General features: G+C 44.7%; 2 long non-coding RNA genes and 1 pseudogene across 3 annotated transcripts; 2 read left to right on the forward strand and 1 right to left on the reverse strand.

The window, feature by feature from the left end:
• The first annotated feature begins 22,103 nt into the window (after positions 1–22,103).
• On the forward strand, positions 22,104–40,910 carry LOC131277935 (uncharacterized). 2 transcript variants are annotated; one of them, XR_011648348.1, is made up of 4 exons: positions 22,104–22,608; positions 22,761–22,816; positions 39,648–39,807; positions 40,548–40,910. It is a non-coding gene; the product is annotated as an uncharacterized lncRNA (long non-coding RNA). The 2 variants fall into 2 exon arrangements; XR_009185002.2 differs by lacking the exon at positions 22,104–22,608 and having other exon boundaries at positions 22,619–22,816.
• Positions 40,911–60,926: 20,016 nt separating this feature from the next.
• LOC139438660 (uncharacterized) lies at positions 60,927–64,576 on the reverse strand. Its single transcript, XR_011648350.1, has 2 exons — positions 64,244–64,576; positions 60,927–63,554 (listed from the first exon to the last, which is right to left on the reverse strand). It is a non-coding gene; the product is annotated as an uncharacterized lncRNA (long non-coding RNA).
• Positions 62,873–72,089, forward strand: part of LOC131277936 (sideroflexin-1-like) — a 9,949-nt pseudogene continuing 732 nt past the window's right edge.

Here is a 72,089-nt window from a genome sequence, read left to right on the forward strand (position 1 = left end):
CTGCAGGGTGCCTAAGGGTTACCTCCTGAGAGCCTCCTTGTTGCTCAAATGTGGCCACTCTCTAAGCCAAACTCAGCATGTAAATGCATTACCTTCCCCGCAACATGGGACATGACTCCCAGGAATGAGCTACCCTGGCACCAAGGGATTACTACCAAGCACCAGCTGGTGATGCAACTAGAAAAAGACCTTGAATAAAAGGGGGAAATAGTAAAGACAAATGAGTTTATATGGCTAAGAGGCTTCAAAATGAGTCAGGCGGTCATCAGAGGGGTCATACTTACGCGCATCTCAGCAAGATCTCAGAGACATCCAAAGTAGATACAACCCCAGGTAAGGGTACTCCTGAGGCCTACAGAAACACCCAGGCCCTACAGTCGAAACGGATGGTTCTGGAATCCAGTGCCTTGCCAGTGGGCCCTCCTTTGGAATATTTGCTCCTGAGAGTGATAGAATTGTACTCAGATATGACCTCTCTATGCATGCCTCTACTGTCCAGACCTTTTTCTGAGCAAGAAGCAAAAGCAGAGGTAACTGAGGGCACTTGAGCCTGGGGAGGGGTTCCCTTGGTTTATAGACCTTGTGTCAGCTTGTGTGTAAATTGCTCATAGTTCTTTATCACCTAAGTGTATTTCAGAGCAGAGCACAGCAGCAAGCAGCTCTTGAGACCACCATCACTGCTGCAGCTTCTTTTTTTCCTTCTTTTTTTACTGTGGTGAAATATACATAACTTAAAACTTTAGCATCTTAATCATTTTTGTGTGCAATTCAGTAGTGTTAGATATTTTCACAATGTTGTGTAACCATCACCACTATTTCCAGAATCCCATTATTGATTCTTTTTTTTAAAGATTTATTTCCCCTCCCCTCCCCCTCCTCTCCCCTCCCCCTCCTCTCCCCTCCCCCTTCCCGTCCCCCTCCCTCCACCTCCCCTTTTCCCTCCCCAGTTTTCTGCTCTCTGTGTCCATTCGGTGCATGTTCTTCTGTGACCACTTCTATCCTTATCAGCAGCACCAGGAATCTGTGTTTCTTTTTGGTTCGTCATCATGCTGTGTCAGACGCTCTCCGTGTGTGCAGTGCCATTCCTGGGCAGGCTGCGCTGGGCGACTCTCCTTACAGGGCACACTCCTTGCGCGTGGGACTCCCCTACGTGGGGACACCCCTGCGTGGCATGGCACTCCTTGCGCGCATCAGCACTGCTCATGGGCCAGCTCCACACGGGTCAAGGAGGCCCAGGGTTTGAACCGCAGACCTCCCATGTAGGCGGACGCCCTACCCATTGGGCCAAGTCCACTTCCCCATTATTGATTCTTTTTTCACCTCCTCTCAGCCATTCCAGGCCCTTCTTTCTACCTGTGGGTGACTGGAATCTGATGTACCTCATGGAGCTTGTCATTCAGGGGACACTGGGATCCTCGATGTTAAAGCTGCCTTTGAAAGCCTTTGATGAGCTGGTCCTGCTTGTGGGAGTTGCCTGCTCAAGGGACAGAGCCAGGCTTTACTTGGTCAATTTTCCTCCCTATTTTCGGGTTCAGCACAGGGCAATGCCAGATCCTCAGAAATAGACACATACGAATTTTTACAATTTTAGAGCTGAATGACTTGTTCTCAGAGGTGAGTTATCTACTTTAGTAACAGTCTTGGGCATACTCTAGAAGCTCCAAGGTTTTTACTATTAAACGTGTAATTTTCTTGGCTCGGTTGATGAAGCCTGAGTCATCCTAGGAATCATCTCGGGTGTTTATTCTCAAATGCCGAGATTTATTCCTCAAGTTTTGAGCTGCTGCTGTGGGAAAGCTTCCAGCTCCAGTGACTCGCATTGTAAAACCAGAACATAAACTGTTTTGGAAAGCCCCCAGGGCTGATGGGGGAGGTGCTGAAGACTGCCAGACCCTCAGGCAGATCCCCGGAAAGCCCTGCAAAGCTTGGGTGGGGCAGTTGGGTTCTGGTTGAGCCAGCGACAACATCTTCAGCTAGAAGATCTTCAGCAAGATTTCCAGAAGAGAAAATGTAAAGACGCCCATCTGGAAAGAAAGAACATCATCTAAACAGCCAGGCAAGATCCGGGTGTTTGCATTGTACTACACTGAGAAAGCCCTAATATTTCAGACACAAGGTTTGGGTCTGTCCATTCTCATTTGAACTGACTTGGGATAAAATAAAAGTTGTGCTTCCAACATCATGAGTCAGTCATATGGTTCTGTCACCTAGACCAGTTTAGTGAAGATTCAATTTCCAATACTGATTTATTCAGGAGACCTAACTCCCAAGGACTAGGACTTCTTATCTGACCGATCTTTTTCTGGATTTAACACTCACCTTCTCTCTCTTTTCCCTAACCATCTTTTCTCCCCTTTCCCTCCCCCCCTCCCCCCCCTTCCTCTCTCATCCTGTCCCTCCCCTTCCTTCCCCTTCCCTTCCCCTTTTCCCTCCCCCTCTTCCCTTTCCTTGCCTTTCTTTGGTGTCAAAGGAACATTAAGCAATTCCAGATTTGAGAGTTCACAGAGAATTCTTACAACCAGAATCTGAGAGGTGAGACCTTAGAGATTATCTCGTTCAACCTCTCCCAAATTCAGAAATCTTGACAGGTGGGCCTCTGACAGACACTTCTATGATAGGGAGAATACAAAGCTACCCATTCGTTTTGGAAGGCTCTGTTATTGCAGAATCCACTTTCATATTGACTTTCTTATATCAAGAACCTGCCTCCCTGAAACTTACAGTGACTTGCTCTGCCTTCTGGGGCAACTAGAAAACAGCTAGTTCTCTGTAGTAGCCCTATAGATGTTTGAAGAAAATTGCTATGAGGTAGGGAGATGTAGCCTAAATGTACAATTTGGAACTGGGTTGAGTCCCAGTCTGTCAGTATTGGTTGTGTGTGATCTTGAGTCCTGTAACCTTTTCTGCAAGTAGAGATAATAATACCCACTATAGTGGTGTGCTGGGGCCAGTGCTTGAGTTTATCTCCTCTCAACTCTGTGGTCAGTTAATTCATGTTGGTCACTTGAAATTGGCCATGGTGGGAAGAACTTACACTATGGAAATTGACAAATGCTACAGATAAGAGCTGTTTGTTTTGTTTTACCAGCACACCCACTGTCCATCACTGAGGTTAATGGAGAGGATCAAATAAAATAGTGCAAGTAAACATCCTGTCCTAGTTGGGGTTCTCTATGGAAACAGAATCCACAGGAGATATCTGTAAATAGTATGAGATTTTATAACATTGTCTCATGTGACAGCGGGGATGCACAAGTCTGAATTCTGCAGGGCAAATCAAGAGCACCAATGGAAAGTCCTTGTTGAGTTCTACTGTCTAAAGCAGAGATGGGAGTTCTCTCCCTGAAGGTTGAAATCATGTCTCCTTTTAAGGCCTTCAGCTGATTGGACGAGATATCACTCACTGCGCATGGCAGCAATCTCCTCAGTTGATTGTAGATGTAACCAGCCATCTATACAATGAACTCACTGATGATTAAAGTCCATGAAAATAAAAAATATTTTTTAAAGAAATAAAAAACCATCACAAGTCCTTTGTGAAATGTAAAGACTAGAGGAAAGAAGAGATATTAGTTATTTTGATAGACTGTTACAAAATGGCCCCCAATGAACCACACTCCAGAATTTACACTTTCTTGGTCCAGTAGAATGCAGCAGAAATTCTGGACCTGGGTCTTGCTACCCTGAGAAGTCTTAAAGCCTGGCCTACCCTCCTTGAGGAGGAGAAGGAGGATGAAAGAACCTGAGGAGGGAGGCACAGCCAGTCCCAGCCATTCCAGCCATTCCAGCTGAGGCAACAGACATGTGAGGAAAGCAATCATGGCTCCTCCAGCCCGTCACCCTGCCAGCTGGCTGCAGAAGTATCAGTGAGACCAGCCCAAACCACTATACCACGTGGAGCAGAGAAAAGCTCCCCAGCCCGGATAGCAGAATCATGAGCAAATAAATGGTCTTAAGCCACTAAGTTTTGGGTGTGGTTTACACATGGCAATAGATAACTGTTACAGTTATCAGGCGCCTCCAAGTCCTCTCTGGTCCAAGTTAAGCTTTCCCAGATCCCTGTATGGCATCCTGTTCTTCCTCTGGAATGGACATGGTGCTCATTCCCAGCAAGGGAGCTTTTCTCTGCTCCACGTGGTATAGTGGAAGTACAAGCGTTTGCAGACATCACCATTAGAGCTATCTTTTCTTTCTTTTTTTTTCTTCCCACATTTATAAAGCTATCTTTTCATTTTCAACTTATTAATACAGCCTTTCCAAATCTGGACTTCACTTTGATTGTAAGTTTTGCAACAGTGAGAACCTTTCCTCACATGCACACATTCACCCCTCATACCCAAGCATAATCCAGACTCATACGCATCCAGATACACACAAACACCCATGCACATAACAAGAGACAGAAACTCATTTCATTTTTCATAGCAACTATGTGTCTTCCTAACCGTCATGGCCTTTCTTGGTCAGCCTTCTGCCTGCTTTCTTAGCCTCCGCTCATCACTCTCTGTAGCAGGTAGACGAAACCACAGCTGTAGTGATTTAACCAAGGAGGGTTTATTTTCTCCAAGCAACAAGAAGCCCAGAGGTAGGCAGCCCAGGACTAGAATAGAGGCCCATGACACAATCAGAGTATCAGGCTCCTTCTGTCTTTCCATTTTGCCACCTTAGCAACATCCTCATGATTGCAAGTTGGCTGTTCCACCCTCTAAGTGTTGCATATGTGATCCAGGCAGGAATGAGAGAGGAAGGAAAAGGGAAAAAGGAAAAAGGCAAGCACCGACTGGGTCTGTTCCCTTTCATCAAGAAAACAACTGCTTTGCTGGAGTCCCCACCCGGGAGTCTTTTAGCTATAGTCATTGGCCGAACTGAGTCACATGGTGACCCTAACTGTTAGGAATCTGGGGAGGTGAATATTTCTGACTGGGCTCATTGCCACCTGAAAAAATAATTGAAGTTCTGATAATAAGAAGGAAATGGAGAATGACTAATGAGTGGGGCACTAGAAGGATTTGCCATATCCTCCCACACATACTACAAGTTGTCAGCTTTGTATACCAGACACATGCCAAGTTTTTTGAAAAAGGTTATAGAAAATGAGATGTGGTAGATTGCAAAAAATAGCCACAAATTCTTCCCATTCCTGAATGAACAGCTCTTCTCAATGTGGCTTTTGATACTCCTCCCTTCAAAAGTCTATTTCCTACCCCCTGACCCTGGGATGGACTTGTGACTTACACTGACCAGTAGCAGGTGGCAGAAGTGGTATTATGTGACTTCCTAGCTCACACCTAAAAAGGCATTCCATTTCCATTGTTTCCTTCTGAGACCTTGGTGCTGCCTATAAAGAATTCCTAGGTTGCCTCCTTGAGGATGAAAGGCTTATATAGAGAAAGACCCAGTCAACAGCTTGGCCAAACTACCAGATACGTGAGTGAGACCACCTTAGACTATCCAGCCCCATCAAGTCATTAGAGGAGAGCAGCTGTTTAAGTAACCCCAGAGAACCACCCTGAGGAGCCCAGTCCAGGTGGCTGACCCAGAGAATTATGAGCAAATAAAAATGTAGTTTTAAGCCACTAAGTTGTGGTTTTGCTTTTTTGCCGGGGGGCGGGTGGGGAGGGGGCAGATAATGAAATGGAGAATTCATTTGTGCAATGTAAGCAGAGTGGGTGATATCTGTGTTGGTGCTGGGCCCTGATTGACATAGATCTGTTTTCAAACTTTGTTCCTAGGAGCCCTGCATGGAGAGCAAGAGGGAGGCCAAGCTAACTGCTCCCACTTTATCCAGGGAAATTTGTCCTTCTCTGTTTTTCAAATATTGGTTCTGCATAAGATTTTATTTTTTCAAAAGGTTGAATAACCACTCAACTGGATCATCTTTAAGTGTCCTTTTGACTCTAAAATTCAATGATCGGGACAATTCATAGAGTTTTACTTGTTTTGAAAGTTGCATTATCCCTCCCTTCTTTTCTGTTCCTTTTCCTTCTCACCTTCATCATATTTCATCACAAGAGCACATATTATTCCTTCTACCATTTGCACCAATTTCCCTCACTCCCCACCCAAACACCTAGCACCCAACCCTCTTTTTATCCTTCTGTGAACCTCCTTAACAGGGAGCAAGTCTAGTGGGTTTTTTGTTTGTTCATTTTTTGTTTTTTGTTTTTGTTTTGTTTTGTTTTGTGAAGCACTGTGAAAAATTTTATTAAATGAGGTTCTTAGGTGTGACTGGGGATAAGTCACAGTCTTGTAGTTTAGAGACCTCAACTGTGAAAAGAATTAGTTGTCTCTTTTTTTAAAATTTTATTTTTAAAGAAGTTTTATTATTTATTATTATTTTAAAGAAACTTTAGATTACATAAATATTACATTAAAAATATAGGGTGTTTCATGTGCTCCACTCCCACCCCCTCCCACACTTTCCCACATTTGCAACATTCTTCATTAGTGTGGCACATTTTTTACAATTGGTGAACGCATATTGAAGCATTGCTAGTAACCATGGATTATAGTTTACATTATAGTTTACACTCTGTCCCATGCAATTTTGTAAATTATGACAAACTATATAAAGGCCTGTGTCCATCATTGCAATGTCATGCAGGACAATTCCAATGTCCCGAAAATGTCCCCATATTACACCTAATTTTTCCCTCTCCCTCCCCTCAGAACCTCTTGTGGTCACTACCTCCACTTCAAAGATAAAAGTTCTTCCATTGCTAGAATAACAATAAGGCTATAGTAGAACAGTAGTAAGTCTGCTTGAGTCCATTGTTCTTCCCCAATCTTGATGGTGATTTTGGAATGGTGATGCCCTCACTTCCTCTAATTGTGAGGGGGCTTAGATCCTATGGGGCAGATGGATGGAACTATCTTGCTTGCAGTTGCAGACTCTCTCTGTTCCCTGGGGTGGGCGTTGTCCATCATCATCACCTTGTTAGTTGTCCTGGGTGAGACAATGAACTGGAGAGAAGGTGTTGCAACTCTCCTGAGATTCAGGGCCCAACTGGCGCATGGACGGACCAAAGATTTAAGTCTCTTGGGCATACACCTATCAAGTATAGTACTAACTATAGGTTCAAATAAGGGAGAAATGGTAAATACAAATGAGTTCTTATTGCTAAGAGATTTCAAAGTGAGTCTGGAGGTCATTCCAGAGGTTATGCTTATACAATCTCAGCAGGATCTCATTGACTGCCATAGTTAATATTGCCTCAAATAATGGGGCTCCTGAGGGCTCTAGAAACATCCAGACACTATAGGCAGGGCAGACAGCTCAGGAGTTTGGCACCCTGCCAGTGGGCATTACCTTGGAATTTATGCTCCCCTGTGTGACAGTTAGTCTGATTTGTGGTTTCCCTAAACATGGCTCCTCTGTCCCTTCTATTTGAACCTATAGTTAGTACTATACTTAATAGATGTATGTCTAATGTTGTAATCCTAAAAACCAAGTCTTAATTAAGAGAGGTGGCAAGGTCTATGAAACTCTCAGAGGGACAGATTAAATATGGTAGTGAAAGCAGGATCAGAATGACAGATGCCCAATGGCAGCCAGCATGAAAATTCAGTCTTTAATTGCTGACATTTTCTAGCACCTTTCATGCACCATGAGCCATGCTAGGTGGTTACTTATCTCACCAAATCCTAATGACCCTAGAAGGTAGACTTTATTTTCTCACTTTACAGATTAAGAAATTGAGACTCAGAGAAATTAGATAACTTGTGTGCGTTCTCACAACTAACACGTAGGGTAAGAGGTTCAGAGCATGTGAATTGCTAGTGATTTGGAAGGCTCTCTTTTAAGCTCTTTTTGTGTTATTGACATTGAGCTATTCCTATTTTCCTTTTATTTGTTCAGATGATTAAATCTTTTTTTTTTTTTTTTTTTTTTTAAAATAGATTGCAAATAGGGTTTATTTTTTATTTTTATTTTTTTTAAAGATTTATTTATTTATTTAATTTTCCCCCCTCCCCTGGTTGTCTGTTCTTGGTGTCTATTTGCTGCGTCTTGTTTCTTTATCCGCTTCTGTTGTCGTCAGCGGCACGGGAAGTGTGGGCGGCGCCATTCCTGGGCAGGCTGCACTTTCTTTTCACGCTGGGCGGCATTCCTCACGGGCGCACTCCTTGCGCGTGGGGCTCCCCCACGCGGGGGACACCCTTGCGTGGCAAGGCACTCCTTGCGCGCATCAGCACTGCGCATGGCCAGCTCCACACTGTCAAGGAGGCCCGGGGTTTGAACCGCGGACCTCCCATATGGTAGACGGACGCCCTAACCACTGGGCCAAAGTCCGTTTCCCATGTTCAGATGATTAAATCTTAATCAATTTGTTCAGTTGATTAAAAATAAAAGCGGTCCTGAGCCAGAATATCCTTCCCAGAGGCCATTTCAGATCTTAGACATCTTTGGGGAATACAGGAGGACGCTGTAGCCCCATGGATGACCCTAGATGCTCCTGAGATGATCATACACTGTCTTGCCTGTTTCTTTCTCAGAGGAGTCATTCCTCCCCTAGTAGATATAGTTCAAGTGGGGCTGTCAGTAACAGTACCCAACCCCCAAATCCACCAGAGATGAACCACTATCAGTCTCTCATTCCCCTGGCAATAGCAATTGACCCAAGGAGTGGGCACATGCAGGACCTCCGTGTTGCCTATATAGGTCATGCTATGTATAATGTCAGGGTTGCTTCCCTGGAGTTCAAACCTGAACAACTATAGCATGGAGTACAAGAATGGACTCTGGAGCCAGACTGTCTGGGTTCAAATTCCAGCTCCACCAATTAATAACTGTGTGGCTTTGAGAAAACCACTTAACTTCTCTGGCCTTAATTTCTTCATTTGTAATGGAAAAAATAATGGTGCCCAGTTCATAGGCTTTTAAAATAAGGATTAAGTAAATTAACACTTGTGACCCGCTTAGAACAGTGATCAGCTGCATAAGTATTTGATTAAAAAAGAAAATAACTTCTAGCCCTAAGGCAGATGACCTAAGTGATGCCAGCATCCTTTCCTGGGATTGATTTTCAGAAGTGGAGAAAAGGCACTCCTTTTTCCACTGGGATTTTGAAATTGGGGCTTCTGGTGGCCATGATCCTCACCACGTGACAAAGCCACCTCTGCTGAAAGAAAATGAGGCCAATGTGCAAAGATATGCAGAGACAAGTAGAAATGGGAGCTGGAGAGAGAGAGAGAGTCCTGGCAGGCTTAAATGACCATTTTCTGTGGTTCCTACAGTTCTTCCTTCCATTCTGTAGCTACGTGGGTATCTTTTGCAGGTACCTGAGCCAATTAACGTCCTCTCTTTACTTTTTGCTTCAATTAGGTGAGTTTATTTTCTGGCCCTTGCAAATGAAACCATCTTGGCTAATCTAGGTGCCTTAGATCAAGGTTACAAACTCAAATGCCAATAGTAGCAAGGCAAGTCAGGCACAGGAAAAAAAAAAACAACCATTGATAACAATGGGCAGATAGAGAAATCTCTCACTACTATAAGAAAAACAGCAGTGCAAATGCAGGGTCAATCACATCTGGCGTCTAGGTGAGGGATGTCACAGGAAGTGTTGGAGAGTGAAGGACTGTCAGGCACACATTCTGATTAAACAGCACAACCCATTTTGCCATGAGAGCCCAGTGTAGCATTGCCTTCTGAGGTTTGTTTGTTTGTTTTCCGTAAGAAGTCATCAATCAGTGACTCTCCCAATTTTTAAATGTCGGCTCAAAATTTTCTACAATAATATGCAAGCCAAAGGAAACACCTGCAGACTGAATGTGTTCCCAGGGTTGCCACTTATCTCTGTAGCCTCCGATTCCAGGGTTTCCCCATAGGGAAAGTAGCCTAGAGTCTAAATAGAAAGTGTTCTGAGACTCCTAGTCTGGGATTCAACCTCTAACAGAGGGTTTCCCCTGCTCAGCACCCCCCACCCTCCATATCAAACTGGTCTCTGTGTGAAGGGATTCCCCGTTGTCTGGTAGACCAGTTCCCTCTTCCTTGGTGCCACAAGTGCTTCTCCTCTGTGTGGTGTCCTTATTCTCAGGCTCTATTTTATTTTTCTGTGTGTGAGGAGAGGGAGAAAAAGGGTATATTGTAATGCTGATCCTGGAGGCCTGCCAGCCAAAAATAAACCCACAACAATTTGATGCTCCAGTCTTGCTTGAGTTTTTATAGCCCATGTAGTTGGAACCTGGGCATCCAGTACTCACAGCAGGAATATTAATGGCCATTCAGGCAAGCAACGGAGGAGGATGTGCTTCTGGAGGTCTTGGAGGGCAGCCCCTTGGTGGCAGCCATCCAAGTCTCTACATTTCTGCCCTGCTCTACTGAAGCATCACTGCTTAAAATGGAACTGAGTAAGGAGAAGCATCTACTTCAATGTGGGAACAGCAGGTACAGATTTAGGACTCTCTTGTAAGGCTCTTTTCTTGTGCTCTTTTTGTTGTTGTTTTTTTTCTTAAATTGGAAGAAGGAATCCCTTGCAATAGTCAAGCTCTTGTTGGAGCAGAAGGAAAAGCCAAGAGGTAATTCTCTGAGACATACTCTAAAGGTTTTGGAGGCAGGGGTTGTTCCTACTTGAAAAGAGATGAAAAGAGATCCTCAGCCTGTGCTATCAGAATTATTTCGGATACCAACACCACCCCACGTAGTCCATGTGAATGGCACTCCTGGAGTTGTGGCCCTGCTTAACTGGAGCAAGAGTCCTAAGCTCTGGACAAACCCTGGAAAATTGAAAATACAAACTCTTCCTGCTGAACCCACTACTTCACATGTAAGTCAGGGCAGTTAAACTCCTTCCATGATGTTAGAGGGTTTCAGAGCATAGGAGGCTAAGCCAGACAATCTAGACTCTTAATTCTTCACAGTTCTAGCGACATTTGCCTGCTCTGTATGTTGGCCATTCAGTCTAGGGCTGCTTCCCCCTTGAACTTCACCATCTCATTCTTCTGCCCTGTAAACTTTTTCTGCTCTTTGAACTGATACCAATCCCTACCACAACCCTCATATGTTCCTTTCCTTCTACCCTGTCTATAACTCTTTCCCACCCCCCTTAGCTCCACTGGATGTGGAAGTGAGGGCAGTTGATTAATGGGAACTATGTTCTCCAGGATGTTCAATTCTTTGCTCCCTACATCTTATCCCTACACCCCAAAAAATTGCATGTGTGCGCACACACACACAGATACCTGGTTTCCAACTTCAGCCGAGTGCTCAGATTATTTTAACTGTCTAGTGGACACTTGGAAGGAAGGAGCTGGGATAAGGATTAGAAGAATGAAAGATTAAGTGATTGGAGTGGACGAGCTCAGGCAGATGTGGGAGAAAGGAAGAAAGGCTGGCATGGTATGCCATTGTAAATGCATCAGAAGGGTCAGGTAAGATGAAAATTGAGGAACAGCTGTTGAAATTAACCCTTAGACCACTAATGACCTTGCAGAGAGCTGTTTCTGCAGAGGGTGAGTGCAGAAACCAGACTGCAGCAGGCTGAGGAGTGAATGCCAGATGAGGATAATAAGAGGCTTCTTTAAAGACATTTGCCTGGGGAGGGGAGGAAAGTGTTCAACAGCCTAAAAGCAAGTGAGGTTGGGGGTGTTAGAGATAGACAGACCTGAAATTGAATACTAGTTCCACCTCTTAGCAGCTATGTGAGTTTGGCAGTGTCACCAAGTCTCAGTTTCCTCATCTACGGTGTGAGGCTTCATCAATTATAAGGCAGATAAATCACCATGCACCTGGCACGTCATAAATACCCAAACCCCCCTCCTTGTATTGTAGGCTCAGGGGAATAATCCAGTGGAGAAGGAAAAATTAAAGATTCTGGAGGGGTGATCATTGGTATGGTATGTTCTAGAGGAGATGACACATGATGAGGTCAGCCTCTGAAAGGAGAAAATATTCTTCTGAGACTGGAGGAGATGAAAGGATAGAGGAAGACATAGGTCAGATTTTGAGATGAAGGGGCCAGAAGTTGTGGACTCCACATCAGAAGGCCTCTACAAGGATGTGAGAGTGATGATACCCCTCTCAGTCTTCAGTTCTCGGGGCTTCTTTCCCTATACGACCAATCCGATATTTGAAGAAGGTTGTCTTGTTCAAGTTTGTAGACTGAGCATCAATTTTTGTCATGGATCTAAGGAACTAAGCCTGCCATTTCAGATATAATCAGACACGTGACATGCCCCAGGGGACCACCTCCTCCCTCCCTAGATTCTTGAACTCTGCCACAGAATCAAAGGTTGTTTGGGTTTCCAGCTTCCGTGTCAGTGGAGCTTGCAGTCAACCAAAATCCTAAGTCAGTTTCATACACAGCACCATCAAGATGGGATTCCTTCCTCGTCTATTTGTGCTTCTTTTAATCACTAAGTACAAAACTCTGCTTCTATCCCTTTTAAATTTTGTCTTCACTTTGACCCATCCCGCTAGCCTTTTGGATTCAGTTCCCCTGGCCCCAGAGGCAGAAGTTACATTTCAGACCTGTCAGGTGACTCAGCCCCATTTCATTGACACTGAGTCTGTGTTAGTTTTACCCAGGCGCGCCCTGATTTCCCAGGCAGCACAAACCCGGACTGTGCAAAGATGCTTACAGTTCTTTTTCATGCCTGTGAGGATGGGCAAGGAGTTGGGTTCTAACCTGGGCCAAGGCTGCTTTGGAGAAGTGAATTCCTCCCTGAGGAACTGAGACACCGCTATCAGGAAAGGTTCTGAGTAACATCTGCGTTCAGGTCCAAAACCACTCTTGGGAAATGAAACTAACTGCAAAGAAAGGGAAATATAAATAAATACCCTTCTTCCTGGTAGCAAATGGAGGCAAGACTTCCAGCTGGCACCTGTTGGTGCTCAATAAACCTTCAATGAATATAGAATGAATAGATGAATGTAGGATAATTGTGAATGATTTTTAAGCCACCCCCCGCCCCCATCTCTGTGCTTTGATCCAGGCCATGGTTTGCTGGACATGACAAACTTTGTGTACACGTGGAAGCTGGTAACCCCGGCGTGTGGACAGTGGCTGCTTGGGGCATAGATCTGGGGGTCATGGGTGCCCAGAGATCAAAGAGCTGCCCTCAGCTGTCTGGCAGCAAAGGATTGGGCTCTGGGTACATTTGGCCTTCCCCCAGATCTTCTGGCCTCTTGTTTTACTGTCTCGTGGCCCTTTCATCTTTTCCTCTGCTTCCTCCTTCATTTCTCCTAGGAAGAGTTCATGTGAAGGTTAATGCAAAACAAAACAGCCATTTTGAAAAGCCGCTGTTTCACTCCTGTATTCCCCCAGAAAGATTTGTTGTAAAACCAGTTCCTGGGAAGCTTTGCATAGTTCACAGGTATCAATGGTTCCATTACGCAGAATGCAAGGGAGGGAGGGAGCTGGGGATAAACAAATGCAGTTACTCTCACCTTGGAGGGGGGAAACTGAGGCAGCAGCTCAGTTAAGGAGGGGAAGCTACCAGGACCAAACAGAAGGCACCACTGCTGTTTCCAAAGTGTGACCTGCCATGACAGCCCAAGCCCCAGCCCTTGAGAACTCCATCAGAGCTTCACCATCTCTTCCAGGAGACAGACATGGCTCTTCAAAGACACTTGGAATCATAAATGCAGGCACCCAGCTTATTCTCCTGATTATTTCTTTGTTTTGTTTTGGTAATTGACATGAAATAAACAATTTTTTGAAACAATTTTTATTTTCCGTTTTAGACTAAATTCCTTGAGTGCGGGGACAGTGTCTTTTTCATCTCTGTGAACTTCCACCATGCTTAGAACAGTACCTTATACATAGTAAATGCTTGATATAATAATAATAAGGGTTTTTCTCATCCAGAATGCTCAGGCCCACATTCTACTAATATTTACTGAGCCCCTACCCTATGTCAACCAGCACTTGAAGCAATTGCAAATGTTAACTAGTAATTGGGGAAGCTGGGTTCCATCCCTAAAGATAATTTGTCACATGGTTGTTAATGATCTGCCATTGTGATGTTAGGAGAATCCAGCCAGGGTTCTCCTGAACCCAGAAGGAGCCCTGAGATCAAACCACCTTGTGTGGAATTCCACAGTTCACTTATTTATAAATAGACCCTCCTCCCATATCAAATGGTAGTGAAACATATCAAGAAACACTTCCCACTTTATTTTTTCACCAAGAAAGCTGCTATTGTCTAATCTCAGCTGAGATGGGGTCAAGTAGGGACACAGCTCCTTTGCCTGATCCCTGCCTCCAAATATCCTAAGATGTTTCTATGGGCCTAATACCACTGTAAGTCCAGCTGTCCTTCAGGAACTGAGACGGGGTTAAGGAAGGTGATCCCAGAATGCTGGGGACACATAATGGCAGGGAAGCTGCCCCCAGATGGTCCGCAGATCATTCTATCAGCCTGTGATATTTATTTTCTTCGTTTCTGACATGAGATGTCTGGAATTAGTCTTCTTCACGGTGATCCTCATTGGCATCACCTGAAGTGGAACTGCAGGTATCATTGCTTCCATTGCCCAGAATGCAAGGGAGGGAGGGAGCTGGGATAATCCTATGAGGATTTTTGCTGTGGCACATCGTGGGGTAACCTGATGTGGCAGAGACCCCTAGTGTGCCCAGTAGCCATTCCAGCCTTCTTCCTTTCTCATGGAAATCCCCTCCCCTGCAAAATTTAGCGTGCACAGAGTACTAAGGGTGTCTTTTCTAGCTTCCCTTGCTGCTAAGTGCTCATGTGTCTGTTCTGTCCAATAATATAAGTGAAAGTGATAAGTACAGTTTTCCAGATGCTGAAGGTGATAAGAAAGCAAGAAAAAAGGAGACTGGGTTCCTAAAGCCTAGTTCCAGACTTCATTTGTATGAGAAGGAAATAGATTTCTTTCTGACAGTGCGTAAGGTCTCTCTTTCCAGTGAAGTCACCTTCAGCCTGAAGGTTTGAAGAGCTCTTGAAGTAGAACACACACTCCAAGTTGTGGGCTGGGATCATGACCACTGATCCCCATGACTACCGCTGATTGGCTCTGGAGGGGATTCAAAACAAGGGTGACATGAGGGGATCCTTGGGTCGAGGGAGCCCCACTATGGTCTAAAAATTCTCCATCACCAAAGCAAGGCTCTCGGGCCTCCATTTCAAGTGTATGCTGCCAAGAACACAGTGGAGATAGATCACGTGGTTATGGGGGAGGGAGAGGAATGATTTTAATAAGCAGTGAGAAATTGTAAGTGGCCTTTTACAAACTCAAGCCTCTATGTCTACGTTTCAGTTATTCTTTCTCTTCTCCTCTCTTCTTCTCTCTCCTTTACCTGAAGAAACACCTTGTCTTTGGTTGCTAGAAATCAGCTGACACTACAGCCAGTCAGTGATCAAGTCTTTTTTTTTCCTCCCCACTTCACCCCCCCCCCCCCCCGCAGTTGTCTGCTCTCTGTGTCCATTCACTGTGAGTTCTTCTGCGACCGCTTCCATCCTTATCAGCAGCACCGGGAATCTGTGTTTCTTTTTGTTGCGTCATCTTGTGTCAGCTCTCCGTGTGTGTGGCGCCATTCTTGGGCAGGCTGCACTTTCTTTCGCGCTGGGTAGCTCTCCTTTGGGAGCGCACTCCTTGCATGTGGGGCTCCCCTATGCGGGGGACACCCCTACGTGGCAGGGCACTCCTTGCGTGCATCAGCACTGCGCATGGGCCAGCTCCACACGGGTCAAGGAGGCCCGGGGTTTGAACTGCGGACCTCCCATGTGGTAGACGGATGCCCTAACCATTGGGCCAAGTCTGTTTCCCTTACTTGCAGTTTAAAAAGACTTGATCAGGAAGCGAACTGTGCCCTGCCACGTAGGGGTGTCCCCCGCATAGGGGAGCCCCACATGCAAGGAGTGCGCTCCCAAAGGAGAGCTACCCAGCGCGAAAGAAAGTGCAGCCTGCCCAAGAATGGCGCCACACACACGGAGAGCTGACACAAGATGACGCAACAAAAAGAAACACAGATTCCCGGTGCTGCTGATAAGGATGGAAGCGGTCGCAGAAGAACTCACAGTGAATGGACACAGAGAGCAGACAACCTTGGGGGGAGGGGAGGAGAGAGAAATAAATAAATAAATAAATCTTTTTTTAAAAAAATAAATAAACTGCAAGTAATATAAACTCCAATTCGAATTGACTTAGGCAAGAAAGATAATTTATTAGCCCACATAACTGGTCAGTCAAGGGGCTTCACACACAGCGTGGTTCCGGTGCTTTAACAATGGCATCAGGACTCTTTCTCTCAGCTTTGCTTTCTTCTGTCTATTCCTAACTCTCTCCCCAAGTGGTGGCAAGATGACCTGAAGATCACCTCTATCAGCTTAGCAAGCCCAATGGAAAGCCAGATCCTCCTTCCTAATAGTTCCAGCAAAAATCCTAGGGCTAACTCTTACTTGGAAATTTATCTATGCTTGTATCCATTGCTGATTGGCCAGGAGGATCACCTATGTTACTTGGCCGCCTGGGTCAGGTGTCAGTCCTGGAGTCTGGGTGGGGTCAGCCACACCCAAACCATTTGTACAGTGAGCACTGGAGGGATAATACCCCAAGAAATACCAGGGCAATGCTGAGAAGCCAAAACAAGCTCCCCCACCCCCACCCCATTACCCCCAGAGACACCTGGATTTCAGGTGTCCTGCCCAAGGGACACCTGGCTTACTAATGTTAGTGCTCATCATTAGAGAGACACCTGGGGAAGACCCAGCAAAGGAACTAGAGGTGGTGAGGTGGGGGTGGGGGGCACTAAGCGTAGGAACTCATCTTTTTCCAAGTTGAGCACCTAGGAGGGCTCAGGTTAGGCAAGCGAGTGCTAAGGATGTGGCCACTTGCTGTACAGTGGGGAGGATGACCTGGGACAGGGATCTTGGAAACATGTATGACAATGTCTTCAGAATCATAATTGCTTATTTGAAATCATGGCGAAATCTCCATGGACCAAGGGCTAGAAGTCAAGAGCAGTGAGGCAGAGGGTTGAGGGTCCTGGGCTGGGCATGTCCATGGGGAACCCCAGTTCCTGGCAGGTCTGGCCCAGCCAATGTGTGCTAGATCCCTCTCTTGTGCCCCCGGCACCCTCCCCAGTGATGGAGACTTCAGGCAATGCCCAGATGCCCCAGCTCAAGGAGAATGCTGGGGCCGCACAGTCCACCGTGTGCCCTCTTTGTGCCTGAAAGTTACTGTGGTCTAAATTTACAAATATGAGGATCAGAATGGCAATCCCTGCCCCTCCCCAAAGGAAACCACACCAATAGAACCCAATGGTGGGTCCAGTGAACCCTTTACTCGCTTCATCTCATATCACCGCCACCTTATGAAGCAGGCTTTCTTACCCCCACTGAGAGGAGGAAGCCAAGACAGACCCCTTAGTTTAGGGGATTTGCACAAAGTCACAGAAACTCTTTATCACTTGCTGGCCCTCCAACTCCAATAAAAACAACAAATCTCCCACTATGTCAACAATGCCTGTGTTGGTCATTATGGGAGAGAGAAAACCTGGGCCCAAGGCACAGCACTATTGCTCCTGCAAAGCTCTGCAGTCTAGAAAACATATTGCATTCGTGCTCCCCACTGAATGCTGTTGGCCTCATCCACCTACTCAGGGGCAACATCCACCTACTCAGGGATGCAATGCCCATCCCTGGATAAGGCCACCTCCTTTTCCCTACCTTGCCATTCTGGGTGCTGCCTGGATGCCTGGGGTTAGAAATTGGATTAGGAATTTAATTTTCTTTGCCATTTTGGACTTAGACTGAGGATCAGGAGTATGAGTTTACAGCACAGCCTTTCACTGACCCATTTCCTAAAATAAGATTATGGTCATCTCCCAGAACAATCAGGATTAAGGACACTCTTAGGTCCAACCTGAAGAAGAGAAGCTATGTTCTGATGGAATAACGCAAAAAATAATCCTTATTTTTAAATAAATAAAAATCAAGGCGAGAGGGCTCTCAGCATTTAAACTTCATAGACTATTGGAATCTAAATCTCAGAGTTAAATATAACACTGCAACAAATATTAAAGACAGTGTAACACAAAGGCATCAGAAGCAGCACCAGAAATTTGCTGAGGCCATCATTTAATTAATCCAAGTTGAACATATGGCTTTGGTTACATGTGGTTCCAGGCCAGAGGCATGAAAGTCTGCATTCGTGGGAGAGCCAGGAAGGAAAGCTGCCCATGCAGGCCACAGAGTGAGGGAGTGCCCTCCACAACAGCCCCCCCAACTTGACCCACTTTCTGGCATCCCTTCTTTGGGGTACAAGCTGTGCCCATCCTCTAACTTGACTCCCGCACCAGCCCAACTGCTTGTAACAGTATTTCTTCCCAGACTAAGATTGTCTTCAAAGCATGGATATTGCCTAATAATGAGTGAATGTCATGAATGGGCTTTAGAATCCATGGTGTTTGTTGAGAGAATGAAAGAATGATCACACATTGACAAAGGGAGGGAGACAGGAAGACAGCTGTGACCAAGAAAATCCTTGAGGACCCTGGAGATATTTGGCTGTACGTAAGGTGATCGAATCTGTTATTATGATTTAACTTTTTTTTTAAAGATTTATTTATTTCTCTCCCTTCCCCGCCACCCCCACCCCTACCCCAGTTGTCCGTTCTCTGTGTCTACTCGTTGTGTGTTCTTCTTTGTCTGTTTCTGTTATTGTCAGCGGCACGGGAATCTGTGTTTCTCTTTGTTGCGTCATCTTGTGTCAGCTCTTCATGTGTCCGGCGCCATTCCTGGGCAGGCTGCACTTTCTTTCGCGCTGGGCGGCTGTCCTTACCGGGCGCACTTCTTGCGCGTGGGGCTCCCCTAGGTGGGAGATACCCCTGCGTGTCAGGGCACTCCTTGCGCGCATCAGCACTGCACATGGGCCAGCTCCACACGGGTCAAGGAGGCCCAGGGTTTGAACCGCGGACCTCCCATGTGGTTGACCGACGCCCTAACCACTGGGCCAAGTCCACGTCCATGATTTAACTTTATAAGTCATTAGAAAAGGTGAGAGAGTGAATCAAGTTCTTTTGATTGAAAGGAGCAGAAACACATTAGGTTCCCTGAAGGATTGGGAGGCTAAGGCCATAAATGGATAAGACAGCAAGGGCCATATACCATATGATGGGCCCCAGGGCAACCCAGGAAAAGCCGTGCAGCCTGGCTTCATGGGAGGAATGGGAGTGTCAGAACCTGTGGAGCCTGACAGAGCCCAGGATGTACTTCAGGAACCCAGACGTCTTTCAAGAACAAACACAACTCTAAAAAACACTATCTCTTCTTGGCCTCAGCAGCAGGGATCCTTCCAGACCCCCATGCTCAGCCATGAGGACACCTCAGATATTTCATCTTTACTCCTGTTCTTCCTCCTGCTATGAAATAGTGAACGCACCTTTTGTTCTGTATGCTTTTATTTTATTTTATTTTATTTCTATTGTGATGACATAGATACAACAGAAAATTTCCCATTTTAACCACTTTCAAGCGTTAATCACAGTCACCATCCTGTACTATCATCATCCCTTAGCAAAACTTTTTTATTACGCAAAACAGAAACTCTAAACCCATTAAGTATCATCTCCCCCTGTCTCCGCCCCCCCATCCCATCCCTGGGAACCTGTAATATAATTTCTATCTCTATGAATTTGCATGTTCTAGGTATTTCATATAAATAAAATCATGCAATATTTGTCCTTTTGTGTCTGGCTTATTTCACTCAACCTAATATCTTTGAGGTTCATCTATGTTGTCGCATGCATCAAGACTTCATTCCTTTTTATGGCTGAACAATATTCCATTGTGTAGATACCACATTTTGTTTATCCATTCATCTGTTGATGGACACTGGGTTGTTTCCACCTTTTGGTTATTGTGAATAATGCTGCTATGAACAACAGGATACGAGTATCGTTTGAGACCTTGCTTTCAATTATTTTGGGTATATACATGAAGTAGAATTGCTGGGTCATATGCTAATTCTATATTTAACTTTCTGAGGAACCATTAAACTTTTCCACAGTGGCAACCACCATTTTACATTCCCATCAACAATGCACTAGGATTCCTAGTCTCCAAATCCTCACCAGCACTGTTTACTTTTTGTTTTAAATAATAGCCATTATAGTGGGTATGAAGTAGTATCTCACTATGGTTTTGATTTGCATTTCCCAAATGACTAATGACATTGAGCATCTTTCCATGTGGGTACTGGTCATTTGTATATCTTCTCTGGAGAAGGGTCTACTCATGAAGTCCTTTACCCATTTTATAAAATAGGGTTGTTTGTCTTATTGTTGAGTTGGAGTTCTTTGTATACTCTGAATATTAAACTCTTATCAGATACATATATGGTTTCCAAATATTTTCTCCCATTCTGCAGGTTGTCTTTTCACTTTCTTGACAATGTCCTTTGATGCAAAAAAGTTTTTAATTTTGGGGAAGTCCCGTTTATCTACTTTTTCCTATTGTTGCTCATGTTTTTATTGTAAAATCTAAGAATCCACTACCTAATACAAGGTCCTGAGAAATTTTCCTATGTTTTCTTCTAAACTTTAAATCTCCTTGTCAAATTTGCTAAAGTAGAGGATCTCACTGGTCCAGCTGGGTCTAGCCTTCACATTGTCTGATCAACCAGCAGGTGGGCTGCCGCTGGGGTCAGGTGCATGGCCATGACTCATTCAGCCATGCACAGGGAGGTGCAGTCATGTGTGTGGGGGCAGAGGCCCTAAGCAGCGTCTGAGGGCATAGCAGGCATCCTGAGTCCTGGGGCTGCGTCCCCAGAGCAGAGACACAGCTTGATGCAAATGTGATGGGGGAGGGGCAGAAAAGACTTGTAATGCGTTGCGTCTGTGCACATAGGACTGTTCAAGCTTGTTTCTGACAATCACAGAGATTTCTTTTACTCTGCAAAGTTGGGGGGCCCATATTCCTAGGCCCCCTGATGCCATGCTTATACTCCAGAGGAACATTTCTCCCCTCTTACCATTTGGGTCAGAGAAGCACCCTGAGTGTTCAGTGTGCGTTTCAAGCTAATAGGATATTGGTGAGGACAATAGAGGGGGAGGATTTGAAGCACTAACAGAAGAGATGCTGAGCCAGTGTCAAAGATTTAATTAACTTGTTAATGAGGGAATCTGCAGGAAGACAAAGCTGTTTATGCAAACAAAAGAGGATATGAGAACAAAGATTTTGTTCAGAGAACAAAAAGGAATGCTGAAGTAAGCTAAGTGAGATATAAAATTGATTAATATTCTACAGTTCGGTTCCCGGTGCCTCCTAAAAAGAAGACAAGCAGGCACAGAGAGCACACAACGAATAGACACAGGGAGCAGACAGCGAATGCAACAACAAGGTGGTGGTGGTGGTGGATAAATAAATAAATCTTTTTTAAAAATGTCCTACAGGACACAAAATCATAACCTTTGGGGTGATGTTTTCTATCAGATAGAAATCATTTGCATCTCTACTGAACAGAAAGGGTCTGTTTTACATTTTAACAGTTTCTACATAGTATCGTCTAATTTTATAGAGTAATAAGTAATAGTATGTAAATAGTAAGTCAAGCAAACTTACCTTCCCCTAGAGAGCCAGAGGACCTGTAGACAGGCTCATTAGTCACCATTAATTAACACTGAAATGACTCACCGTCATCTTTTTGCTTCCTTTTTCCCCCCACCCCCAAGTTTAAGTTTTAGATAATTCTTAACAGAGAGGACAAAGGAACTAACAGAAAAATGTGCTTCTAGGTTATGAAAGACGGAAAAACAGTAACGACTATGGGAGCCACAATTCCTGAGGCGCCCAATGCTGGGCTCCACCAGGCTCGGCAGCTCACCGGCACTGCAACCTTAAATCTTATCTCCCTGGATCTCAGGGGCCTCATCTATAAAACAGGGGCATTAAATGGCACTCTAGGCAGGACTTTGCTCCAAGGGTCATTTTCAAAAGAAAAGCTGCACAACCTCCACCCCTTTTATCTGTACTAATCTTGAGAGAGAAAGCAATTTACGTGCAAATATTCTTGGGCTGGGGAAGGATCGTTTTGACTGCTCCAGAAAACAACACCCAATCTTGTATATTTACAGACTAGGGAGGAGAGCGGAAGTGGGAGTTGGCCTCCCAGGAGCTCGGCGGCTTTTGCAGGTCGAGCTTCTTCGGTGCAGTGCAGCACAGGAGGCCTTGCCTCGCTGGGCGGCTGATGGGGAGTTCACTCGCCAGCATCACACTTCTTTGTCAAAGTCAGATTGCTCATTTCAAACCTCACTCCCGCTCGAGTGGCGGCTCCTCTCTGGCAGATGGGCGTCCCCGCCCCCCCTGCGGGAACCCACCTTGCTGCTATCTCTGGAGGGTCAGCCCAGGGGCCCCTCCCTGCTGGGGGCCCCCACCGCCCATCCTGCTGCAGTGGCAGGAAACAGAGCCAGCTCAGCAGAAATCCACCCTGCCGTGCCAAAGAAGGACCTGCTGCCTTGTGGGCGCAGGGCCAGAATCTCCCCCACTGTATCAATGAGCCACCCCTTGTTTTGTTAAATACACAATCTGCAGTTTCTGGCAACAATTGCCAGTTGCCATGGGGAGTTTTCTGTTTTGACAGAAGCGGACAGACTGCCACTTGCAGATGGTGGATATTGGTGTTTCTGTTGCAGGTACTCCAGAAGACAGGTGGGTTTTTCCGTCCATTCTCACTTCTCCCAAGCTGTTTGACCTTCACTAAGCCCTAGCTGTTTTCTGTTAGGCTTGAATCAAGGGTACCCTTTTCCCTGTGAGGCGAAAGGATTTTCAGAAAGGTGAGCAGCAACCTCTTCCTCCTTCAGGAACTACTTGAACCTGCCTTTTCTTCATCTCTGGAGCAGATTTGGAATGGTGGAAGGTAAGCCTGGCCGTCTACTTCCTTCTGTCAGCTCCAACTATAACCAGACCCACAAAAGGCAAGAATTAACTCTCTCCAGTTCCTTGGTCCATGCGAGCTTTCCAACAAGAGAATGCACGGCACCAAGGCCACGAAGACAGCAAGGAGCTGTTTGAACCTACAGTTTTAAAACATAATGCTGAACACCAGTCTAAACACAGCTTCTCAAATGGGGGTGGGAGGACCGCAGTGTGGGGTGGGGAGGTTGGGAGAACATTAGTATGTGGGGCAAGACTATTTTTCTTGGCTTAGGACTGGGCTGCACTGCGAGAAGTTTTGCATTACTAGCTCCCCAAGCATTAAATGCCAGTAGCACCTTCCCATTACTGTGAGAACCCAAAACACCAACACCTTAGATCATTTCCTAAAATGTACTCCAAAAGACTTTGGTCCCTTGAGATGTCAACAGATGTATGAAAAAAATGCCATGGTCAATAGCCATGGTGGGTTTGTGAAATGCTGGATTAAAGAAAGGGAGCAGGATTTCTTTAGCTAATTCTCAGAACCTTTAATATGTAAGTGTATATTTTGAATCACCATGAGGGGGATAGTCCCCACGTATGCAGATTCCCAAGGTTAACTGACAATGAAATTCTCTTTGGGATTCCCGTTGGGTAGAACCCACTTTGGGTGACTCCTTTTTTTTTTTTTGGTTTTTATTGTGGTAACATATAATCAACATAATACTTCCCATTTTAACTACTTCCAAGTACACAATTCAGCGGTATTAACTGCATTCACAGTGTCGGGCCCCCCCTTGATAACCATGCTGAGCACTCCCGAGCAGGGTACTTTTGTATCCCCCATCAGCTGGAGCCCAGGGCTGAGCACTCAGAAAGTCCTAAATTGACTGAACTGAGCGCCTTCAGAACCCTGGCAAACTAGAATGTGCAAAGATACCCGGAAGGAGGACTGAGCGTCAGGAAACCACGGCAAAGATAACCTCACAAAGAAACCAGTGTGAAGTGGTTCCACAAGATCAAAGTGTTCCACAAGATGGTACAATGATGGATATAGGACATGTTAAATTTCACCAAAAATGTATAAAAGTGTATAGTCTAAAGTGTAAACCATAATGTAAACCATAATGTAACTAAACATTTAGAAAAATGTACAGTCCAAATTATAAACCATAATGTAAACCAAAATGGAACCATATGGTAGCTATTTTCAATACCTGTACATCAGCTGCAGCAAATATAACATGAACATGTAAAAAGATCATTGCTGGGGAAGGGGGAAAAGGGTTTGATGTTGGGTATATGGGAGTCCCCTATATTGTATATGTGACTTTACTGTGATCTAGAACTTTTTTGAAGACAAAATTAAAAAAAAAAAAAAGATGTAGACATTGAGGAAGGAATGAAAGAAATTGCCTTGCCACTGTACATATAGGGCAACACTTATTACAGTGATGAAAGGCAAAATGTCAAAAACAAAGTTTTATGATATTTTTCATTTTTTAATACTTTTTTTACTGTATTTATTTTTTTACTATATTTTAGTTTTTCTAAATTAGTATGTATTCTATTTCTAATCTTTATAAACTATCATTACTATTTCATTTTCCTACTAATTGAGTCTGGCAATATATTAGGCTTCGTTGTTGAAAAAGTTTTGAACTGCAAAGGGACTCAGCTATGGCAGGGGAGGAACACTGTTGTGGGGTGTTGTTGATGGGGGACACATGGTTGGGAAGGAGTTCTCCAGGACATGTATACAGGGTATATAAAAATGTTTGGATATTCGTTGGGTATTTTCATAGTAGTTAGAATTTTAATAATAATAAAAAAAGAAAGAAACCAGTGTGGTAGGGCTCATGGGACATGTGAAGTGATGAGTCCCGCTCTTGGGGAGGGGCAGGCGGGGGCCTTGGGTTTGCGTGGTTCGGGGAAATGAAATAACCCTGGTGGATGGAGGGGAAGTATGGGGGGATGAAATTATTCAACTACTGACAGATGGACTGGAGGTCTCTTCTCCTGCCGGCCTGGCAGCCTCTGCATGGAAAGCCTTGCCTGGGAGATGGCTTACAGCAGTTCTGAAGAAATGCTGGAAATAAAAACCCAGGCAGATATAATGGCAGTGAGTCACAGTGAACCGACAACCATCAGGTGCTCAGGACTGAAGCCGAAGTCAGGAGACGCGCAGAGCGAAGAGCAGGACTATTCTGTTGTGCAAAACACAAAGAGCAGAGTGTTCAAGCGAAAGGATCAGATTTCTCAAAATGGAAGGCAGAGCTGAGCTTCAGGCTTCGCTCCAAGGTCAGGGGCACAAAAACCTGCCTATTCCCATCCTGGAGGGTGCCACCTAAACACACCCATTTCACCCAGGGCCTGCCTGGGCAGGAGGCCAACGATCTGTTGCTTCCCGTGGAAGGCTGTGTGTCAATGTCCCAGCACCTCACCCACACCCTCCCAGGCTTGTAAATTTGGGTTCTACTCTCCTCTGGTTCTCGGTGCTAGTGAAACTTCTCTCTGAAATAGTTTCATTTTCCAGTTTAACCAGGCTGGCCAGCGCCTGAGGCCCTGTGTTTAAGGTCACAGCTCCTTCAAAGAGAAGACAGGCTTCCCCTGGGCTAGCGAGCTCGGAGGGGGCTGTCTCAGCCTGCTGGACAGCCCAGAGTGGTGAGTTTTCTGTTGTTTTAAGTCTGGGCCACTTCTTTTGCTCACAGGTCACAGTCAGGCTTATTAAACTTGGATGATAGTAAACAAATAGCTTGCTGGGTAATTAAAGCCATAAGTCTGGAGGCCTGGATGGGTTCTAGCTCTGGAATCTCCAGTAGCCTGCTCCGTGGGCAAATACCCCTGGTCCTCACCACAGCAGGAATGCGTCTGTGACTGAGAAGCCCTCTGTGGTGAACGCGACCACTTCTCAAGTCACTTCCCCACGTCCGTTTCTTCATCCCCCAGTCCAGCGTCCCCGTGCACTGCAAGGAGGAAATCTAAAACCCTGGCCACAGCACAGGCCATACTCCCCGCCCTGCTGCTGACAGGAACATGATATAAAGTTTCCAACTAAAACCAAAGTTACTCAGCAGAGCTTCCTGCCCCGCAGCCATGCTGGAGGTCGCAGCGTCCCTCCCTCAGCTCTCTGTGTTCTGTGAAGCTTCTCTGCGTAAATCACTTGAGAGCCTCCCCACTTCCGGGGAGAGATGGCTGATAACTTCAAAGCAGACAAGGCCGCAGCTGAGACGACCTGGGCTGCTTCAAAGGCTGTGACTCTTCCCTGTCTGAAGCTCCCTGTGGACTTTTCTCCCCCATTTCTGAAAAAAAAAAAAGACAACAAAAACAAAACCACGAACTGCTGTTTAAGCTTACAGTGTCCCCAGAGGAAGTCTGTGTTTCTATCTTTAATCTGGGGCCTGAGGATGTGGCGGACCCTCTCCATAGCCGAGACACTTTTGCGCAGTTTTAGGCTCTGCGGGGGCCTCCGCCCTCCCTCAGACCCCACTCTCTGGCTGCCTTGCGTCCCCCTCTGCCATTGTGCCATCGTCGTCAGCAGCGGCCTGTTCTCCACTGAGGAGACGGTGGAGGAGCCCAGCACGAGGAGCAAAAATAACCTGGACTTGTACTTTTTAGCAAGAATCTCTTTCCACTAAACTGTAAAGCTCTGGAGGGCAGATGCTCTCTGACTTTGAATCTCATGGTCTTACTGTAACGCTTGGACACAGTAAATATTCTCAGAAGACTGTATTTGTTGGATTATTATAATTCCTGGGGGAAAAAAATTAAAGGAGTCATTTTGTTCCGAAAATACCCTGTGTGCAAACATGTAGGCCAAACGCGTTGAGAAATTGCCCGGGTATCGTCTCTATCTCCCCTCACCAGGAAGTCGCGTTACCGAACCGCTTGTCTCATCCACCATCTTATCTGTGTTCGGCAGACTGAGGCGCAGCAAACCAGACGAGCCTTCAGGAGCCTTTCAGGTTGACAGAGCATTCGAGGCAAAGAAATGCCACCGAGCTCTCGAGCAAAGTGAAAAGTATGAAAATGTTCATCCTGTGACGCGGCCCCGCGCCTCGGCCTTGCCCTAGACGTCAGGGTCTGCGTCCGGTCTCGGCCGCCTCTGCTGTGGCTGGGAAGCCCCTCGCCGGGACTTCCTGGCCGGCCGGGCCCAGGAGGGAGGAGGAGGCCCGCGGGCGAGCGCGGCGAGGCTGCACGCGGCGAGGCTGCACGCGGCGAGGCTGCACGCGGCGAGGCTGCACGCGGCGAGGCTGCACGCGGCGAGGCTGCACGCTGCGCGCCCGGGGTGACTGCGGCCGGGCCCCGGGCAGGGGAAGTCGCCGTGTGGACGTCCCCTCCCAGGAGCGGCTTCTTTGACCTTGCCCAACCCCCAAACGCACACTCCAACTTGAAAAAAGTATCTTTCTCTGCATGACCCTGAAGGAGGATCCTTACCGTACTTGCCTCTCCTGCTAGATTTCCTTTTTTTCCTGGGGAGGAACATAAGCTACCAACATCGCAGGGCTTTTCCTCGTCGAATCGCTCCTGCTTAACAAGTCAAAGGAAAAAAATGTTGCGGTAAAACCACCTACTGACATAAATTTAAGCAAGAATGGAGCGAGTTCCTGCCAGTGGCAGATGATCAGTTAAAAATTTAAAAAAAGGATGTGCTGACAAGGCAGCTATTAAGGGCAAGGACAACCACCAATTTAATGAAGGGTAGTGGGTTTGCTTATTTACATTTTTTTTTAAATACCAAAACTCACTGATCCCTTACTTGAAATAATACCAGATAGTAGCATTAGGGTGGTAGAAAGAAGCCAACCACTTCCTGGCAAGTAAAGAATATTTCATTTTATTCTACTTTTCTAGCGTTTGGAAGTCTCTTGTAGTAAACTCTAAGTTGGGCTGACCCCTATCGAAAGAAATCATCCTGGATTTGCTAATCCCCAGAAGGGGACAGGGGTCGATCACTAAGAGCAATGGCACTGCGCCCCTGTGTCCCGGGCCATCTGCTGCTCCCAGGCCAGGGCACCTGGCCTGGAGGACTACGTGTTGGTCACAAGGAGCCATCTGGCTGCCTGGCGGGAGGAGCGCATGGGGGCAGGTGTCAGGGACGTTAGGGCATTACCACTGACCTTTGCCAAGAAGCAGGTTTGGTTTTATTGAGAAGGGCTGAGCCTGGTGGTGAGAATGCATCTTCTTGGTCCAGATCTCTTTTCAGGGACTACGTTCAAAATTCTCAACCTCAAAATTGAATATTCTCTTGAGCAGTGGGGTCTACGTTGCATCTGGGTTGCTCTGGGACCTTGTCCTGACCAATCCCTCCCCATCTGCATTTCTTGCACTCCCATACGTCTTTGGCCGATCACAGTGGCAGGACCAGTGCTTGGCTTGTACAGGTTTTTGTTGTTGTTTTAAATAAATATACCGTTTAAGTAAAAATAGAGCTCAATATACAATGTACCTTGCTTCCACACATAGTACCACCCCAACATTTTGCTATGTAGAAATTCTGGAACCACAGCAGATCCACTTGTGACATGTGTCACATACATGTGTCATAAGTAATTTGTTTCAAATATAGTATCAAAGGACAAAAACGATTGACCCTTGAAATAGAAATTAAAGGGAGCGGATGTGGCCCAAGTGGTTGAGCTCCCACCTCCCACATGGGAGGTCCTGGGTTTGGTTCCTGATGCCTCCTGAAAAAACAAAAAACAAAAAAAAACAGCAAGCAAAACAAACCAAAAAACCAACTCAGGGGAGCCAAAATGCCTCACTGGTGGAACGCCAGCTTCCCATATACACGGTCCCGGGTTCTATCCCCGCCCCCGGTACCGCAAAAAAATAAAATAAAATAAAATAAATTACAGCTCGAGGTCGTCCATGTTACAATGTACTTCTTTGTTATTTGGGTTTGAATTTGTTTTCTAGCGTGGAAGGAGAAGGTGTTCAGCCTGTACACTGGGGGACACACTTAGCCCAAGGAGTTCCAGGAGTGGACACTGCGGCGTCATCCGCACTGCGTGTAACCGTGGATGAAGGAGGGGCAGCTGAGAGGTAGAGAGAAGCCGAGGACAGCCCGCTCCACGGTGCTGCAGTGGGATGCCATGCAGCAGCACAGAATGTGGGCTTCTAGGGCTTTAGAAAACCAGAAACTTCCATCCCTTTCCAATAAGGAAAAACACCAAACATGAGGCAGATTTAAGCTCTTGACACTCTGCTTATTTAGAAGCAAAAAATCAGCACACCCAGGCAGGTCCTTGGGGCCCAGGCTCTCTACTCCAACTCTAGGACTGTAATTTGCTTGGTCTGTGGAACTATCTAAATTAACTGCATCATCATTTTAAGACTAGGAGAATCAGGTAAAATTGTGATTTCTGATTTCTTAGAAAAATCAGAATTTCTGGCAATACCAGACTCGCATTTCCCCATGGCAACAATGGGCAGGAGCAGGCAATAGCAGCCTGTATTAGCCTCGTACACCTCTCCTGCTCACTGCCCGCCCCAACACACACCCATTCACCACCTCACTTCCCATACTCAGCTCCACCTCCCCGTCCCCCACCCCATCCTCTCACCCCCAGCCCACCCTGCCCACTTCCTGCTTCGTGTGTCCACTGCCCAACTCCTGCCGTGGACCACTGCTCCCTGATTCTTCCTGCCACTCGGAAGAAGTCCGAAACACGCGTTTCCTGCATCGATGTCAGCCTTCACAGGCAGCGTGTGTACCTGCCTCGTCTCCCACACAAACACAAAAGTCTCCTGCCCTTTAGTAAGCGAGAGAATGTCAGCATTAATCCATAACTGAGACTTCTGAAAGAAGTGCTAAAGGCAGTTTGGGCCTCAGCATTCCACAGCTCCTCATTAAAATGGGGACTTTTTGAACTCCAGGACAGCTGGAGACACATGAGTATGAGCTCAAAAGCTCACATGAAGAGTGCCAGCATCACGGTGACAAGGCTGTCCTGTGGGGATTCTTAATTGCCTCTGCCAGCCCAGGGAAAGTGTATCTGATGTGGCGGACCACAGCACGAAGGCAAAAAAGCCCCAGACCCCCAGAGGCACGTCGAGGGGTGATTATCGTCAGGGCCGAGGCAATGCTGACGCCTGGCCGGCACAAGGAGCCAGCCCCAAGACCATGCCATCTACCCAGAGCCTGAGCACAGGTAGGTGCATGCTCTGAGATGCATAACTGCTCCCTGGGATTGCATGCGGATTCTCTCCTGGATGCCTGGGTTGACTGGGAGCACAGCCAACTCCCTTGGGCTGAATTATACGGAATGTGCTAAAAGGGGCTTTGGAATCAGAAAACATTAGAGCCCCACAAGGCACCTGCTCCAGGGTTCCCCACCCTGGTTGCTCTTTAGAATCACCTACAACACTTTGAAAATACAGATTTCCAGGCTCCACACCTTACCCCCACAGTGATGCCCGTGTTCTCAGAGCAGTCAGGTTTGCAATCACTGATATAATCCAAGCCCTCCCTTCTTTGGCTTCAGCAGGACAGGACTAGGTTAGGTCACTTTTCCAGAGTCACACGGCTGGGTTGGCTGGACAAGTCTATTGATTAGAATCCAGGACTTTTACTACAACACACATGCTGGGGGATGTGCTCCCAGGGAGCCACCAGATTACCCGAGATTTTGGGGATGGGAGCAAGAGGCACAGTCTATGTGCATGTAAAGTTACTGGAGATTCTTTTCCCAACACTGGCTTCTGCTGTGGTTTATGACCAAGATGCCCCTGTCTGAAGTTCCACTGAACAAGCGATTCTGCTTCCACCTCTGAAATGATCAGTTTCACTTGCCCTTTGAGAGATGGGAGAGAGCACAGAGCCTGTGTGAGTAGACGTTTCTGTACCTTAGTTTACCGCCAATTAAAATACTTAGGATGTGGATTTGGATCAGGGGATAGAGCGTCCACCTACCACATGGGAGGTCCCAGGTTCAAATCCAGGGCCTCCTTGACCCATGTGGAGCTGGCCCATGCGCAGTGCTGATGCGCGCAAGGAGTGCCCTGCTATGAGGGGTGTCCCCCATGTAGGGGAGCCCCACACACAAGGAGTGTGCCCCATAAGGAGAGCTGCCCAGCACGAAAAAAAAGTGCAGCCTGCCCAGGAATGGCGCTGCCCACACAGAGAGCTGACACAACAAGATGACGCAACAAAAAGAAACACAGATTCCCCGTGCCACTGACAAGAATACAAGCGTTCACAGAAGAACACACAGCGAATGGACACGGAGAGCAGACAACTAGGGGAGGGGGGAAGGGGAGAGAAATAAAAGTAAGTCTTAAAAAAAATGCTTAGGATGGCTGGTGCTTGTACGTGTGCTTCTTTGGGGCTCTGCAGCCCAACGGAAGGATGGCACAAAGGCATCCCGTGATTCCCGCCTAGGGAGGGACAAATGCTTTCTGTGCCCACGAGGAGGTATGCTTAAAGCCACGGCTGCTCGTGCCCCACGCATTAATAATCTTGATATAAAAACACAACGTGGGTCCTCTGGCTACCCTCCTCACCTTCCAGGAAGGGAGGCCTGTCTTCTCATTTCTGGAGGGCTGGGGGGGGTGCTGGTCTTGACTCGGACTGTTATTTAACGTCATCTGGAATTTTCTAGCTCTGCACTAACCTTATGGTTCAAGTAGGGTTTGTGAGGCCTGGGACTCTCCTCTGCCCACAGTCTCATCTGGTGGGGAGGTCTATGCATATTAGGACAAAAGTTGGATACCAACTGGGGAAATAATTCATCATTCAGAGAACAGTAAAGTACAGACATGACGTTGCCTCTGGTAACAAAGTCCAGATAGCCTCGTGATCCCACAGAGCCTGGCCTTGCCAACTTCTGTGCATTCGGGTCCCATTAAAATGCAGACAGTGATTCCCTGGGGGTCGGCTGCCTCGGGACTCCGCATTTCTAACGTGCCCCCAGGGGAAGCTGCGGCAGCTGGCCCAGGGACAGGTCTCTGAGTGAAACCTCCCAGCCCTCAGGGAGGCCCCAGCCCCCCAGCTTCCCTCTGCTGCCCTCTGGGCTGGGCCTCCCCAGACCCACCCGGGGCCCTCGCGGCCTCTATCCTCGGCCAGTTTCTGGCCGTCTCTCAAGTCTGGGAACCACAGCACCGCTGGTTGCTCCCTAAGGGACACCTTCTGTCCTCAGCTCACTCCACGGGATTTACAGAGCATCTGCAGTGTGGAAGGCCCTGTCCTAAGTGTGAGGGCTTTTACTCTCTCCTGAAGCAAAAGAATAGAACATGGGGAGAAAACAGACAAGGGCTCAAAACTGTGTGTAATCCAGAGTCCCACCAGAGAGAAGCAAATGCACAAGGCGTGGAATTCACCTTTCAGTCAGGAGTGGGCTATTTCCTGAGGGTGATGGAAGGTAAAGTCCCAATTTTGAGGACTGAACAAGATAAAAAATTAAATACCACCACTACTCCTACACAACCACCACTGCCTCTACCTCCACCACCACCATTACCTACTACCACACTATTGCTACTCTAACCGCCTCTTTCTCTACTACACCCCCGCAACAGCAACACCACCACTGCTACAACCCCTACCGCCTCTACTACCACCATCACCACTTCTACTACATAGCCAGCATTGAGTTATCACCATGAGCCAAGCGTTGTGCCAAGCATTTTACATGCATTCTCTCATTTAATCCTCACTATAGCCCTGTAAACGAGCTATTATAAGTATTTCTATTCTATGGATGTAGGAAATGAGCCTCAGAGACGTTAAAGAGCTGGCCCAGGGTCACACAGCTGCTAAGTGAACAGAGCCAGGATTCAGAGCCACAGACCCCAAGGACAAAGCTCTGATAAAAGGATTGATGACGGGTCACTGTCATCATGAGCTAGACCTTCATGTAGCACTGCCTGGTACTTCCTAGTGGGATGTCACACCCGGACGCAGCCGAGGCCAAGGACAGCACGGACGTAACAGCCATGACGCTCTATCTGCTGGGAGGGTAACATTTCCATCAGTTCAGGGACTGCCTCGCACAGCCTGATCAAATTAGTTGTAAAAAGAGAGCAAGTAATGGGTGTGACATAATTTGACATGTACATTTAATTGAACCCCGTGGGAGGAGATTTTAAATAGCGACAAATACCATGCTGTGAATTATCTGGGTTACAAAGCCCTTATTCTCTGACTCATGTAGGAAAAAAAGAATTGTGTCACAAAAAACTGAAAACCCCAAGAAGCCATTCCAGGGTCAGGAGAGCAGCCGGCCAGCTGAATTGAGGAAGATTCTTCCTGGGAGTTTCAGAGATTCCACTCTTATCTCCTACGGTTTTATCCCCAAGGCCCAAGTTATGGACTGCTAACATCACCCCACCCGCTAACATCACCCCACCCCGCCCCCAGAGATTTCCTAACCAGGGAGACCCAGATCCCCAATCGCAAAGCCAACCCTGGTAGACTGAAAAACAGGCACAGCCTGAAGCCTCCATAAGCACCCCCACCCTGCTTCCCTTTCTCGGGTTCACAGACAACAAGCTCCCCAGGGTCCTTCCTGAGGGACCCACACAGGCACACTGTCTCTTGCCATTGCCCTGTGCCCAGTTCCTACTTCCACTCCCTCAACACCCTCAAAACTACCCTGCCCTACTTCCCGTGCCCTCACACTTGCCTCCTGACCTTCACGAAGAGTATTATATGCATCTCACGTGCTGTGTCACGGGCCCTCAGGGCTTAACACGCGTTCATCCTCTCAGGCAAGACCTGCAGCGTGCATAACCATAACGAGCACCTAAAAAATGCCTATTGTTGAATTAATGAACGGCCGTAAATGTAGTAACAGTTCTTTGGAAATTCATGCTTACCCCAAAATGATAAGTGTAATATTGGACTTCAGGCTAGTAAAGACGAAATTTGGGAAGGAAAGGCCTTCCTCCTCCCCCCCCCCTTTTATTTAAATAAAACCTTTAAGATAATACTTCCTGGTGGGTTGGCCAGGAAAGCTCTAGGACACGAGTGTTGGCGGTCTCCTCACATCCATTGCCTTCCTAGCAGAGGGGAGTTCCCAGACTTCCCAGCCATGCAGTTGGGAGGGACTGACCTTGTCACCATTCCCCTGGGGGGGGAGCTCAGTAGACCTAAGCCATCCAGTGGACTCTTCATCCTAGCCACAGTGATGGTTTGGGGATGGCCACTCTAGTCCAGGTCGATCAGATTCAAGGAGATTTTGCCAGGGGCTCTACAAAAGAAGATTTCTCTCTGACTGTACATGAATGAGGAAATATGCCCCTCAGGTTGTGTCTGGCAGTCATCTTGTGATCATTAGGTGAGAGAGCGTAAGAATAAAGCTAGTACCATGGGACACAAGGAAAAGACAGAAAGACAATGGGTGATTGGTGATGACCAGCCTCTGTATCAGGCCTTACCTAAAGACCACTTGACCTCTGGATTTCTTAATTACATAAGAGAATAAAGTCTTCTTTGTTTAAGTCAAATAAGCATGTAACACTGTTATTCCTGTTCCTTTTTATGACTGAGCTCAGATAATATTTTTGTCATTTCAAACCACCTTTATCAGCACAGCTTATTAACTTAAATAAACATACCAAAAAACAAACAAAAACCCTCATTTTTCACTCCTCAGCCAAAGCCTTTCCAAGGCCCCTGGGCTCCTGATGTCCCAGGTGAGTGAGGAAATAACTGTGGTTTAGTCAAGATAAAAATAATTTTCTATTTCATATTAAAAAAAGGCTGGTGTCTGACTGGTATGGGAGCTACAGTATTGTCAAGGTTCCAGGCTTCTATCTTTCTGCTTGGCCATGCTAGCACACCACTTCCACTGGATCACTTCATGGTCCAATATGGTAGGTGGAGCGCCACCCATCACATTGATCTTCCTGTTCCAGGAAGGCACAGGAGGAAAGAAAAAAAGAGGGGGGAAGAAGTGTGTCACACTTAAGGAGTCTTTGGTGAATACTTGCCTAATAATTCCCCCCCCCCAAAAGATTTACTTAATTTATCACACACACACCCTCATTTGCACTCGCTGTTTGCTGTCTGTGTCTGTTCGTTGTGTGCTGTCTCTGTCTGCTCTTTTTTAGGATGCACTGGGAACTGAACCCGGGGCCTCTTATGTGGTAGGCAGGTGCCCAACTGCTTGAGCCACATCTCCTTCCCTGCTCAATAACTTCTGTTCATATCTCACTGCCCCTCCCAACTGCATGGGTGGCTGGGAAGCATAGTTTTTTAGCTGGATACATTGCCACCTAGAATAAAATCTGGACTGTGTTACTAAGAAAAGAGTCTCGAGAAAGTGGATCCTGGGTAGGCAACTAGCAGTTTCTGCCCTACTCTTGCATAAACAAGCTGGGCATCTGTATTCAGTTCCACAGTTTGGTGCCTGTTCCACTAAGGAGACCCCCTGGTTCTTTCCAAAGACTCTTAACATTCTAAGATGGTTGGGTTTTCCCTCTACTCTGTATATCCTTCCCTCCTCACCCACACAAAAGTGGAACAAATAAGAAAAATCAATGTCTGAGAATGCTAACAAAACATGTTGCCTTGAATCCTCCTATAAAAAATACTTCCAGATGTATCTAGTTCCTTCATTCACTTGGATTTTCTCATTTTGATTTTAATTATAAATTGAAAGCTATTGTAACTCATAATTTTACACCATATTATGTCTTTTTCAAGTAAGAACATTATGAGGCAGATGTGAATAATTATCACCTAATTGTGATTTGTTTTTTTAGTTTATGTCTTCAGAGGAACAGCTAAATTAAACTTCAAATCATTGGTTTAAAGCTAGACCTGATATTTTTGGTTTAACCAAGATGGCTTGACTCTGGATTTAGAAAGTTTTGATAATTGATCTAGTCATCCCTTTTATTAGAGATATCCACATATTTTAAAACCAAATTGTGGCAATACTGCATATTTGGGGGCCAGGGACATTCAACATTTTGATGACCACATGATAAACAACAGTGAAAAGGTTTCAGACCTAAGAGACTCTGTTACTATATTGAGAAAGCAGGTAAAGAAACTCCAAAGGAAACTGTCACGTATGTCCTCTCTGCTTTTTCATTTCAAACGACAGATGGTGACATCACAGTTCCCAACCTTCCTCGTATATTATTTGGATTAAATAAATTTGGATTCTCAAGGGAAAATAGGCAACATAAAGTAAAGAGAGGGGCCTTTTGCTGAGAAGCCAATCTGTATTTGAGCATCACACACCTGTCAATGCGACAGGATCCCTGCAGAGAAGACATACCAGGAATGGTTCCCCTCCCTAGGAAGCACAAAGAGAACCAGTATCAGAGCAAGAAGAGGGAACTGGAAGGATATCGGAGGACGTGGCTTTTTCAAGCTGGAGAGAACGTACTGAGGAGGCCAGACAATGAAACGGGACTTATCTCAGAAAGGTCATTTGAAGATGAATTTACCCAGGGATGGCCTCCTCATCTGTCCTTGGGTAGCTGACCGACCAGGTCCCAGCCTGACAGCCTGGGCTTCGTTCCAGGGTTGCATCTCCCCTATGGGCAGCTGAACGTGACCGTGGCAGTAAAGAAACCCTGGGCAGGCCGCTGAGGGTAGGGAGTCTGACCAGAACTCACTGATGAGAAATTGCACTGTCCTCAGAGACACTGTCCTTGGCTTGACTTGAAAAGCCTCGCTTTGTTTTCCATCACAGCCTGGTTTTCTCTCCCCTCCCTGCAGGAGCATTTTGCTCAGAGGATTCTGAGCCAGGAAGCTAGGGCAAGCATGGGGGTGGGGGACACTATGTGTATCATTTTACACAAGGAACATCAGTCATGTACAACTCGCTGTGAGTGACACTGGCAATTCACTTAACTTCTCTGTGCCTCAGCTGCCCCGACAGTAAAGTAGGGATAATAATAGTATTTACCTGTAGGGCCGTTATGAGCTTTAATTAAATCTTTCTTGTAAAGCATTCAAGAACAGTTCCTGGCTCATGGTCAGAGCTCAGTAATGATTAACTTTCAACTATCCTTACAAGTGACAGATGAGCAATTACTTCTCTTGGATTTTCATTTCGCTGAAACACCCATTTACTTCTCAAAACACAGGACAAAGAAAATTAAATGTTTCACTTGGTCTTAGAATTCCTCAATACTGTTAGTAGTTCTTCAGATATCCAGAGATCTGTGTTGACAGATTCTTTTAATTATACCATGCTGATCTGGTTAAGTTTTAATCTAACGGTGAAGGTCTACATCACGTTTGTCAACTATTAGTAAAGGGCTTCAGGAATGTGGATAAAATGTAACTAACGTTATCTTGGTTCAAATTCTTCTTTCTCTCTGTTTTTTTTTTTTTCTTTCTTTCTTTCTTTTTCTTTTTTGTGACCAATGTTGTCTCAATGAACCTTTACAAGGTTTTTGTTTGTTCGTTTTTCTCTTAGTTACGGCAGAAAATGAAATAAGCACATCCAGGCTTTCTCACGCAGAGAGATGGGTGCCAAATCGCGGGTGAAGAGGCCTCGTTTTGGCTTCTGCAGCCACTGTGCAGCACATGTTCTCATGCACACTGTGGACAGTCCATTCGTTCTTGGCAAAGAGAACCACGTTTTCAAAGCTCCTCCCTCTAGCCAGCCTCCCCTTTCTCCTACGCAAACCTCCCCGAAGGCGAGAGGCTCTCGGGATTGAGGGAGGGAGGAGAGGAGCGAACTGCGCTGCAGTGGTCTTGGAGATCACCACTTGCGTGGACCCTGATTTGGGTCAATCACTAAAATCTTTCTCCCCCATCCAGAAGGGAGGCATTTTTATTCAAAATCGTAGAGTAAGGACTTTAACAAGTAATTTGCAAACTTCTCTGCCTCTGGGGAAGACATGTCCGTTCACGCCAGAAAGTTTCCCTCGGTGCCTTGTGTGACACGTTCTGAGCTTCTGCGCTCTCTCGACGCAGCTGAAAAGGAAACAAAGAAGTTTTGCCTCTCTTACAGTGGAAACACAAGCCTTAATCATGTGGGTGGGGCCGGGACTCTCCGTGGAATCCTTAGACTGGATTCTGGGGTGGAAAAGGCAGCAGATTGGTTTCTAGCACCTGGCGCCACTGGGCGTGGCCTCCGGGGCTGGCTGGCGCAGAGCCTCCTTCCCGCGGGGAGGCGAGCTGCGCGCTGAACCGCCCCGAGGTGCTGCAGATCAATACTCACCCGCCACCAGCATTTTGGAGCACAGTTACCATGGTAATATTGTCAGCCCCAAATGACTGTCATGAGGTGAAAAAATCCTCTTAAAATAAATGAATCCAGAAAAGGTATATTTATAAACCTCTTACAAACACCTATCTGGCCCCAAAAGTAGAGCGTGTTCTTTAAACTACGGGAGGAAACTTCATGGCATAGAAATTTTTTTTTCTTTCTTTTTTTATTATTTTTTTCTTTTATTAGAAATTTTCTTGAATTAAAAGAGTTGTTATTCTCACCGCCCAAAAAATGGTCTCTAAAAATAGCTAACTTGGATTAACAAAAGGGGGAGGGGTGATTCTAAGGAAATATGGGTTTGTACATGTAGGTATTAGACAGCTGTGATGATAATACTCCACACTAAGCTACCAAAAGCTTATTTACAACTAGAAAAATGGTACTTGATTGGGACAAAAGACCCCAATTTTTTTTTAAGATTACTTATTTCTCTCCCCATACACACACACTCCACCCCCCATTGTCTGCTCTCTGTGCCCATTTGCTGTGTGTTCTTCTGTGTCTGCTTGTATTCTCATTAGGTAGCTCCAGGAACCCATCTTGCGACCTCCTGGAGTGGGAGAAAGGCGATTATTCTTTTGAGCCACCTCAGCTCCCTGATCTGCTGTGTCTCTTATTATCTTTTCTCTGTGTCCCTTTTTGTTGCATCATCTTGCTATGCCAGTTCTCTGCGAGGGCCAGTACTCCTGAGCAGGGCAGCACTCCTGTGCAGGGCAGAACTCTGTGCAGGTCAGCACTCCACTTGGGCCAGCTTGCCACACAGGCCAGCTTGCCTTCACTAGGAGGCCCTGGGCATCGAACCCTGGACCTCCTATATGGTAGATGGGAGCCCAATTGCTTGAGCCACATCCGCTTCCCCCAATTTTTTTTTTTAATATCTAAGTTGTACAAATTAGTCCTAGCAGGATCAACAAATAAAGTGCCATAAAATTTGTTACACAATGGGAAAAAGACATTGGTTACAAATTAGACAAAGCACATGGGCACAGTTTTTGCCTTGGTCTTGGGAAGCCCCATCCCTCTCCTGCTTCTACTTCCTAACAGAGCCACAGTTCTATTTAGAGTAGCAATGTGCCCAACAAAAAGATTTGATTTCATGGCCTCTCTTGCATCTAGAGGTGGCTGCATAATATGGTGCCAGCCAGTAAGATATAGGAACAAGTCCCTGTGGTAGTTTGAAGCTGGGTGGGCCCCAGATGATCATGTGCTTAGAGCTAATCCATTCCTGTGTGTATAAAACTATTGTAGATGGGAACTTCTGATTAGATCACTTCAGTAGGGCATGGCCAAGGTGGCTCTTAATCCTTTTACTGGAGACTTTATCAATGGAAGAATAAAAGCCTCACACATAGAAAAAAGCTTCAGAGACAGAGAGACCCCAAGTGGCTGAGACAGAGGTCCCAGAGGCAGAGACTAGAATCAGCAGAGCACAGAGGCACGGAAAGAGGCTTCCCGAGAGGCTGAAAGGAATGAGCCTGGAGGAGAGGGCAGAGAAACCTGGGCAGGCCGCTGAGAGTAGGGAGTCTGACCAGAACTCACTGATGAGAACCTGCACTGTCCTCAGAGACACTGTCCTTGCCTTGAAGAGCCTAGCTTTGTTTTCCATCACGGCATACCACAGCCTGGTTTTCTCTCCCGTCCCTGCAGGAGCATTTTACTCAGAGGATTCTGAGCCAGGAAGCTGGGCCATATGCCCAATCACCCACAGCTGAGCTCGGGGAGAAAGTAGGCCTGGAGGAGAAGGCAGAGGCCGGCAGAGCCACCATTACGCCCTGCTGTGTGCCTGACCGCCCACAGCTGCACCTTGGTGAGACAGCATCTCTCCCCAATATCTTGATTTCGGCACCTCCTGACCAGGACTGTAAGCTTTTAACCTAATAAATCCCATAAAACCCAATCCGTTTCTTACACTGGCAGCCTTTACCAAACTAAAACAGTCCCTGAGGGGGATTATTGTTGGTAGACAATTCTATGATCTCCAACGTTTTTGTACATCTTGCAAGCAGAAGCACTGACTGCCTTTTGTTTCAGACAATCTTTCCAAGGATGTTTGTTTGGCATAGAACCTTGGAAGATAGAAATATTTTCTCTCCAGAGCAAAGGAGAGGTTTACTTAGAGATTTGGAGGATAGAGATAATGTTTCCATCCAGAGCAAAAGGCACGTCTGTTTACTACCCAATATACAAGATTGAGGGTCCCTGAGCTCAGATTTCCACTTCTCTAAGGCAACTAGCTGTGAGTGCAGGCATTCCTGTGGCCACATCTGTAGCACCCCCATAAGATTTGGAAGGGGGAATGCCACAAATATGCTGATGCTCGCGCTGCTTGCTGTGCTGTAAGGAGTAAGCCCTGTGGTCTCTCGCCCAGGGGTCTCATGTTTTCTGCTAGTCTCTATGAAATCATGGCCGGTTAGCTGTCAGCTCCTAAGTAGAATACAATTGCAGACACTTTACAGGACTTGGCAGAATATTCCTCCCAGGATAAAAGAGTACGGGAGGAGAATGCTCTTGCCCCTTTACCCTTCTTTGTTCCTGCCTTGAATGCAGCAGCCATCTTGGTTCCACGAGGTGACAGCACGAGGACAAGAGTCTACATGCTAAGGAGGGCAGAGAGGAAAGATTTGGAGTGTGGGTCCCTGCGAGAAAGTTACCGTGCCGACCCTGGATCACATAATTTCAAACTTCTTGTTATATGAGATAAATAAGGACCTATTTGTTTAAGCCAATGTTCTTTTTTTTTCCCCAAAAAACAAATGCATTGCTAGAGTTTGTGTCAAACATAGTGACTTTGTAATTTGGGCTAGTATATTGCTACCCTCCTTTCTCCTCGAACCTGATTTTATCTTTCTATATATTAACATGACTGTATGTATCTCTTGTAAGGAAACGCAACTCCTTTTGGGAAAGATGTAGGACAACAATCAATTCAATAAATTTGAATTTGTTGGATCAAATTTACTCTTGAGTGTTTAAAAGCTCTCTCTCAAATTATTAATCCAGAGATGATAAGAGCAATAGGATTTCCCCATTTTGCAAATTTTTACCACATGCAAATCTTTACCACATACCATTTATCCAGCTCATAGTAGCCTCTCATAGTAGCCTCTCAAATATTTATTGACCCAGTGTTCCTGAAATGTCTCTCTTTATAAAGTATATTAGTTATGCCCAAAGAAAATTAAGATTTCACAGAGAGTATTTCAAAGCATTAATTCTATCACTTGACTTTAATAAGTGTTTTATGATAAGACCGCAGCTCAACCACTAAGAAATTACTTCTTTTCTCCTTTGCTCCTAATGGCTATAAAATGTGCATAATTTAACAACAGAATCAAAAGAATCCACTCAACCTCAAAGACTGGTTCAATAGGATACCGGAAGTAATGACAATTGTCATCAGAAATGAAAATATCTTTGTATGCCATGTTCAGAAATTATTCTTAGCACATTGGATATACTCTGAAACTTGAATCAAGAAGAAAAATTAATGAATAAGGTGAGACTATAGAAAGACATTTTAGATCCTCACACCAAAAATGATAAACTAAAAGATACTGTGCTCAGTAAGATGAGTTACAAACACCCTTAATATTATCTTCAGTACATGTAATGATTGCTAATTTCTGCTGCAAAACATAAACTATGTGAAATTACCTATATGTGTTCTTTTCGTAGGCTAACTTCTGTTTAATAAAATAAAATTAAAAAACCCTCTGAAACAAATGAAAACCATAAAAGTGAACTTTGTTTGTTTGTTTTAGGAAGAGAAGAAAGAACAGATTTTAAATTTTGTTTGTGGATTTTGTTTTGTCTTTGCATTCTGTACACCCTGCCTGTCTGCTTTGAAGCAGTGACTGCGAATCCCCCACGTCATTGCCTAAGCCCTTTGGGCTGTGGGTTTGATTTGTCACATGCCTCAGGAGATCCTATGCCATTTGCAAAGATTTCTGGTTTGACAATTTTAGTCCAATTTTTCAACTCTCAGGGGTGTGTATCACCAGAACTTCCCTCCTACCCTCAAGGATATGTTGAATGAGCATTTGTTTGTGCAAATATTATTCTAGGACTCTTCTACTCTTATCATCCACGTGCTTTCCTTCCTGTATATTTCACAAGGTGGCATAGAGATTTCTGATTCAGCAGTTAAAATGGTCTGTGCATTAGTTATCACTTCCTTGTGACCCACTTTATACACAATAATTCATTCTGGCACTGAAAGTTCAGGTTTCAAAAAATTCCTAGGACAAAAGCATGTGTCTCGGTAAAAAAAAAAATTGAGGGAAAAGATACTGACTGCGTATCTATTGATATTATTCAAAGGACCCCAGGGGCAGGCATCACAAATCAGCCCTGAGACTTCCCATCTCGTTTACTATCCTGCAAAATCTGTTAAATTATACCCTCTTCAGTTATTCCACGCCCATAATAATCCCACTTTTTCTACGTCCTCTACTCTTTACCTTACTAAGAAATACATCTCTGTATTGAAGTCATCAAAGACTGAAGCCTGCTGTACATCATCACTATGCAAAGAGCAACAGGCGGCCTCTGCCCTCAAGAGGCTTATATGCCACTGCAGTTCCTCTCACACTTCAGTGTGTTCAACGAGCACTAAGTGCTTGTGAAATGCAGATTCCTGGGCCCCACCACCAGAAAATTTGAAACAGTAGGTCTGCCCTCTTAACAGCTCCCCTAGATAATTCTGAAGCATGGATACCCAGACCACATTTGAGAAACACTGTGGCTCGTGGGGAGGCAATGGAATATCTTCTGTGCTATACTGAGGTAGTCCCAAAGCACTGAGACAAGATGGGTCTAACAGATTGAGGGAAAGCTTCAAGGAAAGGCCAAGACGGGTCTGAGAGACTGAAGGAAGGCTTCATGGAAGAGGAGCTTTCAAAGGAGAGTTGAAATTAGACAGGTGGGAGGCGCAACAGGTACCGTCACTGCTGCCGCCCTCCCCTGAAGGTGAGAACAAGCCTTTGGATCACATTTCTCCATCCAGGGGGCCTTTGTAGCATTTGGGAAGGACAGGAGACTCTGGGAGGATCCAGATGGATGATGGCTTTCCTGGGCAGTCCCCCCTCCCCCTTCACACACACACACACACACACACACACACACACACACACACAGAGCCCCAGCTCCTGATCAACCTGTATGAGAGCCTGGACAAGGTCATTAACTTCTCCAGCCTCAAGCTAGAGATGATGTTATCTGATTTGCAGGACTGGGGTAAGAGCCAATGTATCTAAAACAGTGGTACACAGTTAACCCTCAGTATATGATAGTGAATGTTATTTTTATTATTTTAGACTTTTCTTTAGAATAGAATCCTAGATGTGGGATTATTGGAACAATAAGTGTATTAGTAAATGGTACATAGAGATACTCTGTGTGTGACTTCCTTTTAAATTTATAAAAGTGTGTCTGTTTGACTGCTGTATATAAGGATGTTCATTCATAACTATGACACCATGTTCTTAAGAGAATATCCACCAAGGTATTAACATTGGTCATCTCTGGTCAGGAGGGAAAATAGGTGTTCTTTATGTTCTTTTTGCTGAATTGGTAAATGGCAGCCACCATCACCACCACCACTCATCTAAATTGCAGCTCTCAAAACATGCACACGCACATGCACACACCAGCTTGTTTCAATGTTTGGAAATCCCTTTTAGTTAACTTCCTACCCCCCAGGAGATGCCTATTAAAATGCAAATATGTTACCTGGGAAGGGTATTGCATTCAGCTCCTGGACCTCACCAGCATATCCTTTTCCCAGGTTGATCCAATTGGCTGGCTGCTGGCACCTGGCCCAGAATAGGGACAGATGGAAGGTCTGGGGTAGGGTAAGGGATACCATCCCAGAAGGGCAAGCACAGGGTAAGAGTGGTGGCAGGGAGGGTCCTGAGAGCTAGAAGGCACACCAAGAGACATCAGATGCTCAAGATGTGGAAACCAAAAACCAAAGGAGTGGGCAGGTCTCCAGAGGAGTCCCTGAAAGGGAATAGCTATCTGGCTGTATGAGATGATGTGACTGTTTGAATTTTATGAATCCCAGAAGGACTGTTCTTGAACTAATCCAGTCCTGTGGGTATGGGACTTTTGATTGCATTAAATTCAGTTCAGGGGCCTTTGATTAGATCACTTGATTACATTGCTTTCGGGCTTTTGATCAGACTAAATCAGTGAGTTGTGACCCAGGTTAGGTCTCTGACTTCTTGCTGGGTCTTACATAAACTGAGAACACACAAAAAGACACACAGGAAAGGGATCTCTGTCATTTTGACCAAGCAATGTGAGAGATCAGAAACCAAGTTCCCTACAGCTGCAGAAAGACAGAAAAGCCCTGAGAAGTTCAAGGAGATGAGGTGCAGGGAGAGATACCTGGTCATCCACAGCTGAGCTTGAGAAGAAAGTAGAGAGAGACCAGCAGACCTGCCATCTGCCTACCACATGACAGGACTCCAGGATCTACTAGCAGCTGACCTTTGGTGAGAAAGCATCCCTTAAGATGCCTTGATTTGGACATTTTTGCAGCTTCCAAATTGTAGGCTTTTACCCCAGATAAATCCCTTTTATAAAAGCCAACCTATTTCTGGTGCTTTTGCATTGGCAGCTGTATTCATCAGCCAAAGAGGTACTGATGCAAAGTACCAGAAATGGGTTGACTTTTATAAAGGGTATTTATTTGTTGTAGACGCTTACTGTTACAAGGCCCTAAAGAGTCCAACTCAAGGTTACTTCCTTACCAAACTCTGTTGCCACATGTTAAATCAAGATGGTGGGCAACATCTTCAAGTGTTCAGCCTTCCTCTTAAGGTTCCATGGGTCCAGCTTCTTCTGATGTCAACTGTAGGCCAGCATAAGGCTCATCTCTCTTCCTGGCGCTCATTTCTTTCCAGGCTCAGATGCTTTGTTCTCGTCACAAGGTCAACTGTAAGCTATCGGGCGAATGGCTCTTCACCCTTTCCGGGGCCTCTGCTGTGTCTGTGGAGCTGTCTTTCTTCCTCCGTATATCTTCTCTGTGTGTCTATCCTGTGTTTTATTGGCCCACCAAGGGGTCAGGGACTCAATCCTGCACACCCTAATATCATGGTCAAGTTAAAGCCCTAATCTTGATTTAACCAAGTAAACATAAAGCCTTTGAATTTAAATCAATCAAAGGGTAGCATGCCCAGAGAAACAGACCTAATTCCGTTTTTGAGATTCATAAATAATAGCAAACTGCCACAGCAGCCTTAGACATAAGCCTAAGACAGATGGCTTATGTTCAAGGCCTAGAGACAGAGAAATGAACCAATTGATTTTTTCTATATAAAAGTTTCTATGACCGTACAACCTCTTTCCAGTAGATTTTCAGGAAATGCAATTATCAGTGGAAAGAAAGATCACAAGAATGTAGACTACCTGTTTGTACCTACTGATCCTTCTTGGCATATATTTTATACAAGAAAGTTATGATTTATACTAGTGAGTTGCAAAGTTCTGGCAGGTAAATCACTCTAAAAGCAATTCTAAGATCTCAGGGTAGATGCTGGGACAGTTTGGAGATATTCATTAAAATGTTTTCTACATAAAAACTCCTTTTTTTTTTTACTATCTTATTACGTAGTTACATTAGTCTTGACTATAATGTTGCTTTTAGATCAGCTGAAATCCTCTAACATTCTCACCAATACATTTCCAAAACCGTAATTGAAATCTACTTTTTTGGAGAAACACTTTGAGAGATTGCTATTCCTGAAACTTTGTTGTTTCGGCTTTTTCCAATTCCCTTAATTCCAATTTGGGGCAGAAACCCCTTTTTCCTAGAACTCAGAGCAAACCCTGTGCAATTCAGAATCTAAACTTGACATCAGAATTCAAATTTTGATGAGATTCTGGTTCAATGGGACAGAGTCTGGGTAAAAGAAGAGGGATGCCGAGGTTGCCATAGGGGCCAAGCTGACATGGTCTTGCATTTACTATTAAAAAAAAAAAAAAGGTGGCCAGCCAGGCTCTTACCCCTTTTACATACCCTTCCTCTCACCTCACAGTCAACTCCAGCTGCTCTGACCAGCTTCAGTGTGTTCCTGTTATTGCCAACAAACTCATCTTGGAGGGAATAATAGTGGAACATCATATTCCTTCACCAAAAGCAAAAGAGGGAAGAGGAAAAAAGAATGAGTAAAGCCTCAGCTGCGCAAGCCTGCAAGCGTACCACGGAGCCCAATGCTCAGAAATTCAAATCTAATCACTGTGGCAGGGCTATAAGAACACGTATGACCTGAACTGAGTGTCTGGAGACGAAGCCAGAAATAGGCCCTCAGCTTGGAAGGGCCCAACACAAACTGCAGGCCAAGGGCCTTAGTCTGGTTCGGCCCGGGAGGGGGTGGGGGTGGGGGGGTAGAACCTTTCTCTCTGCCCCTTTTGATATTTCTGGAGAGTAGGGAGAGCAAGCCCTCAGGCAGGCAAACCTGGGTCGATAACAGAATTGAATGGGCAGGGCAGGGAAGGATGGGTCCGGCCAGGGAGGGTAACCAGTGGACTGATGTCGGGTGGTGGCTGTTTCTGCTAACCAAGGTTGGGGCTCCAGAGAAGGCGGCAAGGAGGTGTCTGCAGAGCTGGAAACAGACGGAAGCTTCCCTTTCTCAGGCCAAGGGATGCCGCGCCCCCATCTATCCTCAGCCCTCTTTCTGCTCACCTCTACACCCTCTCTCTCTGAGCACCTCACCCACTTCTTTGGCTTCACTTTGCATCAATGCTAGCACCCCCAGTTCTCTTCCCTCTGATCCAGACTCACATCTACTCTCTGGCCAGGACATGCCACAGGCCCCTCCAACGCACCCTGTCCTAACTGAACTCTTCAGCCGTCCACCTAAACACACCCTCCCCTTGGATTCTCTTATCTCAGTCAATGGGAGAGGGGTGCTCCCCTCCACCGCCCAACTCAAACCAGAAACCGCTGCACCCCCAACGCCTTGTCAGTCACCAAGTCCTGCACCTTGACTCCTAAGCCACCCTAACGCCACCTGGGAGGTCAGGCCTCCATCACCATTCTCTGCCTTGGAGTGGTGGCCTCCTCGCTGACCTCCCTGCCTCTGCTTTTGACTTCCAATCCAGCCGGCGGATTTTTCTAAAGAAATCTGCCTCCGTTTCAAGCCTTTTCCAATGTCCGCACACCCACACAACACACCCAAGACATAAACTTGGCATTGTGCCTCACAAATATGTTCAGAAGTGTGTAGCTTTTTAAAAAGTTACGCTACGAAGTATTTAAAGTACACAGAAAGGAATAAAGAGCACAGCAACACATGTATTTATCCCCTAAATTGGAAGTAAAACATTACCACACCAGCAGAAGCTCCGATGGACCCCATATCCCCTGCTCTCTTGTAGAAGTAACCATTATCCTGAATTTATCATTATTACGGTCATTATTTTGCAATTTCACTTAGCATAGTTTATTTCATTATAACTTATCTATTCTTTCTTATGAGAGTTTATTGCTGGGTAAATTTTGGTGCAGTCCAGGAAATGTTATGAAGAGATCATGTAAATATACTTTGTCCCTTCAGGTGTATTCTCTGTAGCTCTGATGGTCTCTCCTTCCCCTTGCTGCTCTCCAGGAGGGCATCTGGGAAGTCTCTGAGTGAGAGGGGTATTGTCTTTTGTGACCTATGGGTGGGAGTTGAGGGGTTAGAAGATGAGGGGCTGGAATTCATGCCATGTTCTACAGATCCTCACTGATTTCTGCTGCAGTGTGGCTGGTACCCTTGTCTGGTCTCTTTCCTTAGCCAGGGCTCAGCGATTCTCAGGTGGCCTCAGCCTCCGCCCAGTTTGCTCTGCCGCTCAGACTTCTGAGGTCCTCTGCCAGTCTCCCATCAGCCTGCAGCCCGAGAGGCCCTCCCAGCCTTTGCTGTGGGATAACTTTGCAGGCTCCACTGTGGGCCCCAGATTAGACTCTCTGACTCTCAAATAAACTACATCCCATGACACGGGAACTTCTGAATCCTGCTCATGCCACAAGGAAACCACAGGAAATTCAGAAAAAAACAAACTCTAGCACTTATTCTGTCTAATCACACTGCCCAGTCCATTTGACTATGATGGGTCAGGGCAGCCTAAGAGATTTCTCCTTTCAGATCCCAAATATGGAGCAGGGTAACACCCCAGGTCCCACTGTTCAGAGCATTCTGCCTGACAAATGTACAAGACCAACTTTCACTTGCTACCTTCTTAGGTCCTGTGGTAGGTATTTTCCAAAGATGACCACCATTAATTCTTCTCCCCTGTATTTGAACACTTCTCTTGCCATCAGGACGTGGAGGCTATGTCCTTTCCCCTTGAATCAGGACTGGCCCATGAACTTGCTTTGATCAACAGAGTGCAGTGGAAGTGATGTTCTGGGACTTGTGAGTCCAGGCATTAAACACTCTGGCAACTTCCTCTTCCTGTCAGTTGGAAGCCATCTGGCATGTAAGAAGTGTAACCATGCTATGAGAGCATGGCTCACCATGCTATGAAGAAGCCTAAGCTCTCCACATGGAGAGGCCACAAGAAGAGAGAGATACGCTCAGCCAGCCCCAGCTCTTTCAGTTATCCCAGCAACATGGGCATAAAGAAGTTTCCTTGGATGTTCCAAGCCCAACAGGTATACTCCATGAACAGAAAAACCACTTAGCCAAACTCTGCTTAGATAGCAGAATCATGAGAAATTAGAAAATGTTGTAGTTAAGTCACTACATTTTGAGATGTTCTGTTATGCAGGCACAGCTAAATGAAACACCACTCCAGTTGTAATTCTCACTACTACCTGCCTTACACTTAATGCTCCAACAGCCCAAACATGCTTGTGGTCCTTCGCACTTGCAGTGCTGTGTCTCATGTCCATATCTTTATTCACAATATTATCTCTTTTCTTACCTCTCTCCTTTGCCTGGGTAACTTCTGCTCCACTAGTCTCATTTCCCTTTTTTCTAGGCATCCATGATAACCTATGCAAATCACTGTCATTGCACTAATGACATTATAATTGTTTTTTTATGCATCTGCCCCCAGTTGCTTTGAACTCTTTAAGGATGGGTACTATGTCTTACTCAGCTTTGAAGCATCACTTTATATGTCAATGAGAGCAAGTCTCTTAAACTCTTTCAGTTCAGTTTTCCTGTATCAGTTAGGAGTTGTACATAGTTTATGTTACGGAAACCCATCCTCACTGGGTTAACCAAATAGCAGTTTATTTTTGTCACATAATAAGTCTGAAGACAGGCCTCCCAGGGCAGGCACAATGGCTTTGCAACGTCAGCAATATCCCAGCTTCCAGCTTCCCGCTATCTTTACCCTTCAAAACCCTCAGAATGCGGCTTTCCTCCTCATGGCTACCTCAAGGTCACAATACAGCTACTCCACCACCAGCATTACGTCCGTGTTCCAGTCAGGAGGAAGGAAGCAACAGGAGGACAGGCCAATGCCCACATCAGAAGAGCAAAACTTCCCCAGCAATTTCCAGAAGACTGGATAGAACTGTAGGGTGTGGCTATCCACAGCTGCAGGAGATGCCGCAACAAACACCCAGAGCGCCTGAACTTTGCACTAGAAGCCGTAACTGCTTGGGGTTGTCTCTCTGCAGGGAACAAAGAGAGAATGGATGCTGGACAGAAACTGGTAGTGTCCATCTCATTGCCTCTAAAATGGGAATAACAGTAGGACCTACCTCATTGAGTCGAAATTGCGAGAGAATGTGGCAAAATATTGTACTTAGTACCAAAGACAGAGTAAGCACTCAATAAAAGCAATTCTCTTTGTGCATTTCTAGATGTGGCGCGTAATTCAAACATCCATGAGTTTTCTCCAAGGGGCAGAAAATTAGCTCAAGGCAGTTGTCTCACTCTCTGCGGGAATTCTTCTGTACTGAATTTGCTTCTGGTGATTAAGTCTTCTCTCAATAGTCTATTCAAATGTTAATACATATAAACAGGATTATCATTATGACTCTTCACTTAGAACATATGACCCAGAGAAAGCAAAGCTTGGAGAGACACAAAAAGGCAAATGAGCTGTTTTCATTGCTTTGTGGCTACAGCAGTACATACTTCATATCTGATTCATGGAAAATTATCCAGCACACAGGAGTCAGCTAGATTCATGAGAGGCCTCAGACCAGGGATTTTAAGAATAAAGTCCCAATGTCTTAGTCACCAGGGCCTCCCAAGCTGCCTATTAGCAACAGGAAGAGTTCTTTTGGCTAGGAACCTGCCCTGTGAATTTGCCCCTCCACCCTTACACCCACAGTTTCGTTTGCCGGTTTAAGCAGATTAATTAAGATTTCCATATTGGTTAGGACGTTTTTGTTTGCAAGAGAAAAGACACACAGCACAATCTGGATTATTAAAAAAGGGGATTTACTGGCTGGAGTAACTGAAAAACTCAGCAGTAGAGTTTCAGGCACAACTGGATCCAGGCACCCAAATGCAGGTTTTAGGAATTTCCCTCTCCATCTCTCAGGTTGGTAGCAAAACAGGCTCCTTGAGCTTTCTGAATTACAAGCTACCAGCTTAGTAGCCCCAGGAGAAAGAAGATGCCCTTTTCCCCAATAGTTCCAGCAAAAGCTCCAGGCCTGATCTGGTTTGGGTTAGGTATCCCCCCACTGGAACCATTTAGGTTGAGCGTGTCAGAAGGGGGATCTTCCAAAGGTTAGTAGGGGTGCTTCCGCCAGCAGGAGAGGGTCCTGAAGCCAGGCCCTGCGAAGAGCTACAAGTGTCCTGTACAGATTCAGGTTCATTTAGATATTACTGAACATTAATACTGTAACATAACCAATGAGACTCTCCCATCTGTCAAAATCCTACTCATTTTTCAGGCCCATTTCAAATACCACCACCTGCAAGAAGCCTTTAACAAATCTCCCTGAGATTAATTTTCCATCAGTCCTTTATTTTCCTCTCACGGCATCTATCATATCTTGCCACAGATTAGGGTGAGTTACACACCCATTTGTCTCCACTCAGGCTTGGAAGGAACCTGAGGGCAGGGCTGGGGCAGGGGTGTCTTCCATTCTTCATTGAGAGCCTAGGGTGAGGGCTTCTCCTCCAGTGAGACCAGGCCTTGGAATGAAAATAATGCAGGATGGTGAGGAGGGGAGAAATCATGAGGACCCTTCCAGGGGAACAATTCATCCTTGTTGCAAAAGTTGGTTTTTGAGGTCTGGCTGGCTTTTCTTTTTTAAGTCATACCTGAATTGTCTGTCTTTGATATATATGTTGAAAGCCGGAATGAAGCTGAGAACAGGTTCAAACCCCGAGATAGCTTGAAGCAGTAGAAATTTCATCCCCTGAATGTGTGTGTTTGTGAGAGAGAGAGAGAGTTGTGAGACACGCCCACCTTCCTTCCTTTCAATAAACAAAAATGCAAATTCCCCAGATGCCTTTTCCATTCTCTCTGGGGCTAGCAGCTTATTAATAAGTTCAACACCTTTCCACACCGCCCCTAAATTTTTTACAAGCCGTCTGTTTCCTTTCCCATCATCGATGGCTTCATTCCAGGAGCAGACATGCCAAGATCATTCTAGTGCCACCCTTGCTTGTAGGCACCTGCAGATTTCCCTTGAATGTTTCCTGCTCTACTCAACAGGTCTTAATTATGTGAGCTAATATTTGCTCACCATTAAATCATGTTTACTCTCGTAAAAAGCAAACTCCACAGACTGGGATTGGGCAAACTCCAAACAATCTAACCGTTTATGCAAACGTGCACATGATTCCCACCATTTGTATTTCCTTACTACTTGCATTAGTCAGCCAAAGGGGTGCTGATGCAAAGTACCAGAAATCTGTTGGTTTTTATAAAGGGTATTTAGTTGGGGTAGAAGCTTTCAGTCACAAGGCCCTAAAGAGTCCAACACAAAGTTACTTTCGCATCCAAAGTCATTTGCCACGTGTTGAAGCAAGATGGCAGGTTCAGCCTTCCTTCTTCCTCTTAAGGCTCTGTGGTTCCAGCTTCTTCCGATCTCAGCTGTAGGCTGGCATAAGGCTCTTTTCTCTTCCCGGGCTCATTTCTTTCTGGGCTCAACTGCTCTGCTCTCTTCACAAGGTCAGCTGTAAACTATCAGACTCATCTCTTATCCCCGGCTGCAGGATCCTCTGTGTATCTTCTCTGTGTATCTACTTCTCTTGTCTACCTCTGTGTGAGAGTCTGTTTTTTCTGTCCACCAAGGGTACAGGGACTCAATCCTGCTCACCCAGAGGAACAGACCAGTTTACAAACATAATCAAATGTCTCTTCTTGGAATTCATAAATAATATCAAACTGTCACACTTCTCTATCAGTCTAAGGTTTTCTGCTTTTTTGTATACTGAACTCCTGGTCTTCTTATTTAAGTCTATAAGTTCTCTCTTCAAGTTCCACCTACCCCTGATAGAAGCAGTTAAGATCTCCTCCTGGGCAGACACCACATCTTTTTATGCAAAACTGTCCTCTATTGTCTCCTTAGGACAGCCTAATTCATATCAGCCCCAGTGGAGCTGCAAAGGTGCTTCCCTCTATGACTTCGAGGTCATATTTTCAAATCAAAATATCTAAGACTGTCCAGAAAAACTGAGACGTACTGTCTCTCAATTCTTGTCAAATATACCACATAGTTTGTTCCACTGCCAGGTTCCTCCCCCATAATCCTGACATGTTTGTCCCAAAACATACTCGTTTTCCATAACTGAAAACCCCCAAGGGGGAAAAAAACTTTAGAACTCAGGAGATACAGGGATGGAAGCTAATAATGTGAGAGTTCATTTATTATCATAGAAAACACAATAGTTCCCGATTTATTGTTTTTGGTGGCTAAGAGTTCAGTGTCCTTATTTTGAGTTTAGAGATAATGCAAACTACACACCCCCACTCATGCTCACGTGTTACAAACAGCATAGAACTCCTTGCTTTCAGGACAGGCACCGGCCAAAGTCGTGAATTGCGAAATTAAAAGAATGCAAGTAGCAAAACGTGTGATTTTGGGCCACTTTTGATTACATTTTTGGAGCTCGACCAGTGGAGCCTTTTCCAAGAAAACCAGCTCAGACTGTTCACAGTTGTGCATTCAGCTAACCAGTCTTAAACCAAGCTCTTTGTCACACTAGAGGGGATGTTTCTTCTTCTCACTCTGGCTCAAGCTTTAGTCATATAATTTGTTAACTAAATAGCAAGTAATCAGTCTTCACCAAAAAAATGTGTGAGGAAGAAGGAGGGGAGAGCGAGAAGAACAAAACCAGCTCACACTGTGAGCAACAGAAGAGCCTGATAACTACAAAAAAAATCACACGCCAGGCACTACTAGTTACCAAAGGGAGAATGGATAGAGCTCAAACCCACTTCTCCCATATGTGGCCCCTACACCAATCACCCAGCCAGGCAAGAAAATAATTTCCCTCAAGTGGGCAGCCTTGCCTGAGGAAGTCCTGTCTATACAAAGAACTGAGCCTGGGGGGTTGCAATAAAGCTCAAATCGGCAGCTCCCTGCACAGGCTCCATTTCAAGGAGCATGCTCAGATTGGAAGGAGCAGGAGCTGAGGAGCGGGGGAGTGGCTATGTACTTCCTGATCTGACAACCTAGATCCAGTGTGTAGAGAAGCCACCTCTAGGATCCCAAAATGAGTCCTTCTTCCTCATTAGACACACAAATCCATGAGAACCGGACTTGAAAATGCCATAAACACATAGTCAATGATTAGTCATTGACCATTTACACGCACAGCATTTTGGGTGGCAAACACCAATTTAAAATATTTGTCCCATTTAGAATCTAATTTGGAATTAATTAATTTAGGGGAGATTATTTCCAAGTAAAATCTTTAAAAATTTTTTTCAATGTTGTCACCTGTTTTGAGATATTTTTTTAAAACATATATATTTATAAATCTAGGCAGTCAACAGTATAATTTTATTCATTCTTCTTTCACTATAAATTCCAGCTGGATTAAAAAGCCCAGTTTGAAAAACAAAATAAGTATTAGAAAGACTATTTTATAGTCTTGAGGTAAGGAAGGACTTTCTAAGCAAAGTACAAACTCAGAAGCCATTAAGAAAAAGATTGATATTTTTGACTGCATGACATTTTTTAATTTTATGAAAGAAAAGGCACACTAAACAAAGACTAAGAGAAAATATGTACAACTGGTGCAACACACAATTAACATCCCAAATAGGACACATACAAACTGATAATAAGAAACAAACCACCCAATAAAAAATGTGCAAAGAATATTAATAGGAAACTCACAAATTAAATACATTGGCCAAGTTTAATATAGCATTCTTCATGATCCAAACATTTCATTCCTAGGTATATATCAACAGAAATGCATGCACATATGTATCAAAAGACATGCACAAGAATGTTCATAGCAACATTTTTTATCAATAACCAAAAACTGGAAACAGCCCAAATGCCTATTGATAAATGAATTGTGGTATATTCGCATAATGAAATATAATAAGCAATGTAAATGAATAAATTACAGCTACACACAAGTATATGGATGACTCAAAAACATAATGTTGAATGAAGGAAAAAGTGCATGTTATATAATTTCATTTATTTGAAGTTCAAAAACAGGTGCAGCTACTCTATAGGGCTTAGATGTCAGGATAGTGTTTACTTTTGAGGAGGTGAGAGAGGGTCTGATAATATTCAGTTTCATGACCTGGTTGGTGATTGCATGAAGGAATTCACTTTGTGTTAATTCATTGAGCCGTACACTTATTTGCACACCTTTTCTGTATTTTTATACTTCAAGAAAAAGTTTTTTAAAAATCCAGATACGTCAATGGGCAGAGGAAAAGAACTGATAAGTCAGGGAAATGCAATTTAAAATGACATCTTCTTCTGCACATGATGCTGACAATTTTTTAAAAATTGCTAATGTCCAGCGTTGACAAGTATCACGGTAGTTATATAAAATAGAACAGAATTTTCAGAGAGAAAACTTGGCATTATTTACCAAAATTTTAAATGTGCATGCCCTTTGACAAAAATTCCGCTTCGAAGAATACATCTTTCAGAAATATGCATACACGTACACATAAATTTGTGGACAAGAATATTTGCTGATCTATACAGTCTAGAAGGAATTCAGTCCAGAAGAAGCATGGAGGGACGCGCCTATGTCCTAACACAGGAAGAGCTCCAGGGAACATTATTAAGCAAAAAACAGTAAGTCACAGAACAAAGCATGTTGCCTAATCTTAGGTATAAATGATCTGAATGTAAATGTTAAAAGGCCACGAAAAAAATTTAAAACAAGGAAGCAAGATTAAAATCAGTGTGGTTCATTTATCAAAATACCTTACAAATGCTATCACAAAATAAACTTAGCTTCTTTCATCACTTAAAATGCAGTTTAAGAACTGTCTGTGACGGTCCCCTGCACCCAGCCCTGAAGGGACTACCCCACAACAGAAAGGAACTGGTTCTTGTTCCAGGCTCCTCTAAGAGCCTCAGCAACTCCTCAGAAATGCCAACTCCCACACAGGCCTGAGCAATAGCACATGGAGTCTCTCCAGCCTTTTGTGCTTCCAAAGCACTTTTCAGTAATTACTAATCCCTCTCCAGGGTGGGGCGGGCCATGGCTCCCAGATTCAGCAGTCCCTTCTGCCAGCTGTGGTCCTCTGGAATGCAAGGACATCCCCTGCATCCCTAGAAATGGATACTCTTCAGCCGTGGGAGGATAAGCAGGGCCTTCGGGGACTGTCCACGACAAGAGAGCAACTTCCCTTCTCAGTATGTTCTCCAAGGAGAGTTACATTACTCTCTTCTTCACCCCACCTCCACCTGTCTTCTCCCTCATCTTCCTCTCCCAAGTCTCAGGAAGAGCATTTTGCAAAGGAGGGCAGGAGAAATAACATCTTAATTGTCAATTTCAACTCTGCCATTTGTTGCTCAAGGGTCCAATGAACACTATATATATATATCCTTTCAACTTTTTATCGCACAAATAAAATAAGTAGCAAGAGCAGCCTCTGTTATAATATTTTCAATAGCTGGTTTCTGGAGCAATGGTTACCAGACTTTGGAACTTATCAAACCATTAAAATGCTAAAAAATTGGGGGTGACCCACATAAGATTTAAAAACAGCACTTCAAATTTAATACACTTAGATCTACTTTAAAAATAGGTATTTTACATAGACTGGCAAATATTTCCTTACAGACTGGCACCAGTTCCCTTGGAAAGAAGTGGCAGAGACTAAATCATCAGCTTGAAAAATATACAGATTCCAGTGTCCCGGCCCCATATCTGCTGAATCAGCCTTTCCAAGGGTGGGGTCCTGGAATGTGTATTTTTTTTTTTTTTTAAAGATTTATTTATTTATTTAATTTCCCCCCCTCCCCTGGTTGTCTGTTCTTGGTGTCTATTTGCTGCGTCTTGTTTCTTTGTCCGCTTCTGTTGTTGTCAGCGGCACGGGAAGTGTGGGCGGCGCCATTCCTGGGCAGGCTGCTCTCCCTTTTCACGCTGGGCGGCTCTCCTCACGGGCGCACTCCCTGCGCGTGGGGCTCCCGCACGCGGGGGACACCCTTGCGTGGCACGGCACTCCCTGCGCGCATCAGCACTGCGCATGGCCAGCTCCACACGGGTCAAGGAGGCCCGGGGTTTGAACCGCTGACCTCCCATATGGTAGACGGACGCCCTAACCACTGGGCCAAAGTCCGTTTCCCTGGAATGTGTATTTTTAAGCCATCCCCCATCCCCAGTGATTCTGATATCCACATGGGTTTGGAACCAATTGCTCAAAGAGCCCGATTTGCAGGCCCTCAAGTATGACTCTTGTTAAACTAGCAACATTAAGTTTAAGACAAGAAAAAGAAAGAAAACTCCGGGTAAGAAATGTATCTAAGCTCCTCTCCCCTCACCCCCTCAATTCCCCTTCCACCCACCCCACCTCCCAACACACACACAGAAAAGCTGGAAGGAGAGAAACAAGGGCTCTGGGTGAGGGAGCCCCTGAGAATCGGCAGAGCATGAAAAGCCCTGGAGGAACAAGGTTTCCGCGGTTTGTTCTCCACCCTTCACCTGACTGCAGCTGCTTGCACTCCGCTAGCTTCCACCCCACCCCCCACTAGAGTTCTGAGCAAGTCCTTAGTCAGAAAGAGAGTGAAAGGAATGTACAACGTGCAAAATGCAGAATATGGGAATCGGATGGTTGGGGTCAGTTCTCTGAGCAGTAATGGGCCAAGTGGATGGAACAGGAGTAGGAAAGAGGAGGCTTCTTGGCACAAATTGAGTAACGCCAAGTTACCCTCACAAAAATATCTTCTTGGTCTCTGCACACAAAGGTACAAAGATCAGGGGCAAGAGGAAAAGTATCCTAAAACATATAGTTAGACAGCAAAGCTGTTTTCAAGCTCTCTCTCTTCTCCCCACCCCCATCTTTCTCAGGAACCAGTCTCTGTTTCCAGTAAAAACTTGCTTGGCCACTTGTGCAGTAAGGGGAATTAATTTAATCTTTGAATACTCAACTGACTGGTTCTCGTTTGGAACATATAGTCAAGTAAATATCTGTGAGAACAAGGGAAAGGAACAAAATGGCACCAAGCCTGAATGAGAAGTCCCTCAATCATCTTGCAACACCCTAGATGTGCACATAGAGTAATACCCTCACTCCTAGTGAGTCATGCCTCCCATACCCAGAAGGATGTAGAAACTTGAAGGAAACCCAAATAAAATAGTATGAACAAGTCAAGCAGGTAAAACAGTCTCCTGCTGTCAATTTGATAAAACGCTCAACCCTGCTTCAAGATGGAAGAAAGAAGGGGAGTTTACAGCAATACAAACTTTTTAATAATCCTATGGGAAGTAGGGATCTACAATAAGGCTTGAAGATCTTTGGTCTCACAGGCATGTATATACCTATAAACACAGAAGTGCATGGAGTGAAGTGGACTTGGGCCAACGGATAGGGCAACTACCTACCACATGGGAGGTCCATGGTTCAAACCCCAGGCCTGTGGAGCTGGCCCATGCACATTGCTGATGCACGCAAATAGTGACACAGGGGTGTCCGCGTAGGGGAGCCCCACGTGCAAGGAGTGTGCCCCGTAAGGAGAGCCGCCCAGTGCGAAAGAAAGTGCAGCCTGCCCAAGAATGGCACTGTACACATGGAAAGCTGACACAGCAAGATGATGCAACAAAAAGAAACACAGATTCCGGGTGCCGCTGATAAGGATAGAAGTGGTCACAGAAAGCAGACAACTGGGGCAGGGGGGAAGGGGAGAGAAATAAATAAAAAATAAATCTTAAAAAAAAAAAAAAAAGAAGTGCATGGACCAGAGTTTTTGTTTGTTTTTTATTAAGGGGGAGGGAATTTCTATAGAGCCCTATACTCTGAATATATGGTAAAAGACAATTTGGAAGATCTGCGTTTCCTTTTCAAAATCCTACAATGTGGATAAATAAACACTCATACTATTCTCATTTCTACTGTTTTTGTCCTCCCATCTGATATCCCTGAAATGGAGAAGAGAAAATGATAATAGCATTCCAGCAAATCAGAACTAGCTCAGAGATCTAAGGCCTAAAAGAGATGGAAGCATTAGCAAGAAATCCTCTGACTAAAAACCAGAAAGTTAAAACTATACACAGACCCCCATAGTCCAAAATTCTAGGCCACTAATATACCAGAAACACTTCTCAAGATTGAAAAGGGCTAGTGAAAAATGTTATGGGCCTGCAAAGGTGTGAACTTATCTGAAAGGCTACGGCAGCCCAAGTTCTGATCCTAATGAACATGTAGCTTCCTCTGCCTCTTTATATAATTTTTTTTTAAATCCCAAATATATTTCTACTAGGTCACATCATCATTATCACGATAGTTATTGTCAATAAACACTTACTAGGTACCACCCACTTGGCCTTTATTTTCCCCACTACAGAAGTGACCAGACCCATTTCAACTTCCCTGAACTATCACTTGGATGGTGAAGCACATCCAAGAGATTGCTGCATCACTGTTCAGGAATTATATCCCTTGAAATTTCTATATAGCTATGTGCTGTTTTTGACATATGCTTTTGTTGTAAGCAGATCACTAAAATAGTGGCTTATAATTAGCTCTCTGAGGAGGCAAATGTGTAGTAGAGCAGAGCTCAGCAGGAGAAAAGTCAAGGCAGGTACTGGAGAAACATGGCATGGAAGGTGAGTGATACAAAGGTATTTTTAAGGATGGTCATACCCATGAAAATAGGGAGGGAAAAGCGGTCATAGCGCAGCAGATGTTTCTAGTTATAATATCCGTATATATTAGCACACAACTCTGAAATTGTCCTTGGACAATATACCTAACACCCTTCAGTCCTAGAAACCTGTGGTGAGCTGGAATGTGAGATGTGCCATCCCTGACAGCTCATAGCTCCATGCGCGCGGCTCTACATAGATAGCCTTCAAGACACGATGTCTAATCCTGTCCTGTCTCCATCCCCGGGGCCAGCACCAGGCCCACCATGGGCTCTCAACACATGTTCCTAGAATCATATCCTTCCAGGCCTCCCCCAGTTGTCACTTTCTTAATTTTTTGACATCAACATCTGACTAAGGCTACAAGTCAACTTTCAACTCACGTCTCTCAGTTTCAAGCACTTTGCGTTGTACACAGCACTATTCTTGGGTCAGAAGTAGAAAGGATGCTCGTTGACTTCCTCGCCCTCATCTGAGCCTGGCTTCTCTCAGATGAAGTTCTGGCTGACATTTTCAACACTTTCCCGGAGAACTCACAGATGTCACATACAGCGCCAGGGCTTAGGTGCTGGGCCCCGCCCCTCTCCACCTTTTGCAGCTTTTCCCTCACTTTGTTCCAGTCTTTCTTGCTCACCCCCTTCATATGTTTGAACACCGAGTCTCTTACCAGTTTAGTAACCTCAGGTGACCTACTAAACTATTTCCCCCGGTCAATTATTAAAATAGAAGTTACAATGGACTTGAGTCCATTATATATATTTTACCACCTTATTTTAAAGAGCATGGACTACAGTCTGCCGTGCCCTAGCTGGTAAGCATCGGTGTGTCCATGGAGTAGCTAACTAATTTTCTACACTGAGAAAACGACAGACTTCCTCAAGGGTGTTTTTTCTTCACCCCGAATACACAAAGTTATTTTTACCCCTGGTGCAAAGTAGGGATTTCATTGCACAAATGTAATGGGAAGGATAATGGTCAGCAGAACTATCTTCAGAGCAAACTAACAACTCCACAGTTCCCCTTATACTCTGCTTCTTCAAAGTGAGACAAACCTTAGACAAATTCAATAGCAACAGGGAAGCAGATGTGACTCAAGTGATAAGGCTTCTGCCTATCATTTGGGAGGACCTGGGTTTGATTCCTGGGACCTCCAGGTAAAAAAGAAGAGAAAGTGTGCCCGCACAGCAAGCCAGTGCCTGTACGGCGAGCCAGTACCCGCATGGTGAGCCGAGTGCCTGTGCGGCAAGCCGAGTGCCCATGTCGTGAGCCAAGTGCCTGCATGAGTGCCGCATGGCAAGCCAAGTGCCTGTGTGGCTGAACTGAGTGCCCACGTGACTGCCCGTGTGGTGAGCCAGCGCCCTCACGGTGAGCCAGTGCCCAGGCGGCAAGCCGAGTGCCTGCGCAGCAAAAACCGAGTGCTCACATGGTGAGCCAGTGTCTGCACAAGTGAGTCATGCAGCAAGATGATGACCCAACAAAAAAGAGAGACGAAGGGGAGAGTCAAGGTGAAGCGCAGCAGAGACCAGAAACTGAGGTGACACAATTGACAGGGAAGCTCTTTGCCCATCAGAGGTCCCCAGGATCAAATCCTGGTGAATCCTAGAGGAGGAAGATGAGAAGAGAAGACAAAAAGAAAATTAGATACAGAAGATTATACAGCGAATGGACACAGACAGCAAAAACAGCTGGGGGGGGGGGGTGGAGGGAGAAAAAGGAGAAAATATATTTTTTAAAAATTTTAATAGCAACAGAATTTCAGTAATTATACAACATTTCACATTTGCATTGTATAGTTACATGATTTCAGAGTTAGACTGAGTGCAGTATTTTATTCCCTGCAGAACCTGGAAGCATAAGAGAATAATCATTACAGTCCCAAATTTCAAGCAGGTAACAGTTTGCCTGTAAAGGTCTTTTGTAAAATGAGTAAATAAACTAGGTAGGGATAACACCATCAAAAGTATAGTTCAAGAGAAAAAGAGATATGATGTGGGGGCATTTTCAGGACTTGGAGTTGTCCTGGGTGGCAGGGACAGGTGCTAGACATTGTATGTCTGGCCATGGCCCACTGGGTAGACTGGGGGAGAGTGTAAACTACAACGTAAACCACTATCCATGTGGTGCAGCAGTGCTCCAAAATGTATTCACCAAATGCAATGAATGTCCCATGATGATGAAAGAGGTTGTTGATGTGGGAGGAGTGGGGTGAGGGGCGTGAGGGGTATATGGGGACCTCTTGTATTTTTTGAATGTAACATTTAAAAAAAAATAGAGAGAGAGAAAAAAAGAGAAGCTAAAACCCACTCAGAGGAATTTAACATAAAACCAAACAACAAAAGTGATCTGTATACTTTGCAGTCCAGTTCCAGAGTGGATTGGCAAGAAGAGTGTAGGACCTATCCCAAGGGCCACACTTGCCAGGAGGAGCCCTCTAGAAGTCACCTGCTACGGGTGTTCCTTGGCGGCCCATTTCCTTTATTTTGTCTACAAAACTCCTACCCTGCAGAGAGCTTTCAGAGGGTTTTATATAATGTGCCCTGAAAGAAATTGCTGTTTCTATCATGGACCCTACCTCCTAAAAAAGCCACATTTCTAGTAGCTCAGTGATAGGAGAGGAATGCTCATCCCCTCCTGTCATTCCTGAAAGTAGTGCCAGAGAAAATATATCCAACCAGGAATGAAGTTACCACATGGAGACAGGTATACCCACAGGTGAAAGGATTTCATGGCAGGTGTAGGAAGTGATAGGCAGAGCTCAGGTACGGAGGGAAGCATAAAAGAACTGCTGTGCTTTAGAAGCTACCTATTGTTACCAAAGAGCTAATAACAATGTCAATGAACACTTCTACCTTCTCTTTACAACACTAATCTGTTCACTTACAAAACTAAAACTTCTAGATTTTCTTCCCAAGGATCATACATTTCTAAAAGATGGGAAAAGTTTCATTAGAAAAACAACAGTGCATTTAAGACAGCAATTTATTTTCAAAATGTTTCATAAGTAAGTACATGTTCATTATCTTTATATGAGCTAGTGTTTATTTTATAAATTAAAATGAATTATATAAAAGGGAAATTGCAGTAAAGAAAGCAAAATGACAAATTGTGGCAAAACTAGCTGGTGATGATGGTAAGTCTCGGCACACTAGAAAATCTCTTCTGATTCCCTTTCAATCAAGCCAAGCTTTATTAAGCAGCTCTGTGTGCCAAGCACCACACTAGATGCTTCTGGTAATCTGGTAATAGGAGAAGGCAGTATAATAAATGGTCTATACCCTCAAGATATTTATAGTTTAACTGGAAGAAGATGGGATATATATAGCTATAGACATGGATAGAAAATGGACAATATACGATATAAGTAGTGGGACAGTCAAGAATCCCAGCTCCACCACTCAGGGCTAGGATGAGAGTGGGGTACTCACCTTCAGTGCAAAATTTAAAGGGGCACTATGAAACTCAGTAATATATATAATTTTTTTTTAAAGGAGTTACTGGGGATTGAACCCAAGGCCTTGTACATGGGAGGCAGGTGCTCAACTACTAAGCTACATCTGCTCCCCCCAAATAAATATATTTCAATGTGATATTTTAAAAAATAAAAATTAATACAGTTCGGGTGGTGGCTGGGGCAGCACAGGTGGTAGCTCCAGGGACGCGTCCAGGACGATGTCTGGAGAATTGCCACCAAACCTGAACACCAAGGAGCCTCTATGGGATCAGAGCACTTCTGTTGAACGAGCCAATTATTTCTTCACCGTAACTGACCCCGGGAATATTCTGTTAACCAATGAGCAACCAGAGAGTGCAAGAAAAACAGTACATGATGACAGACAAGTAGCCATTCCTCCAGGTCTTACAGGAAATGAATTATGGAGAGCAAAGTATCTATGATTCAGCTTCCCATCCTGACGCCGGTTGTCTGACGACATTTTATAGGACTACACCAGCAGCGCTTTTCTGGCAGTAGATTAACCAGTCCTTCAGTACTGTCGTCAGTTACACCAACCTAAGTGGAGACGCTCCTCTCGCTGAAAAGGAATTGGGAACAGCCTGCGTTTCTGCAACAACTGGTGCTGTAGCAACAGCCCTTGGACGTAATGCATTACCCGGGCATGTCTCACCACTGATAGGACGTTTTGTCCCCTCTCTGCCGTAGCTGCACCTAATTGCATTAACATTCCATTAATGAGGCCAAGGGAACTCCAAGTTGGCATTCCTGTCACAGATGAAAATGGGAACCGCTTGGGCCAATCGGCAAACGCTGCAAAGCAGCCAGCGCGCAAGTTGTCGTCTCTGGGATTCCCTGGCGGCCCCTGGCATGGCCTTCCCGTCATTTATCAGGAGCATTCTGGAAAAGAAAGCCTTGTTAAAGAGGTTCCCGTGGATGAGCTGGATCACTCGGCTTCGGTTTGGTATCTGCTACAGCCCTGTGTTGTGTTCTCTTTCGCCAGGAAAGGTCCATGCCTGTGACAAGCTTGGAGGCGGAAGTGCGAGTCAAGGTCGGGGAGAAGCGTCCTGAATCCCAGCGCGTACTTCAGCAAGGGAGTCTAGAAAGGAGCAAAAGAAAACCCCTGCGGCTAATCCTGCGGGCTGCAAACCTGGTTCAAGGTGTCGGTGAGGGAAACCCTGTTCCACCTGGGGTCGCCGAATTACGGAGCCAAACGCCACATTCTCCCTTTCAGGGAAAGCTGCTCCCTGCCGCACAGCACCTGACACCGGGCCAGGCTCCCGATACTTGGCAGCCAGCATATTTGGATCACATTTTAATTCCCAGAAGTACCATTCCTGTAGCTTTTATAGTACTTGGGTTTTGTTTTTTTTTTTTAAGACAGTATCCTCGCCCTCACCCAGAGTTTAAAAAATCACTGCTAGGCATAGAGTAGGTGCACAGTAGAGTATTTACTGAAGATCAATCAGTAAAAAAGAAGTCTGCTTAAAATACTGAATTTTCATCCATCTTTGTTTCAGATCAGGAAGATCCCAGCAGTGGCTTGGGGGAAAGAAAAAAAAGTTCTGAGGCTAAACTATAAAACTTACCTTTATATATGAAGGGTAGTTTGCTTCCAGTTTGGGTAGTGATCAGGCCCAAAGTAGATGCTGAATTTTTTTGGATTTGTAATCTCCTTCATACAGGGAAAATCATAGTGATCCTGCAGTGTGACAAGTCTTCCCTGCCGTCAGCATTCACATGCATTCAGATCATTGTTAGATTTCTTTGGTTGGCTTTTAAATTTGCTCTGCTTTGAAGTCACACGAAGATGTTACTCTTACCTTGCACTTATTGATATATAGTCAATTATTCACTTTAAATAAACAACTGAAATTTACGAATGTCAGTGTTTGAAAGTGTGCTCCACACATTGTGTAATGGGATTGAATATGCTTTGTCTAATTTTTACAAGTGAGAGCACAATTCCAGCTGCCTACGTGTCTTCTCTTGTCACTCTCTGGCTTTCAGAAAGATGCAGAGATAATGTGCTTATGAAGCAGTAACTAAAGGAGTCATACGTGAATGTTATATATTACATTATTTGAAAATAATCCATGTACCACATGTATTAATCATTAATAATACCATTATTAATCATCTGCAGTCATTTCACAAACAGTTCATTGAATAAGACAGAGAGATTAAATATCAAATATGTAGATACTCAAAGCGATACACAAGGTGTTTGTTTCACTGAGTGTAGCTGGCTTTCAGAGACCTCTACGTGAAGAACTATAGAAAGCTAGTTTTGACGTATTTTTCCAGGCAATGTGACTAGACTGACTTGCCTCATAAAGAAAAAATGGTGTGCCTTGAAAAATAATTAATGTAAAAAACTCAGTATGCACAAAACAAAAATGTCTAAAGAAAGATAGTTTCCAACAATGCAGTTCCAAGCCATACTGGAGCCTGGGGCCAAAAGGAAAATATATACTATGTACATGTTTTAGTGAATTTTTCAATGGTTAATTTTTTCCCAGAATATTAAAGTAGTTAAGCAAATAATGAAAATCATAAAGCAGGTGCATTAAAACTCAAAACACTCCTTTAAGGTTAAATATTTCATTTATACCAAAAATAGAATTTATTTACTTTCCTGACTTTAATGGAAGCAAACTCTCACTTACTGGTTTTGGTAATCCCAGGTGAGTTTCTTAAACTCTCTGTGCCTTAGTTTCCTTTTCTATAAAAGGGTAGTTGTGGAAAAGCGCTGTGAGGATTAAAGGTTATTACATGTTAAGCACTAAGAACAGCACTCAGGCCTTAGTGAATTCTCTTCAAAGTAAGCTATTGTTATTGCTGTATTTTTATTATATAGACAAGGAAACTTTTGGAGATCAGAGACATCAGAGATCAATTTCAGTTGAGATGATTTCCTTCTCACACTCACCACTCTCTATCTGATATTTCACCTCACAGAAATGTATGCGCCACAGAGCAAGAACTCAGCTGCTTACTCACCACTGTACACTCTGGCTCTATAAGAGGTCAGGTCCTATAACGGGCACTCAATAAATATTTATTTATTAGATGAAAGATAATCAGGAACTGCTTCACAGAGAAGGGATGGCCTTGAATAAATGAGAAAGAAAATGAGGAGGGGGGAGGGTGATGAATTTAGCTTTAAGTATGCTGAGTTTGAGTTACCAGCACTATATTCAATTGGAAATATCTAGCAGCCATATGGAAATGTGAGATTAGCACTTCAAAATGTTAATTTGGGCACTCTGCACATGGTTGTGATAGGAGCATCGAGGAAGCAGATGCCTTCTCCAAGGAAGAAGGTGTGTGCAGAGAATAGCAAAAAGCAAAGGACCAAAATGCAGAGGCAATGACTCAAACTAAGAAAGACATCTGGAATTCAGGTGATTCTCAGGAAGCAGGAGCCTCCAAATCATATGACATCACCCTGACTCCTAAGATAGCGATCTGAAAGAGGTAAAAATTATCTTGAGTAAGAGAGATCCAGATCGTTGTTTCCCAACCTGAAATATTTCCAATGTTTCTTCTGTTCCTTGATGGAAGTGCAAATGACATATTCAGCAGAGTAGAGTATGTTTTAACTCAGATATTTACTGCTAATTAAACTCCAGAACAGAGATGTTTCTAATAAGAGTAGTAAGCGACTAAATTACCAATCAAAATCTTTGAAGAGCTGGAGAATCCAAATGTGCTCCCCTCCCTGCCTCCAAAATGCTTTCTTTTAAACATGGAACAACACTTTATATCACTCCCAACTTGTAAATGAATTTTTCTTCAAAAATCTATTTTCAAGCCAGTAATTTATTTATTTATTTATTTTTTAAAAGATTTTATTTATTTATTTAATTTCCCCCCCTCCCCTGGTTGTCTGTTCTTGGTGTCTATTTGCTGCATCTTGTTTCTTTGTCCGCTTCTGTTGTCGTCAGCGGCACGGGAAGTGTGGGCGGCGCCATTCCTGGGCAGGCTGCTCTTTCTTTTCACGCTGGGCGGCTTTCCTCACGGGCGCACTCCTTGCCACGCGGGGGACACCCTTGCGTGGCACGGCACTCCTTGCGCGCATCAGCACTGCGCATGGCCAGCTCCACACGGGTCAAGGAGGCCCGGGGTTTGAACCGCGGACCTCCCATATGGTAGACCGACGCCCTAACCACTGGGCCAAAGTCCGTTTCCCCTCAAGCCAGTAATTTAGAAACATCAGAAATGTGACTTGGTTTCCAGTCCATCTTGAAAATGCGTGTTTTTCCTTTGGTGTCCCTGACCCACATTATCATTATTTCTCTAATCCCCTACTTGGAATAGTTTCTATAAGGGCCAGCCCACTGCATGGTTTGCCTGTTTACTTGTTTCCTCTACAAGTTCTTTGAGGGCAAAAACTGTGCCTCAGTTACATCTGTATCCTCAGCATCTAGTATCCTGCCAAGTTGGTTTATGGTGGGCACTCAATAAATATGTATTAAGTGAACAAAGAATGAATGAATGAAGTTTTGAACTCTCTTCCAGTCTATCAGTGGAAGAAGGAAGTCTCCTCCACCTCCCTAAATTTGGCATTAAAGGGATAGTGGTGACTCATCTGATGGGGTGTGACCTGGAGAGAAATGACACCCAATACTGTTAGTGAAGAGGACTGTGGCCATTGAGAAAATCCCTGGAGCCCAAGGAATGTGGAGACGGGCCGAAGAAACACAGAAGCAGGTAATGTGTAGCACATTTACAGATGATTTATAAGTTCATGGCGGGATAAGCTGGAGTAACACACATAGCTGGTTGTCTGTCTAAATCTATCCCTTCCTTCCTTGGCAAAGCCCTGATTTGCTTCTTGAAAGGTCATGTGCGCTGGGAAGGGAGCCAAGCACTGAGGGTGAGGTCTTGATGCAATTCTGGGGAATGAGACATGAGGAAAAACTCTGCTGGGGTGGAGCATACCTCTGGGAGAAGTTCTCTTGCTGTTAAGAAGAGATATGCCAAGAAGAAACCATTCCTTTTCTCTGACTCTAGAAATCTCGTCATGACGACTGGAAATGCCACAGCCCTCTTGGGACCATAAAAGGAGGAGCCAACACATAGAGGAGGGCAGAGAGGAAAGATATTAGAACCTGGGTCTTCCATGATTTACTAAGCCCCTGAATTAACCCATCTTGGAGCCAACCTCCCTCCAGCCTTGTTAAGGGGATAATATATTCCCCTATCGTTGCAGCCCATATGAATCAAGTTTTCTCCAAGAAATCAACTCCAAATTAACAGTGGCAATGGGTTCCCTCTTTCAACTTTCAGTGATATATTCATGTTACTAGGATACAGCCTAATTCATGTGTAGAATTAATCAGAAGTCAATTCCTAAAATAAAGAATCTAAAATGAATAAAAAATATTTAGCATATGCTTACTTTTGAATGTATTGGTGAATTATTAGGCTCACATGCTAGCAGAGGTTCTTCACTTAAGCAGCCTTGCTATCCAAGATTGGAAAGTCTACAGTGAGTGGATTCTATTCAAAGTAGCAGATGGAACATGGGACTCAGTAAGAAGCTAGATTGTGGGTCATATGATTTTTCATTGTAAGAAAAATATTTGTTACCAGATGGAGTAGAAGTCTCACATTAATTAGAGATGGAATTGCTGACAATTTACGGAATGTAGACAAGACACACTCCTGATCCTGACTCTAAAACATTAGGGTGAGGAAGCAGGAAGTAACATTTTATTCGTACTAGCAGTTTAGAGATGATATTTCATCTCTTATGAAACTTAAAGGAGTCACAGAAGATGGTGACATCAAAAGAAAAATCCAATTAACCCTCCTGTTTGGCAGCTGACAATCTTTTGACACTTCTATTTTACTTATTCAAATGTATTTATTAATTTGAAATGTTATTGAAAATACTTTTTTCTTTATTAATTTGTTTTTATTCTCCCCCTGCCCTATGTATTTGCCCCTCTCCTTTCACTCATTTGAACAGTGAAATGACCCTGTGCTTCCTTGTCTCAAAGAAGGTTTGTGGCAGGACAGGAAGCAAAAACTGCCTGAGAGATTTTCCTTCTTGATCTTTATTTCTTTGATTAGTGTATTATGGTGAGGAGGAGAGATGTCTGTAAGAGAAGCATGAAGAAAGTGGAATGTCCATCAGACTAAAGGACTCCTGGAGATAGGAGGGAGGGACAGTGGTCTGTGGGTTCTTCAATCATCAGGGACCACAGCCCTCTGCATAACAGTACCGTAAGTAGGTGACCTAATCTTCGAGGCCTTAGCTTTGTGGTACACCTAGGAAGACAGAACTCTAGGCAGTAGCCTTGCCGAAGATCCCTATGCTTCAAGTGCAGCAGGGGAAATATAGGGTCAGCAGGTTTGACGGGACTGTACTGACCAGGCAATGATTGTCTCACCAGTCACTAGTGCAGTGCAATGGCCGATAACCAAAGAGCCTCCCCCATATCTTGATGCTGTGAGACCCAGGAATTCCAAACAACCCTTGGGGTAAGGGAGTCTGGGGACAAAGTCAGCAGTGTGTAGGGATGAATTTCTTTCTTGCTAGGAAGGAAAAGATGAAGTTAAAATAAAGTTGATTGAAATATATGAATTCTACTTAAATATATAAAAAATCTAAGCATCTCTTGCTACCTAGGTTTATGGCCTGGGATTCATACCTGCAAAAATTGACCGTTTAGAGCCCATATGTAATGGAAATTCTAATTGTCTACTTTGGGAAATGCCAGGAACCCTTGGCTCTAGACTTCTCCTAAAGTCCCTAAATGCAGCTGCTTTCATATGGTGGATTATACCGTCTTTACTGCAAGACCATTCTAACTAGAGACCAGTTGGCAGCACGGGAAACACCTCTTCATATTTAAGGACAGGAATATCAGAGAGCTCAATCTAATTCTTGGTTGCAAGCAACAGAAGCCAGCCCTGGCTTCTTTTGCCTATACCGGAATGTAATGAAAGGATATTGAGACGCTCACAGGGCTGGAGAAGCAGGCCCAGGAAATGGGCTGAAACCAAGGAAGGTTGGGCAGTGAAGACCCAGCCAAGGTCATGCCACGGGGACAGTCTGCCCCGACCAGTACCCACTGTGGGTCACAGGACCACACCAGCACCACAAGTGACTTCTAAACTGCCTTGATCCTATTCTTTACTAGCTTGAGGTTCAAAGTCCCAGGAGTGCCTGATAGGGGGTCTGGGTCCTGCGCCTTGTCTGGGTAAGGAAAGGGGGATATCCCCGGAACAGTGTAGCACACTGCACCTCCCCCATTCTATACACAATGAAGAATTCCCTCTGAATTTGAAGAGAAAATAAACCAACAAACAAATGTTCTTCGTGTTCCCAGCCACTTAGGAAGAACAAAAGGATGTTGATTTAGGTTGTTTAAGCCCCAGCTTTAAATTAACTTTGGAAATGAACTAGCCTTAGTTCCCCGATCAAGTCCTCATCATTTCACTCCCAGATCCATTTGTAACCAATGACCCTGACTCCTGTGGTGTTTTTGGCCCTGCCCATTGACCCTGCATTGCTTCCTCTGTTGATTTTAGATTATTGTAGCAATTCTGCCTGCTACAGGGACCAAAAGGCTTGCCAAGCACCTAAATTCAAAGCAAACTTCTGCATTTTAGCTCTTACCTCCACCCCCTGGTTCCCGGTAAAGTTAAGGGGGAAGATAACCTTAAGGACCCACAGATTTAGAAGACTATTTTAGTCTCCCTACTTAGATGCATAACTAAAATCTCAGGGGAAAAAAAAGGATTATGGCCTTATAGCTTAAGCATTCCAGAGGAGGTAAAAAGACTATTCTTAATACATCCAACTATAAATAAGACACTTAAAAATTATGTCGGAAGATTCAGTAGAAAACAGAGAACAGTTGATAAATATGGGGAAAAAAAGATGTTTCCAAATCCATTCATGTGAACAGGAACAGGAAACTGTCCTACAGGTCATGATAATGGCCAAGAACACATCATCCCCACAGCTACGATTGCTCTTTGACCCCGTGATGCTTCTTTGCTGCTTCTTCACCTATGCTTAGATGGTATAATGGGCAGATGAAACCGTGTTCTAGGTGGAGGGTGTAAAGGAGTTCTCTCTTACATCTAGCAGCAATGGAGAGAAAAGGCCTCAGATCTGTGTAAAAAGATTCTTCTATTTTTCAGAGGTGCGTCAGGATCCAGGAGATCCTAGAGAAGACAAATGCTCTGGAAAGAGAAAAAATGGATGAGGTCTACAGGCGCCTTTGAACTTACAGTTTGTGCAACAGGAGTACCATACCCTTAGAAAAATATTTATAAATCATAAAGGACCAATGTTTAATCAACAGTTTTTAGCTAATTTCCTTTTTTTAAAAAATGTTGGGAAATTTTAAGTAAAGGCAAAATCCTTCTAATATTTCCTGTCCTCATTTTCCTTAACTCTTTCATTTAGTTTACTTTAAATTTAAGGGTCTGATATAGTTAGTTTGGCCAAAGGAAGGTCAAAGTTTCTCCTAGCTGTGCCACCCTCCACTGTTTCCAACCCCCGCGTAACCGCATACGTATCAGCAGGACCTTGAGAGCTACAGCACTAGTGGCTTCTGTCTGGCTGCAGACCAGCAGTAAACAGGTTTCCGCCGGCTGTGACTGGGGTTTTGAAAGCTACTTTGTACCCAACCCTGAGGTGCATTGAGAAGCCCAAACAAGAACAGGCAAGCTTCTGCTGAGTTCTGTGGATGCACAGTGTGAGCCACAACTGCTCTGGGCTTACTCCAACCTATGCTCCAAATAAGAAACAAAGGGGCAAAGGTAAGAAGTCTCAAAGGCAAACGGAGCAAACTTTAAAATGCTGAGGATTCCACCGGGACACAGGGCCTATATCCGTGTTCTTTTCCTCATGGCTGATCACTCTGCTAAAGAAGGAAGTTTCTGCGTCATGTAGCAGCAAATACGTTAAAAGAGAGGAGGAAAGTGAAACTACGGATATCTCATTTTTAATCATAGGTGAAGCTAAAATATATAGCATTTATAAATATTAATACAATATAAAGTGTGTAATATTTAAGTTTCTGACAAAGTCTTCTTGAATATGACTGACAACAGCCGAGGACATAGAGTGAAGGTTTTGTATGACTCACATTCATTTCTTTCAGTTTCCTAGCTGTCAGACTCGCCCATAATACAAGGCTTTCTGGCCTATTATTATTTCAGGAACACTAACTTTTCTCAGGGGACCCTCCCTACCCCAAGGAGTTTTTACTCTATCTCCGAAGAAGATACAACCTTCTCAACTAGTGAGTCAATTTATCAGGTTAGTTAGGGCAAAAATTACTCAGTTATCAATCCTTACATCAATCAGATCTGCAGTATTGATTTTCTCTATTAGACCACGTTGCACATATGGAAGCAAACCTTCAGCTGGTCAGAAATTCCCGGGATGAGTTTTACAGGCAG

This window comes from Dasypus novemcinctus, chromosome 3 (genome assembly GCF_030445035.2).
Source record: "Dasypus novemcinctus isolate mDasNov1 chromosome 3, mDasNov1.1.hap2, whole genome shotgun sequence".
NCBI lineage: Eukaryota > Metazoa > Chordata > Mammalia > Cingulata > Dasypodidae > Dasypus > Dasypus novemcinctus.